Genomic DNA, 66,781 nt, shown 5'->3' with positions numbered 1-66,781 from the left:
GTACACAATACTATAGGACAGTAGTTCTCAAAGAGAAGTCCTTAGGTCCAGCAGCATCACCACAACCCTGGAACTTGTTAGAAATGCAGATTCTCAGGCCCACCCTAAACCCACTAAATATCAACATCTAAGAGTGGGCCCTGCCTCTGCAATAAGGAACTGCAGTCAGGTGAACTCTGTAAGTCAGCATTTCCCTACTTTAGCTGTATAAAAAACCACCTGGGCAGATTAACAAATACCCAAGCTCGCAACCCACCCTACATCAATTAAATCAAAATCTTGAGGAGTGGAGCTGTGGGGGCATTTGGCCTTTTTTTTTTTTTTTTTTTTTTAGCTCTCTGGGTGATTCTAATGGTGGAAACCACTAGCTCTAAACATCTTCCTAAGGATAAATCCCTTTATAATTTAAGGTATTACTAAGGCATCATTGTTATCCATGCTGGACACAGTGTAAAGACCGTATGTTCCAATTTTATCAGCCCTTTTCTTCAGGTTTCATGTAGCCTTAAATGAGACGGCTTATTGGAAGGACTTTTAACAACATTATCTGATTGTAGTCAGCGAGGCTTTCTCTTCACCCTGCTGAACGGATTACTCTTCGAGTGTCAGAGTAGAAGCTATAATCCTTTGAAGTGAGTAAGGACAAGCTTTCCAGAAACCTGGGATCAACACAACCCAAACGAAGGCAACTGTGTGTGTCGTCTCCGGATAGCTGGTAAAGAACAAGTGCTTTTTCAACTGAGATGAAAATTAATTCAGAGGTCAATACAGGTTCATTGTGTTCATTGTGATGGAAGATCCACTCACTAATTTCATTTGGGGATTAAATCTTTATTGTCTACTCTGCATTTCCATCTGTTTTCACAGTTTCTTTGCTTCTCTACTGAATTTCAATCAGCAGAGGAAAGGACATTGTTATGCCCTGTTTCTTCATTTTTTTCTCTTGCATCTTTGTTCAATTCCTCCTGCTCTTCCCCTCCTCCTTCTCCCAACCCTACCGGGTCTGAAATGCCCTGTATATTTGATGTGAATTACACATCCTTGAGACTGTGACTTGCTTGTGTTAAGACCACTTGCAGCTACCTCCAGTCATAATTGCAATTATAATTGGATGCAATTATTTGCTAAGTGTGCTCACAAATTTACCAGAGATGCTAGATTAAATGTGGTTCATAATATCATAAAGCCTCCCATCATGTTAAGATGCCACTTAATTCCTTCCTTCTTCTAAACTAATTAATCCACAAGCAACACGCACTTAATAGTCTCTGAATAATTACCAAGCTGGTCCAGTCTTTGCTAAGGTCAGCCCAGGCGGGCAGTCTTGTGGGGTCCTTGGGACTTACAGCACCCACGCGGATCCCTCCATGTAGAGCTGCCTTCTCTAGTGTCTTCCTCTCACTGCCTCATTGTCAGCAGTGAACCAAGCCCCTCTCCTCAAAATAACGTTTCTGGAAATTTTTCTATTCTTTTTTTAATGATAAGAGGCAAGGTAGCAGAAATAACTTCTGCTGCTGCAAAACGGCCCTTTTAATGCCTGAACTCAACTTCTCCATCAGTTGCAGGGGTGATGGAAGGAGGGGCTGGAGGCAGGGAACTGTCATGCAGGTTGCATTAAATCCCATGCTGTGTGCAATTAGACAGCCATGTACAGATTTCTGGAAAGGCCACCTGCCCCTTCCTTACACAGCCTGCTTTTAACTCTGCAGATTACTCTGCTTCCGCAGCTCTCCTCCCACCAGCACCCTCTTGCCTCCGCTTCACAGCCGTTGCCAGTCAGCATCCCCACACTGTAAGAAAAGCATGCATTTTGGTTCACAAAGCAGCTTTCCATTTCATTTTTATCTGGGAACAAGTCGGTCACTTGACATCATAGGAGGTGTCTTCTCCATTTTACAAATAGCAGAAATGAGGGTCTGGGAGTTGTAGCGACTTGCCCCAGGAGAGAACCCAGACTCAAGCTTCCTGATTGCACACACGCAGGCACTTGGTGGACCACTCAGCCTCTTGGGGCATTTGAAAGGCTTCTGGAAAAACCTCCTGAGATCTGGTGCACCCTGACCCAGCAGGTCCATTGTTGAAAATTCCAGATTAGAGATCTTTCATTTGGTTGGGGCATTGGGTCTGAGTTAAAATGCACTGCCCTTGGAAGGGGTGGCACGTTAGGCTTCCATTGGACACAGAATATCTTGATTAGCCTCCATGCTCAGAATGCCCCTTACAAAGTGGAGACAGGGGGCCTAGGAAAAGAAGTCAGTTTTCTTGAGGATCAGGAAGGGAAAGGTGGAGTGGGGCAGGAAACCCCCGAACTGGGGCATTGAGAACACCATGGCATCTGGGATGGGTGAGTGACATGAAAGTGATCAGAGAAAGGAGATGCGGGCAACATCAACTCCAGACCTCATTAGCTTCAAGAGAGGGCCTATTCCATAGACTGTACAGGCACCATTTGACTTTAAATCTCCCCTCTGCCTAAGTCTGAAAGGCCAGGGACACAACTTGCTCCCAAAGAGAGACAATCAAGCAGGAGCCCCCAGTTTGTCCTGCCCTCAGATCCTGCCTCTGCTTTTGCCCAACACTGACTGACACCTTTCCCCATGCAATGACCTAACACAGCTGAAACCTTGCATCTGTGTGGTCAAGGCGAGGAGTGAAGTCAGAAGCAATCTTATTGTCATTAAGCTCGTGCAGAAGAACTTGGAATCCCAGAAGACTGGAATCCAGTCTTAGCTTCTACATCCTATTATGTCTACATCCTATTATGTCTCATTCCCCCTATTCAAGCATTAACTTGTTAGGAGAAAAGACTGTTTCTCTTTTCATCCTTTTCTTACCACCTCCCTACCCAGCACAGATTCCCCTCAAAGCTAACAAAGTCTGCCTTATGTGCTTCAAAAATAAAAATTTTTAAAAAACTTAGTTAAATATATGAAAGAAAGGAACACAAGGAAGTTGTCTTCCCTAACTCTACACTTTGGTAGTGTCTTATGGAGAGTGGGAACAGAGTCTTAGTCCTCCCTGCATCGTAAGTACTGACTCGACGCCTGACGCGCAATACACGCTTGTCGAACATGCACTGGATGCTGCTGCTCCATTGTCCCTTTTTTGGTCTTCACGGTTTCTCAGGCTGTCTGTGGATGTTTCACGTTCTTCTGGGGCTGAGGCTCATGCTTTCCACAATGAGAAGGCTGACACCCCCGTGCTACTGTGCACCTGCTTACTGCCGACATAATCTCATGTGTCTCTGCTTCTACTTCTTCCCATATCACATCTGTTCCTACAGTTCCCCATGTCTAACCTCCTTCCCTTAGACGTATTCTCCAAGTAGCTCCTCCCTGTCCTACTCCCACAGGCTGTATCTCCTTCACCAGCCCAGCTTGCCTACTAACTCCTTTGCTGACCACTCAGGTCCCACTAAAGTGGAGGCTCTGTTCTCTAAATTCTTAGCGTGTTTCCAGTCTGAGTCACATGGTTTAGCCCCTCCACCTATGGTGTGCTGCATTATCTTTGGTGATCCGTGCTCCATAAAAGCAAGGTGAACCTGCCTATCCTCACATTGTGCTCCTCCAACCCATCTGCCCCTCCCTCCAGCAGTGGAAACAGAAAAGATGCCCAAGTATTGGGTAGCATTTATTCATTTTTATGCCCTGGGCTTACACGTGAGAAGAAAGTATAGTATCATGAAGTATTTCTCAAAGGATGGGGGTCATGTCACTTAAATCATATTCTCCTGGCGGGGGGTAAAGAAGAACCTGTTAAAAATTCAGATTCCTGGAGAAATAGGAATGCTTTTACACTGTTGGTGGAAATGTAAATTAGGTCAACCATTGTGGAAGACAGTGTGGTGATTCCTCAAAGACCTAGAACCAGAAATACCATTTGACCCAGCAATCCCGTTACTGGGTATATACCCAAAGGAATATAAATAATTCTATTATAAAGATGCATGCATTCATATGTTCATTCCAGCCCTGTTCATGATAGCAAAGACATAGAATCAACTCAAATGCCCATCAATGATAGACTGGATAAAGAAAATGTGGTACATATACACCATGGAATACTGTGCAGCCATAAAAAAGAACAAGATCATGTCCTTTGCAGGGACATGAATGAAGCTAGAAGCCATTATCCTCAGCACACTAACACAGGAACAGAAAACCAAACACTGCATGTTCTCACTTATAAGTGGGAGCTGAACAATGAGAACACATGGACACAGGGAGGGGAACAACACACACTAGGACCTGTCATGGAGGGTGCAAGGAAAGGGAGAGCATCAAGATAAATAGCTAATGCACGTGGGGCTTAATACCTAGGTGATGGGTTGATAGATGCAGCAAACCACCATGGCACACAAACCTGCACGTCCTGCACATGTATCCCAGAACTTAACATTAAATTAAATTAAATTATTTTAAAAATTCAGATTCCTGGACCTTGCCTCAAGCCCATCAGAATCTTTGAAGGTGGGTCCAGGATCTGAGTTGTCACAAACTACTCCAGATGATTCCTAAGCAAACCAGCCAAAGAGCTACTAAATTAGTGGTTCGGAGCCTGGGCCATGGGGCCTGACTGGGTTCGACTCTCAGTCAATTTATTTACAGGGATGTACTTTATTTAATCATCAATAAACTGGAGGCAAAAATAGTCCTCACTTCAAAGGATTGTTGTGAAAATAACTGAAGAAAAGTACTGAGCAGGGAGCTTGGCAAAGAGTAAGTGCTCAATAAACAACACTTTGGAGTTTTTGAAGAAAGAAAATTCTTCACAGTCCTTGCTGTTTCCTTCCAAGTGGAGGGAGCCCCATTGGCATAACACTGTCAGCATCTCTCCACTGCTGCACTCACTCTGCCGCGGGGAAAGTCGCGTGATACCTCATCGATTAACCTGGGAAGAGCAAATTGGACATGCTTGGCTCAGTTGCTCCCTTTTCCTCTTAAGAATAAAACTGCTGGCCAGCGCGGTGGCTCATGCCTGTAATCCCAGCACTTTGGGAGGTCGAGGCAGGAGGATCACCTGAGGTTGGGAGTTCTAGACCAGCCTGACCAACATGGAGAAACTCCATCTCTACTAGAAATACAAAATTAGCTGAGCATAGTGGTGCATGCCTGTAATCCCAGCTACTCAGGGGGCTGAGGCAGGAGAATTGCTTGAAGCCGAGGCAGGAGAATTGCTTGAAGCCGGGAGGCAGAGGCTGCAGTGAGCTGAGATCGTGCCATTGCACTCCAGCCTGGGCAACAAGAGCGAAATTCCGTCTCAAAAAAATAAAAAAAATGGAACTGTCCCCAAAGAGTACACATCCTCCATTGTTCTTGCAGGAGCCAAGTCTGTCCTTGTATGAGAACGACGTCAGGGGTAAGGGAGGAGGAGGAAGCTGATGTAACTCTGATCCCCCCTGCTTCACCATTCTCAGGCCCAACTGGGCTGTGATTGGGTGAGTTACCGAACCTAATTCCAGGGTTCAGTAGTAGGAAACTATAGTGGCGTGGCCCCATTTACTGTCACTGCTTGTAACCCACTGGGGACTTTGTGCTTCCTATCCCTTCTATTCTGGGCTTTTCAGGTTTAGAGGTCCAGGTTCCAGAGGGGGAACATTCCTACCAAAGGATGTAGCACATGCTGCCAGGACACTTGGGGCCTGTGCCAAGGAACCTCACAAGAAGTGGCGTCACCACCGTGGCAGAGGAAATTGGCCCTGACCAGCAGGAGGAGAGAGAGCTGCTGTGCCCAGTAGGGACACAAGAAAATCTGGCACCCAGATGATCCACTGTGCACCTCTTGGCACTTCCTCTGACCAGTTTTGATGATCAATGTGCAAGTTCATCAACCAGAGCCTGAGGAAGGCATAGTGTCCAGGGACTTGAGTCATTAGAGATGAGGGTCTAAGTCACACCAACTGGCAAGAAGTGTGACTCAACCAGCAGAAGTATTTCCTGAGGATGAGAGAGAATGAATATCAGTTGCGATGGAAGCTGTAGTTTGTCCCACTAATCTTTATTTTGTAATCCCCTGCCAGGGAACAAGGCTGTGGGAATGCTGGAGACACTGCTTCCAGAAATGTATGAAATATAGGTCCATGCAGTGAATGCTGTCATGAGCCTCCAAGATCCATCTTGGGGACTGAAGGTCTTCTCTCCTTGTATGGTGAGCGCTGCCGGCTGACAGCCCTCAGCGAATAGCCCTCTCTGGGAATTGCCTTTGACTGAAGATTGCTGCCTCCCCAGGTCACACCCACTTTTCGGAAGCAGCCTAAACCCAATGACCAGCCCATATAGAAGTACAGATTCAAGAGAACAATTGTACAACATAGTGATTATCATTAATAACAATCTATTAGAGTCTTGAAAATTGCTAAGAAAGTAGATTTTAAGTGTTCTTACCACAAAAAATTATAAGTACGTGAGGTAATGCATATGTTAAATAGCTCGATTTAGCCCTTCCACAATGTATACATATTTCAAAATATCATGTACACAAGAAATGTATAAAATTTTTATTTGTCAATGAAAAAAGTAATAAATACAACTATGAGTGCTGCAAATAAAGAAGAGGATATAACTAATTTGGGAGGGTTTCAGAGACTCATCTTCCAAAGTAAAATATGAACAGATATTATTTCAAACTAAAATATTCACAGATAGCAGTATTAGCATTTTTTTTAGTTAATAATTTTTTTAAAGCCAGAAGGGTTGTAAGTCATTGCCTCATAGTAGTTGGCAGTTGGTACAGTGGTCATAGCCAGGATCTGCTGTTTGTAGTAACCCTAGGATAACGATTGAGAGTTTTTCATCATGGATAACTTCAGTAAAAATGAAGACCAGATTAAAACAAAAAAAAAAGTATAAAGACCCAGCATGCTCCACAGGATCGGTGAGACCTTTGATAAGACTGCAGTACTGCTTGACTTTTCCCTCTGCCAATTCTGCTTCCATTCCTTCCCCTCCTATGGGTGTAGATCCCAAAAGAACTAATAAACTTCTGCAAGCCAACCTTCATCTTGGATTTTGTTTCCTACTCCCCTGCAACAGAAATTCATTTTGCTCCTGCAGTAAACTACATTCTCCAATCTAGCCCTTATTTATAACTAAGATGAGATTTGGCCCACAGCTTCCTTACTCTTTGCCTCATTTCTGATTCAGAATCTGGACAGGGAATACGGGCACTATTTACCAGACTGCTTCAAAATCCGAATGGCCATTCTCATTAGGAAATCCAGGAAAGATCAGTGCATAGAGGCAGGTAGGGTACAACAGTATCATTACCACGTGGGTCATCAGTTAGGGTACAGGAGCCCTGCCAATGGGCTGAGATCCAGGGAAGCGAGGGATGGACATGACCATGGCAAGAGGGAATTTAATTTCAAGCTTTATTCTCCATATAAGCAGCCTCACTGCAGAACACCTTTCAGTCAAGGCTCAGACCAAGAGTCATTTGACAATAATAAGAGACCAGGTCTCTAAATGCACCTGATAACCTAATCATCCTGGCCCATCCCTAGCAGTGAGGTTCAGTGAGAAGAACGCTGGGCTTTGTCCCAACAAGAGTGACCAATATTTGATTGCCAATTTCACTATCACTATCTGTATGACCCTGAGCAAGCTTAACCTAACTTTGCTGAGCCTACTTTCCTCATCTGTAAAATAGAATAAGGAGAACCTTGCAGAGTCGGTGGAAGGATTAAATAAGATAATGTATGTAAAGCTCCTAGCACACTGCCTGGCTTTCAGCAACTCACAGCATTAGTATATTTCACATAAAGAGTTTTTAAGCTTCTCAATGTGATGAGTTATGACTGGTTTCTCCTAGCCAATTCATTTACCTCCCACTGTGCCATTTCTAAATAGGGAAACTATTTACACTTGGGCAGAACAAGACGTAGGTTTTTGAGCAGCTATATAGGGCAGGGAGCCATCTAATGAGCACGGCTTATTTTTATCCACCACTTTTGCATTTTAGACATGGCTATTTGGATACAGGTCAGCCCTTCCGGTAAAATATTGTTCCTGCTCACCTGCAATGGGTGATTTATATAACTCCACTTGGCCTCAAAGGACAGAAAAGCAATCAACTCCAAGTGGAGAGAGGTGTTACGACACAACTCAAGGCTGTGTGAGAATGAAAGACCAGAAGGTCAGGACTGGGAATTGACAGAGATACGTGACATGGCTAGGACCAGGATCTTCACCGGGACACTGCCACCCTAGAAATGAGGTCTTCTTGGTTCAGTTGCAATTCATGAGTCACTGGCCAATACCCTAGAGTCCATTGCAGGAAAGCAATGCCAGTGATTCAGGGAAATGTTGTACCCCAAGAGGGGGAAATACTGGAAGAAAATGTCAAAGAAATCAGATAAATCGATGCCCAAGGCTGCCATCAGGAAAAACCCACACCCCTGCCCAGCCCTTTGGCATCATATTCTTCAGGCTTCTGTTGGCAACAGAATCTTTGGTTGAAGGGGCCACTATCTGACCAGTCTGTCCCCACATCGCTGGACTCCAGCTTTGGAAAAATGAGGAAATGGGCCTGGCCAAGGGGAGCAAGATAAGCAATGGAGCATCCCAAGGAGCCCAGGCTCCCAGCCCCCACTGAGCTGGCCACTTGCTCAGGCTGCAGGGTCCTAGGATGAGACCTGACTGATAGCCAGGAGCACAAGTCCACCCAAACCATGCAGGGAGTGACCCTGCCAGCTCCCCATCTGTTTTCCTCCCAAGCACGCTACTACCAAGCATATACCTGGACAAATCCAGGGCAATTTTGATTCTGTGTCCCCCAATTTTCTTTCTCCTCATTCTTTTCCTGTCTTTCTGCCTTCCACCATGACCCATGTGGTAGTAACACGGTTTGTGCAGAAACTACTTTGAGAAAAAAAAAGCCTGGAGCAGATTCATCCTCTGAAATTGCCTTCTCCTGGATGGCTTCCTGGTTAATGCTCATGGGATTACAAAATGGAAGGCTTTGTCTTGTGTCAATAGCATTCTAACATTAAGAGAGGATAAAGGAGGGGCTTAGCAGCTCCAGAGGGATCTGGTGACCCTGACTCTTCTGAAATTACACCCCTGGTTGCCCACACAAGAGACTGAGCTCCTGCCCAGCAGCCATCACAGGGTGAAACCATCCCTATAAATTTTATAAAGTTAATCAGGGAAGAAGAGGGGGAGAGAAATGAAAATAAATCCAGCTTGCAGCACACTCAGCATTCATTGTGAGGCCAGCCTGCTCTCTAGCCCACTTCCTCAGAGCTGTTTGATGCCTATTGCCTCAGAGTCACATGGACCCTAGATTAGAGTTCCCCATAACTGCTCTATAGATAACAACTTGAGCATTATGAAATGTTAATTTTTCTATTTGAGATATTCTTTCAGGTCCTGCACACCAGTGACACTACTGACATCAGCTGGTCTGAAGGGCCCCATGAGAAACTGACTTTGCAAAGAATGCAGTTTCCACATCCTGATAATTTCATCCTCCTCACTGCAACCAATCTACAACCCCAGTTTTCCAGCCCCTTGCCCTCTGCAATTATCTTGTAAACCTCAGCCCAAAACTCCTTCAGAAGATGAATTTGATGGTCTACTCCCATCTCCTTTCTTGGCTGCCTTGCAATTGTTAAGCTCTTTGTCTGCTGGAAACCCTGCTGTCTCAGTGTATTGGTCTATTATTGCACAGGGAGCACATGAACCTGTTGGTCCTATAACAATGGGACTCTTAGACAAACATATAACAACAATAACATTGTCATCAATTGAGCACTGTGAAGCTAAGAGCTTCACGTACATTATTTGATTCATCACAATACCCCCATGAAAGTTGGTGTTATCATCTTCCTATTTTATAGATCAGAAAACCGAGACTTGGAGAGGACAAGTAACTCACCTAAGTCACATAGCTAATAACTGGCAGAGCCAAGATTCAGCCTCAGTTCCAGCTGACATCAGGGCCCAAGCTCTTCACTACTCTTAACTCTGGGTAGCTACAGATGCTCCAAGATGGGCCAAGTGCATATTTCAGCTCAGGCCCCCTTCCTCCAGAATACTCTCCCTAATCCCAAGCCTTCTCACCCCTGAGCTGGTTTAGGAGGCCCTCCCATCTACTCCCCTAGGGCCAGGCCAAATCTTGGTCACAGCTGCATTGTTTCATGTGTTCATGTGCATGCTACCCTCAGAGGAATCAAGTTATTGTATGGTTCTTGGAAGCAGGGACTATGTCTTATTTGGCTTTATATCCTTGTCCCTTGTGTAGGACCTGACGCATAGTCACGCCAAATCTTAAAACTTTACGCTTTCCCAGAGACCAGACTGTTTTAGACAATCCAGTTAAGTTTTATCACTGGGATGTAACCTGGGGTGCTTGGTTTGGCTCAAACCACTGAAAATTTTTCAAACTAAAGGCCTGCACAGGCTGAATTCCTTCTCCTGCATCCTGTCTGGGGACTTGAAGTCTAAGCATGGAGGATGTAGCTGTGAGTTTCCTGAAGTGAGCACTCAGGTCCCAAATCACTCTTTCATCTCCTCTGACTGCCTAAACTTGGTTCCTTTCAATTATATGCATGAAAAATAGCATTTAAACTAGTAAACTCTCATCCCCAGTGTGGTCTTGGGATGAGATTTGCATAAATAGTAATGATCCTTTAAATAGAATCGTAGCTTTGCCTCTCTTTGTCCCTTTAAAAATGAGAATCAACAGCCAGGCATGGTGGCTCACCCCTGTAATCCCAGCACTTTGGGAGGCCAATGCAGGCGAATCACTTGAGGTCATGAGTTCAAGACCAGCCTGACCAATATAGTGAAACCTTGTCTCTACTAAAAAAAAAAAAAATTTAGCCGGGCATGGTGGTGCACACCTGTAGTCCTAGCTACTCAGGAGACTGAGGTAGGAGAATTGCTTGAACCCAGGAGGCAGAGGTTGCAGTGAGCCAAGATTGCGCCACTGCACTTCTGGGCAACAGAGTGAGATTCTGCCTTGGGGTGGGGGAAAAAAAGAAAAAGAATCAACATGATAACCAACAGAGACTCTTTTTAGGATTATTGATAGTTTCTAATAAAATCAGCTAAATATAAGTGTTATTGGTTATTAACTTGATTACTGAAGCCAACTATAAATAGAGGATATCTCTTGGACAGCAAAGTAAAATCCAGAATCTCTAAAACTCATTTCAGCCGACAGGTTAACCCAGGCCCATGGCACAGTTCAAAACATGGGCTCTGGAGCCAGACTCACTGGCTGATTCCCAGCTTGCTGGCCTTGTGATCTCTTCGCTGACCTCAGTTTTTTCACCTGTAAATACAGGGAATATAAAGGCACTTTACCCATAGGATTATTGTGAGAGTTTAGTAAAATAACTCAAATGAAGTACTCAGCATGTTGCCAAACATTTAGAAATGCTTAAGTGTAATTAAAATTACTCAGTTAAAATAAAATCAGGCCGGGCGCAGTGGCTCATGCCTGTAATCCCAACACTTTGGGAGGCCAAGGCGGGTGGATCCCTTGAGGTCAGGAGTTCGAGACCAGCCTGGCCAACATGGTGAAACCCCATCTCAACTGAAAATATGAAAATTAGTCAGACATGGTGGCAGGTGCTTATAATCCCAGCTGTCTCAGAGGCTGAGGCAGGAGAAACGTTTGAACCCTGGGAGGCAGAGGTTGCAGTGAGCTGAGATCACGCCACTGCACTCCAGCCTGGATGACAGAGTGAGACTCTGTCTAAAAATAAATAAGTAAATAAAATTTAAAAACTTATTTCTGTTTAAGATAAAATTAAAACTATTCCAAAGAAATGTGGTCCCTTGAAAAGTAAGTTCAGTCAGCAGAAAGTCAGTCTTGTTAACTGTCAGAAACTGTGCCTGACAAGGCTCGCAGGAGCCGTGAGATTCGTGACTAAGTTCACTGGTGCGAGAATGAGAAAGATGGAGTCTGCGGATCTGCCCGTTTTGTCAGGGGCTGTTTTCCCGCCCTGGGGTAACTGGGCACAAGAATAGATTCATTTTCAGTGGAGCGTGGTGGCTCACACCTGTAATCCCAGCACTTTGGGAGGCCAAGGCGGGTGGATCACAAGGTCAGAAGATTGAGACCATCCTGGCCAACATGGTGAAACCCCATCTCTACTAAAAATACAAAAATTAGCTAGGTGTGGTGGCTCATGCCTGTAATCCCAGCTACTCGGGAGGCGGAGGTAGGAGAATCCCTTGAACCAGGGAGTTGGAGGTTGCAGTGAGCCGAGATGGCGCCACAGCACTAGTCTGGCGACAGAGCGAGATTCCGTCTCAAAAACAACCAACAAACAAAAAAAACCCAAAACAAACAAACAAAAAAGAATAGATTCATTTTCTGCAGTGTCATCTTCCTTGTGCCCGACACCCCTGGCGTCAGACCTTGCTCATGATTCCAGTTTTATTCTCTCGGTGCCCTCCAGGTCTGCTGCAAGGCACAGTGGGTTCCAGCTATGACCAGGAACCTGTCCTGATCCATCAGATCATGTGCTCTTGGGCAAATTCCCGCTCAGCTCAATTTGGGACTACCCTCTTCCATCTGGAGGGGTCACAATTCCCTTATATGGGCAGTGCTGGAGGGGACCACACCTGAGCCAGGGCCAGGAGGAGAAGCAGAACTGAGCAGGTAAGTACAAGAGAGGTGTTCTTGGTACCTGGTTTGCCCAGGATCATCCCAGTTTTAGCACTGCAAGTCCTGGGCAAACTGGGATGGTTGGCCACCCTAGGAAAATCCTAAAGGTCCCCTCGTAGGTGGATTGTGCCAAGGTGTCAGGTCATGTCAAAGGTGGTGGGGGGGGAAGCCCAACAGTGCTAACCCCAAACTTTCTGTTTTATAACGGCCCTTTTGATTTCTTCAAATGCCTTCAGAGAAAACAGCACAGTTCACCAGCCTCTCACTGGTGATACACATCAAAGTATAAGAGCTTTGATGTACTTAAGAATCATTTTTATTTCATCTTCCTGTGTTCTCCGGATTGAATAATACCAGTCCCTTCTAGCTGTGCTGTCATGCCATCATCCCTGGTTACTCTCCTCTGACCCCACCCCATCCTGGCCCCTGGCCCCTCAGTTAGAACCAGAGAAAGACCAAAGGCTCCAGGGGATTGTCCCTACCTCTGGGTGGAATTCTCATCTTTGGAGTCCAGTGGGGAATGTGGGCTGCAGTGTCAGGGCTCACAAGGTTCTAACCTGGCCTAGTCTGACCTTGAGTATTCATCACAAGCACCCAGTTTAGCTCTGGACTTTCGGAGGGGAGTAGGAAGGGGAGATGTACCCAGGAAAATGTCTGACTTAGGGTGAAACCAAGTCAGAGTGGTGGGACTTTCTCCAGAATGTCCTTTTCCTTACTTATGACCCCACCTCTCTCTCCTGGCTCTTTGAAGCAGCCCCCTATGAGAACAGCAGCATGGTCTGCATGTCATCAGAGCCCCACTGGAGTGACACCTCCACCAAGAAGTCTCCCCAGCTCTCCTGTCTTCCTCATCAGCCTCCTCTAAAAACTCCTGGTACTCCCAGAGATTGTACCACAAAAATTGGCACTTAATGACTACTTTGTTTCATTCCTCAATTGGTTCATGTTGATTCTCTTGTCCCAATGATGTTTCAAGATATTTTTGGAACAAGAGGCTTGTCTCACTTAACTTACTCACTCACTTTTTTTCCCTAAACTTTCACAGCACAAAACAGGGTGTCAGGGAGCTAAAAAGTACTCAATAAATACAATCGGAAGATGGTGAATGAATTCTGAACACACCATCCCCCAGCACAATACCTTGAACACTAAAGCTCAACACGTGTTTGTTGAATGAATGAATGAATGAATGAATGAATGAATGAATGAATGAATGGAATGAACACTCCTGTCTCCTACTTATCCACATTCCTGATATTCGCCACCCTGGTTTTCTGAAAAACAAAATAAAAATATAAAAAGATGGAATGAGACAAAAATATAGTAGAGTTGGATGAAGTGCTTGGCATTTAAGTTATTTCTTTACTTCTTATGGGGATATCCTGGCTTCTTATCTGCTCTATTGGTGGGGGAGCTAGAGGTATATTTGAAAAACACACCCACCATAGACCCATCCTCTAGAGTTTTTGCTTGTATCTCATTTCAAAACCCCCTGCTTCTTCAAGTAAAGCAAGCCACAGGATGGCTGTAAAGCAAGCCACAGGATGGCAAAAAATTAACATGAAAAAAAGGTAGCATACATTTAAACTGCTGATATTCTGAGAAAAAATCTTTCAGAGTACTTTTAATGCTTTTAGCTGCTATCTGCACACTCTACAAGCAGATTTCTATTTACTAATGGTGGCAATTAAGGCAAGGTCCTAGGCTTAACACAAAGTGATTTTTTACTGAAGCAAATATGCTAATCAACTTTCCTGCCATGCTCAATTTTCTCATCTAGCTTAGTATGTTGTGCCCACAGCCTCAGAATCGGGAAGCCTCTCTGCTATGACATGCATCTTTCTGGCCACATACGGAAACTGGATTGGCAATGACCAGTGATATTCTACGTAAAAAAACTTGAAATGAATGGCACAGAAACCTTAGCACTGTAACCTTTGACATATCACTTATTCTCAGTTTCCTCATTTGTAATATAGGCATATGATTTTGGAATTAAATGTAATCACTTTGGCAATGTAGTTAACACACTGCATAGACAAACAACCACTCAAGAAATGTTAGCCACTGCAAAAATAAAAATTGTAAAATACATTAGTGAAGCCAGGCACAATGGCTCATGCCTCCTGAGTAGCTGGGACTACAGGCATTTGCCACCCAGGCCTGAGGTGGGAGGTTTACTTGAGCCCAGGAGGTTGAGGCTACAGTGAGTCAAGACTGCAACACTGTACTGGGTGACAGAGTGAGACCCTGTCTCAAAAAACAATTATAGCAAAATACATTGTTATTATGGTTGTTGCTAATGCTGAACTGAAAAGTATATGAAGTTGGATCCTGAAGTGATCATATTAAGCTATGAGCACTAGGAGAAGAAAAAGAACTAAAAAGCAGCAGGGATGGAAGAGACCACAAGTTCTTGTCTTCCCAGTCCACCTGTAAAACTGGTTTTGTGCTCTCAGATGTTCATAAAATTGATTCTGATGTGCGTAAGTAAATGCCCAGTGGTAGCCAGCATCCAAGATGGCCCTTGATCCTCACTTCCTAGCCACCATGCCCATGTGCAGTGTCCTCCCAAGCTAGGCCATAAAACACGTTGACTTCTCCCTCTCTCCAATCACTCTGGTAGAAGCCACGTACCATGTTGTGAAAAGGGGCCAACATTATGAGGAACTGAGGCCTCCTGCTAACAGCCCTATGAGGGAGCCACTTCAGAAGCAAATCCTCCACCCTGATCAACCCTTTGGATGGCTGCAGTCCTGGCCAACATCTGGACTCCACCCTCAACAGGGGTCCTGAGCCAGAACCATCAGCAACACATCTCCCAGTTTCTTGGTCCTCAGAAACTATGAGATAATGAATGCTTGTTGTTTCATGCAACAAGGTTTTGTAGTAATTTATTACATAGAAATAGATGACTAATACATGCTCTTTCGTTTAAACAGAATTGAATGCATTTCTGTACCTTGCTGTCTATGATTTCAGGCCAAGATACTTACTTTAAAAACATTAGTTTAATAAGAAATGCAAACAGAACTATAATTGTTAAAGTTTTTCATTGTCTTTTTCTGAGATATGCAGAAGCTGACACTAGTTTCAAAGCTTACTGCTTATTCACCTGCCTGTCAATCACCTATTTTCTTTCACATTCACTCATCTATCCATGCTATGTCTTAAGACTGGGGTTTTAAGACAGAAGTACACAGATAAATAATATACAGTACTGGTGGCAAGAAATTTTCTTTTCTAGAAATCCTTTTAGGGAAAAGTTCTTCAGAAAATGGTTTTTTGATCAACTGACTTGGGGTAAAAGTTGAGCCTCCAGGGCATGATTTACTTTGGTATAAGATTGTAGGATATAGACCTGGCACAGTGGCTCACGCCTCGGATCACGAGGTCAGGAGTTTGAGACCAGCCTGACCAACATGGTGAAATCCCATCTCTACTAAAAATACAAAAATTAGCCAGGTGTGGTGGTGCATGCCTGTAATCCCAGCTACTCAGGAGGCTGAGGCAGGAGAATTGCTTGAACCTGGCAGACAGAGGTTGCAGTGAGCCAAGATCGTGCCACTGTACTCCAGCGTGGGCAACAGAGCAAGACTCCATCTAAAAAAAAAAAAAAAAAAGAAAAAAGATTATAGGATATATAGAGGGAGGGGGTTTGGAAGTCATATTTATTGGTGCATCTGGAGAAGAAACACAAGAATGAGATAAACAGAGAAGAAAGGGGTGAAGAGCAAAGGCTCCATGATACGACTCTTCCCTTTGCCCCTCCCTATCATCTTGAGTAAAATTATTAAACTCACAAAATAGTTGAGACACAACAATTGGAGAAGTGGAAACTAGTGAAGGGGCAAGCCTTTGTGTCCATGCTGATGTATTGGAATAAAGACCACCCAGGAAGCCCTAAAGCACAAAGGCAGAGAGCAGGAAAAGGAGTAAGCCTCAGGGACACAGAGAAACCATAAGGAGGACTTTGGAGTTTCACAGAGCTATGATAGTGAGGATTTGAAGTTTGGTTAAATCACTAAGGGCCACTGAGTTCCCAGTGGGCATATTAGGTGGAAGAATGGATGGATGGAGACAGAGGTAGAGAAATGGACAGGTGTGAACTCCTGGAGGACTGACAGAAGCCTCATCTTATTAATCTTTATGCATTTTATGTTGTACGTGGCAGAGGTTTTATAAACTTGTATGGAATAAATGAATGAATGAATGAGTGGATAAATAATACATGAATGAATAAACAGAGGAATAACTTGCAGGTACTAATTACCTAATATATGCACTCTATCCAATACCTTGGTCATCTTGAAACTTAAACTTACATAAACCGTGTTTTTTTCATAAGGTTACACATATTTCAGGTCGTAGAAGATATTCTATCTGCTTAGGTATCCTTACCATAAAGCAATACTTTATTGTTTATAAAAGGCCATCTTTCCTCTGGTCCATCAGACAAATATTTATGTTGTCTTCACTTTCTGCTATCCGTAGGGGAGCGATGGAGAGGGGAGAGATTGCAGAATGAATGTAACCAACTAATGCATCAATATGTCTCCAGCCTGAGCAAAGCGGGACCTACTACAAATGAGCTTGCTAGTGCAATAAATGTATTCGGATTCCCTTTCTAAGGCTGCTTCAGGATTCTGGAACTGAACATGCCATTCTTCTCTGCATATCTGAACTGCTCGTCATCAGTAAAATGTGAGAGTCTTCTGTGTATGACGTTCTAAATCAACCACAAAGACTGCCATCTCCACACACATCAGCTCTGCTTGTCTGCACTGAAGCAATTCAGGTCTACTGGCTGCTTCAGATTAACTGAATTAAACTGTCTTTTTTCCTAATCACACTGAGGATTTCAATAAAAAGGAGATCATTCCAATACTAGCTGTCAGTTCCAGTGCAGTCCTGGTAATTATCACCTTGTCAGACTTTGAAATCCTCCTACATTCTAAGCCAGAGTTCTGAGTTCATCTGAATTTATGAATTATTTGCAGAAATAACAAAACCTATCAGATTACCTTTCAACTTCATTTGAAATGAAATTAACTGGCAAGGAGACCATAATGGCTTATGGGAAGACTTTCATATCCTTAAAATAGCAAACTGATTTCCTCTCTCTTTTACCAACTCTGCCTTTCCCTCACAGTTCTCTCCAATTAGCCTGCTACTTCCTTTTTCTTCTCGCTGGAGGCTTAAAAGAGCAGGAAACTGGAAGGGCCAAATCATTTTTTAAAGTGCGTGCATGTGTTCGTGTGTGTGTGTGTGTGTGTGTGTGTGTGTGTGTGTAAATGCTGCTCATTCTGAAACGGTTTCAACATCTTCCTACTCAATCCCCACCGCCCACCCCCCAACACCAACTACTGCTAGTGAGGTTCTGGAAAGCAATCTTTGAACATGAAAATTAAACCAAAAGGACATTAGGAACAGAATAATTCTTTTTCCTTTTCTTTCCTTTTTCTCCTTTCATCAACTAGAAGGTGATTTATAAATGTACAGCTCCAGCTCAAAACTCTTTCCTCAGACCCTTCTATTCTACTATCTTCGAAACATCTTATCTCAATGACCAACTGACACTGCAACTCAGCATATCCGTGGTGGCGACAGCTACATGCTCACCAAAACCCACCTAGACCACATTTCCCAATCCGCTGTGTGGGATGAAGGTTGTACCAACTTCTGACCCAAAATTTGGTCTGGATGTTGAAAACTGACTAATGCCACACATGCACCAAGAGGGGATGAACAGTCTCATCACTCACATAATGAGGCTTTCAGGGAGAGCAGGGCAGGCTCCCACGCATGTCCAAAAATGGCTTGACAGAGCAAGGAGGGGTGACTGGCTCTGGCTTTTGGTGTTGCTAGGGGTTGGGTCCAAGGTGAGGGTTCCCAATGTAGGCCAGGTTTTGAACTTCCTTGGTGTCAAGGAAGGGAGCATAAAACTTTCTTACTGGTTTGCTCACATGGGAGACAGAAGGAAGAGGGGGAGCTATGGGGCTTGAAAGATGTCAGTAGTCAAACATCAAAAACAGAGTAAGGCTCTTTAGTACGCTATAGCTAGAATTCTCTTACTCAGCTTCAAAACCGAACACATTATCTTTCCCCTAAACAACTTCCCTTTCTCAAAGAATAGCCCTACCACCTACCACACACAAAGCCAGAAACATACCCTTTTCACCAAGTCCCATAATTCCCATTTTCTCAGAGCATTTCTCAAAAACCTCCTCCTTGCCACGCTTTTCTTTCTTGGATGAGAAAACCACTGGAGAGGTCAAGGGCTCAGTCCCTGAAGTCCTTCTACCCAGGTTTGAATTCTAGATCCACCCCTACCCCCTTGCTAGTTTGTAATCTTGGACATATATTGAATCTTTCTGTACTTCAGTTTCTTCGTTTGTAAAACGGAAATAGTTATAATGCTTACCTCCTCAGAGTTGTCATCAAGATAGAATGAGTTAAAACTTACAAAATGCTTAAACTAATGCTTGTTACACATAGTAAGTGCTATATAAATGTTTGCAATTTGTCTCTCACCTGCGTTTCTGCAGTAGTTTCTAACCATCTCCCAACCATTTTTGTTTTCTCCAATTCAGTCTCTACTCAAAAGCCAGAATGGACTTTCTAAAGTCAAATCTGACCATGTTTCTCATCTTCTTTTAAAGCTCCAATCAAATTTGGACATTCCAACCCTCCCTTACATTGAATCTGACCTCTCCGCTTTCTCTTCCGGAAAGGGCACAACAGAACTGGATTATTGGACAAAGACACAGCCAATCCCAGCCAAAGGAGCAGCCAAGAAATGTCCAAAGACAACTGCTAATAACAGTAACACATATGAGTTAAGAAGTAAAAATGAAATAGCATTCCTGAATCCAATGATATTTCTGGTAGAAATAATCAAAATAAAATAAATTTGACAATGTTTAAAGTAGCCCATGCAAAAATGTGTGACAGATGAATGTACTGAAGAACTGCTTCTGTTTGATGACAATGGAAACTGCACAATTTGATATGGAGGAGAGAATAGAATTAGTAAAACTTTCAAATAAGAGTTCCAGTGGCTAAAACATCCCATCATAAAATGTGTTCATGACTAGACATTGATAAAGAATGTAGTGTTGCAAAATTTGACTTGGGGGATTTGAACTTGGTAAATTGGTGGTTTCATAGAAAACTCACAATGGCAGAAGCTATAACTTTCAAAAACTAATAAATTTAATCTTTGTCATAAAATTTACACAGAAAATAATCGATATCAGGGAAAATAATTTTAGAAAAAATGAAAATGGAAAAATTTGGAAATGGTTTATTAATTCTATGTTAAAAATTATCCAAGGAATTAAACTGGCCCAGTGGCATTCACTCTAGAAATATCTTTCTCAGTGAAAAGCTATCAAGCCTGCTAAGGTTCTCATTTTAAAATCTGTATTTTTAGATACAGAGTAAAAAATTGACCTGGGGGTTCAAAATTGTAGTGTCAAAGATGCCCTGTACTCCAACTAGACAACAACCTTTACAGAGGTCTAGGACCCTCTAACAAGCCAAGAATGGCCTCTAAAATAAAATTTAAAAAAGAAAAGAAAAAACAAGAGTTGGGCAGCAATTTCTTTCCCTCTTGTCCCAAGGCCAACTCCTAAAGCACTTTCATCCAATATTCTCAGATACAGCCATATTTTAAGCATACTCTTAAAGCAGAAGAAAAGTTAACTCCTTCTGTGACTGTAATAGTAACAACCCCTCATATCGGTGTTGCATTTTCTATACTGTAAATTGATTTCATGTAAATAAGCTTATTTAGTGTTCACATCATCCTCACAGAATTATGCATTAGTGCTCCCATATTGTAGCTGAGTAAACTGGGACTCAGGAAGGTTGAGAAATTTGACCAACATCACCCAACTGACAAGAACTAGAGTCAGAATTCCAGTTTAGGTCCTTCTCATGCCAAGAGCAGAGCTCATTCGATGAGCTAAGGGTTCACGAATCACCTTATTAACATCACAGCCCCAGTTGGAAATCCAGGCTCAGGAACGCAGCATATTATGAACCCAGAGTTCCCAATTGTTCCAATCGTTCCCAAATAGGCATGGACCCTGGAGTCAACTCTATGCCCCTGGGATCACCCATCATTCAGCACCACCACTCCCATTCCCAAGCTTCTGGCCTCTTCCAGATACAGGAGGAGGGGAGCATGTAGTGCCCTGACTGAGCCTGGGCCAGATGACATCACCCACCCAGCGCAATCCTGCCTTCTCCCCTGCTTCCCTTGGGGCCAGGCTGACCAACCCTCAGAAATGTTGGATTTGAAAAAGAAGGAACTTGTAGAGGTGATTAAAGTCATTCTTGCTATCCATATACTCTGCTCTCATCCCCTCCCTCCCGTTTCACAGCCCTAGCTTGGAGAACTTCCAAGGGTTAGTGGGAAGAGTAGGAGACACTGAGCCGTTTCTGCCAGAAACACTGGACAAGAGCTGAGTCAATGAAGGACTTCAGACCACCTCTCAGACACCTGGGGCCCTGCGGGCAGGTTTCCTGTGTGTTACTCCCCAACAGCTGCTCCCCTGGCCATGAGCCAGACTCTCTCATGCCAATAAACAACAAGCAAAAGTCTGGCCTTTTTGTTTGTTTGGGTTTTTGTTTTTGGTTAATGTTTCCTAAATTGTTATATGCACAAAAAGTGATGGAGTTTAACGATAGTCACTCTGCGACTCCGGAGAGCCAGTCGTCTTTGTTCCTTTAGGCCTAGGAGTCATGTTTTAGTGATTCAGAGAAGAGTTCAGAAGAAGAAACCACTCCACCTTAGTCTGCAGTGGTCTGTGCAGTGGTAAAGGACAATCTGCTGATGTCCTTCGCATGCCCTTGCCTGTTTTACTGCTACTGAACCCTACAGCATATTGCCAGGACACAGCCTGCATGGGGCTGCCATGTTGCCTTAACATTCTTCCCTGGGATACTGATTCCTATTTACTATGAGGTTATCTCTGCATTCTGCTGGTTCTAATCATCAAAATTTCAATTTAATTCAACATATATTTACTGTGGGCCTAGTAAGGACAAAGCCAGCTCTGGAGCTATATAAATAAATACCTATCCTCAAAGGGCTTATAATTGATGGTATCCTGAATTCAGCCCTTTCTATTTTTTTCTGCATTTGAATTATGTGGTTTGTCATTTGTGTTTTGCTCAATGTGGGGCAAGTCCTATTTGTTAACAGTACTTCTGATAGTTGGTTCCATATTTGGAACCGTTCCATCCCATGGTACACACTCATCCCTCAGTCTTCCATCAACCCCAGAAAGCTCTGCCTCATGCCTCTCTCTGCCGAGTCTCCACTGCTGCCTTCCACAGAAAAGTGCTTTGCAAACAGTGCCCCTCTTGGTGCTTCTGACTGAAGGTTCCCACTGAGACAGATTTGAAAAGGGCTGCTTGTGTTTAGCCCAGCAGTTCCACACACATTTGACCACAGAACGGTCCTTTCACCTAACACCTCTCCAGAACCCTCATTGGGAAGCAACTGCTTCAACCAACACCATCTGAAGAGCAAGGGGTGGGGTGGGGGGGCTGTTTTCACCCAAGTCCTGGTTTCTGCCCTCTTGGAGCCTTCATGTCTTTGAAGACAGTCTTCTAGACTTCTCTCCCCAGTCCTATGAAATCGACTCTGGATGCCCTGCTATGGGCAGGCTCAGATTTCTCAATGTCCCTCCTAAAGCATGTGGTTGCCTTCACCCCTTATATATTTTGCTGCTGACTTTTTTGAGCCCAATCTTAAGACCTTTCATGTATGCCTATTGTATTTCCTCTAGTGAGTCTGAGCTTATGATATTTTTTAAAAAATTTCTTCCTGTCCTAATTGAATTCTTTTCAGTTTTGTGTTAGCCCAGAATCGATCAATTGCCTTCATCTGAAAGTCACTGATAATAAGCAGTGAAGAGGACAGGGTCAAGTGCAAAGCCCCATGCTCATTCAGGACGGCCCTCCACCTCCTGTGAACCGGCACTCTTGGGTTACCACTAGTTAGCTCCCTAGAAAGTATCATTATCCTACTGGGTCTGAACGTCCGCTCCTGGCACGGGCTGGGCTTCCTCAAATTGTGAGGCTGAAACCTATGCTGAGGTTTCCCAGTTACGCAGACCTGGGGGGCATGTATCTAAATGAAAAATGTGACCTGGCCTCATTTTCTTGTCTTCTAGGTGAAAACCTAGAAGTGGTTATGCTAGAGCTGCCATTGGGTCCTTATGACTAATTTTTCCTCTGTACCTGTAACACTGTTAGGTATGCACTACATCTTGGGGCACAGGTGTCTTGAATGCAAGCATAAATATTACTGAAGAACACAGAACTGCCGATTTTAAAGACTGGTCCACTAGGGTGCAGGGTTCCTAACCATCCTTTGGGGATCTGGCTCATCTGCTGGGCATCTCCATTTCACTGAGAGGGCTCTCTCTACCTTGTATAGCCCAGAAAGTGACCTCGACATCACACTTATTTTCAACTTAGCTCTGGGAAAATAAGAACAGCATCGCAAGATCTGTCCTAGGAAGCCACTTACAAAATTTCCCCCAAAGCCTCTAGTGCTGCCCTGCTGTTTTCATTGCAGCAATCAAAACAGACTGTCCCAGGCATGGGGGCCTGATTGATGGGTTTCATTATAATTTGATGTGGGGACTGGTATTTAGCGGGGCTCTCATTTTCCCTACCTCCTCTGCTCTAGAAGATCAGAAATATAAAACCACCAGAAAGGTGATCTTGTTTTTCTGATGTGTCAAGCATTTTTGAAAAGGACAAGGTTTACTGCTGAGACTCCTGTTTGATGTTTGAACGGAAACACTGTGGTGGCATTTAAGTCTCTCTGCTGGCTGTCAGGCAGTCAAACTCCAGGACATAACACCACCTTTTCAGACTGTTGCTTCTTTAAGCCAAAAGGTATATGTCTGCCCCTTGAGGTACTCTGGGGTCCAGTGAGGAGACTGCCCCACCTAGAGGAGGCCGTGCATTAGAGGAATTGCCCTGAGAATGGCGAGGGAGGAGGACAACCACAGAGTGTAAATACTCTCACCATGGCCAATTTCGAGCAATCAATGGGACATCACTGAATGCAAAGATGGGAAGAGATTCACAGCAGCATAGCATCACATAGCATTTCTGCCACAGATACAATAGACATAACCTCAAGTAAAATGTAGTAAAATAATTGGGAAGTGGTTTGACTAGGTATTACCTTTGTTTTTAAAATTATTTATTTAATTGTAAGTTTATATAACTTCAGTTTTAATAATGGCTCTGTTTAACAACTATTTAGTAAAATCCCTAAAAAACGAAGCTAAACTTGTACAGGCTCTCATAAGCCTGTACAAGTCAGCTTTAGCACACCACTGGCTGGGAAGAAATGTGGGTATCACGTGGTAGCTAAGAGGTCAAGTTCATAACACCCTTGGCATATCCAAAACTATCTGGGCAGAATTTAACAGGGGCAGAAATGACCACAGAGTGGGTGGGTGGGAGCAAAGCCTGGAAAATCCTATTTTGTTGTGGCTGTTTTGACCCTGTGTCTATTTCTGTTTCTGGATCATAGGCAGCAACTGAAACCCAATCCAACGTGTGGGCACTGAGGTCTCCCTCTGCAAATGCAGCTGTGTGAAATGCTTCCATCACGTGCTGCTCCCCACAAGGAAAGCCTGCTCCCTGCTAAACTGGACAGACGAAAACTTGGCCAGGCATGGTGGCTCATGCCTGTAATCCCAGCACTTTTGGAGGCTGAGGTGGGTGGATCACCTGAGGTCAGGAGTTTGAGACCAGCCTGGCAAACACGGTGAAACCCCATCTCTACTAAAAATACAAAAATTAGCTGGGGATGGTAGCGGGTACCTGTAATCCCAGCTACTCAGGAGGCTGAGGCAGGAGAATCACTTGAACCCAGGAGGCGAAGGTTGCAGTGAGCTGAGATCGTGCCCCTGCACTCCAGCCTGGGCAACAGAGTGAGACTTGGTCTATTAAAGAAAAAAAAAAAAAAGCTGAAACTTGCCCCCACCTTTCCCTAGAATGTGTGCTTGTGTCCTGAAGACTTACTCCCTTAGTCAGCTCCTCTTCTCTGCCTGGGATGAGCCAAGTCACAGGATATGTCCCAGGATGCCCCCTCAAACGCCCACAGTGAGTAGTGCCTTCTGCCTGAGCCTCAGGAACAGAGGCAGCCCCAAGATGTCCAGCTTGGACCAGCAGCTCCGAGGCCTGGAGAAGGCTCTGCCTAAACAGTCATTTGCCAGAGCACACTTGAAAACAGAACAGCCCAAGTCCAGGAAGAGAAAGGGTTATGGAAATGGATCTGTGTAACGACACAGCGTGAGTGCAATTAATTGTTGTCAAAGCATTTTGCTGGCTGCATTCATCTCTTATGTAGGAGAACAAAACTGTCATAATGATGACAACTTTATTGAACATTGGTGCAATTACCAAACCTAAAAATAGGATGCAAAGGGGAAATTTTCTTGAGAGGGCTGAGCTCTGCTACCCATGTTGCAGGCCTGGGACTGTCCGCCCAAAGATGGAGAGGGGAAAGGAGGGAGCTGAGATTCATTGATTGTCATCAGGTGTTACTAGGAGAAGTATTTTACCCGTTTTTATCTACATAATCCTCCCTTCCCCTCTTTGAAGGGAAGGGCAGTTGGGTGGAGCACTGAGGACCAAGATTTGTTGAGCACGAATTGTGAGACAGGCTCAACAAGCATTCTGTACATAGTTTACTTAAATTATCACAAGAATACTGAAAGGAGGTATTATTGCCTCATTTTACAAATAAAAAGGTTGAGTCTCTAAAGGTTAAGAAGTTTGCACAAGATCCTGTAGCCAAAGTCCTTCCAATTATAAAGTTATTCACATAGAGTTGCTTGCTGTGAAACATGTGAGCTCAGCAGAGCCACACTGCTGTCCCATCTTCATCCCCTTTTCTCTTCTATCTCACACCCCATTGTCCTTCCTGGACTCTATCACCCTTTCAGGAGTGAGAAAATGGTCAAAGCCTTGGAATCAAAAGGACCTGGGTGGAAGTCTAGGCTCCATGACTTATTAGCCATTGTGACCTTGGCTCAATTGCTAGACCTCTACAAGCTTTAGTATTTTCAACTATCCCTTGAAGACAACAATCATTCCCATTCCCTAATATTGATGGGGGATTAAATGAGCCTACATATGGTAAGTGCTTTGCAGAGCATCCAGCACATAGCAAGTACTCTATGGCAGTGGTTATCATTATTGACAGAGAACATGGCACTGGGTCAGGTCCCAGCCCGACCTCCATTTAGGATACTATAGACAGGATCGGGCCTCAGGAGGGTGGCAGCATCCAGCAATCTTCACTCCTGTTCCACGTGGTCAATTGGCTCCTTGGTCCTCCCAAAGGGAGGGACCTTGCCGTGGAATGGGCACAGGGCAGAGTAAGGATGGTGATACAGTTTGGATGTTTGTCCCCTCCAAACCTCATATTGAAATGTGACTACCAGTGTTGGAGGTGGGTCCTGGTAGGAGGTGACTGGATCATGGGGGCATATTCCTCATGAATGGCTTAATGCCATCCCCTTGGGGATGAGTGCATTCTCGCTCAGTTCACATGAGATCTGGTTGTTTAAGTGTCTGAAAACCTCTCCCTTCTCTCTCTTGCTCTTCACCATTTGACATGCCTGCTCTCCCTTTGTCCTCCACCATGATTAGAAGCTTCCTGAGGCCCTCACCAGAGGCAGGAGCCACGCTCGTACAGCCTGCAGAACTGTGAGCCAAGTAAATCTCTTTTCTTCAAAAATTACCCAGGCTTGGGTATTCCTTTATAGCAACACAACAATGGACTGGCCCAGAAGGCAGGGAAGACTCGCCCTCTACAGTGAGGTGTGCTGACCACATGCAGGGTACTGTTCTAAGTTATCTGCAGGTATGAACTCATCTAATCTTTATAGAAAGCCAGTGTGGCAGGTGCCATTATTCTTCCACCTTAGCAAAGTGAAAAGTGAGCTTTGACTCTTCCAAGTTCCCCTCTGACCGTTTAGGCATAGCCACACCAGGCCTACAGCTCTACCTCTCTAAGGCAATGGGAACCAGTTCACCAACACCACCTGCAGGAGATGACTCTGATCCCTAGGAAGCTCTCTCCTTGACGCATGCTTGGAAAGGTGAGCTCTTTATCTCTCAAGGAAAATATTCACTTTGCGCGTTGGAAAACAGAGGAGTTTTTCCTGCTTTTCCTCTCTTCTTCCCTTTGGTCACTTCTGTGGGATACACAATAAGAGACTGGGCAACAAGAACAAAATTATGTGAGAAGAGGCAGACTTGGGTTTAAATCCCAGCTACAGCTAGACATACCCGTTGCTAGCTGTGGATCTCTGCAAGTGACTCCTCTCCTCAGTTTCCTCATCTATAAAACAGAGATCATATCTGCCTCGTGGTATTGTTATGAGGATCAAGGAAAAGCATATGAAGCATCCAGATCACTGCCAGATGCCTTGGTTTACAACTATCGTTATTTGGCCATTTCTTCGTAGTATCAAGCCCTTGTTCTGCACTACGTCACCTAGGGAGGACTCACCTTCCCTGAGGCTCCCTAGTTCCCTCATGGATGAAGTGGGGATGAGAACATCTAACCCGCTGGGCACGATCACTGTGAGGGGTGGGTGAGGTCACACGATCACTCTGAGGGGTGGGGGAGGTCACCGTTTGAGCACTTAACACAGTGCCTGGTGCACAGCCCGTGCCCCATCACTGTGCCCTTTACTCTTAGCTTTATCATCATGATTAACTTCTCCCAAGAACTGGAAATTCACTGAAACTCACAACAGATCATGAGAATTATTTCCCAATCACAACTTGTGGGAGGGAAATATCTGGATGTTTCTTTTTCATAAACATAAGAGCTGTCAGGCCAGTGGCAGTGACTCAGCCTATAATCCCAGCACTTTGGGAGGTGAAGGTGAGCAGATTGCTTGAGCCCAAGAGTTTGAGACCAGCCTGGGCAACATGGCAAAACCCCATCTGTACAAAAAATACAAAAATTAGCCAGGCGTGGTGGTGTGTACCTATGGTCTACTCGGGAGGCTGAGGTGGGAGCATCACCTGAGCCCGGGAAGGTCAAGGCTGCAGTGAGCCGTGACTGTACCACTTACACTCCAGCCTGGGCGACAGAGTGAGACCCTGTCTCAAAAAAAAAAAAAAAAGACATCTCTACTTCCATTTTAATGGTCTTTGTGTACTTGTGTCTCCTATTATGAGCCACTTCAGATCTTTTTGAAAGGAGGCAGAGTATAGAAACAAAACAGCTCCATGGTGAGAAGTAACACGGATCATTCACCTTCCACATCCGGTTGCATTTGCAGGACGGTTGTGCAGTTAGATTAGCGTCTGCAGTCTGCCATCCAACACTTGCCTCTCTGGATGAGGGTCACTAGTCGTCTCAGGAATGAAGCCAAAGCCAGGCCCAAGCAGCCCCAAAGGTAACTCTATCCCTAACAACAGTTACCTGGTCGGTAATCTGCAGGTACTGGCCAAGAGGAAGCCTTCTCCCCAAATCATCACCTCAAATTCTCCAGTTTTACACCATAAACCTCGGAGTAAAAGTCTGCATTTTGTTTTCCATAGAATTTTTAGCAGCACGATGCCTTTTTGAAAATTTGCCTTTTCCTCCTATCAGTTTTCCAACCATATGTAGACAAATCCAGCCTGTAATGGTTGAAATGAGAGAGCCAGTTAAGTGAGACACTCAAGTTGTCGCTGCATTTTAATAAACATAGCACACAATGTGTTGCTACACAAACACCATTCATAAACCTGAGTCACAGGTTTCAGATGGGAGCTGGGGATGTGTATAAATAGCCTGTGTATGTTAAACAGTAGAAAAGAAGTTTGGGGAATAAGGTCAAAATCATTGTGCCCAATTTAAACATCATAAAAATCTCAGCCTTGTCATTATTTACAACCCCCAGCACAACTCCCACCCAAAAGAGATTGCCAAATGGAAAATTCTAAATAAGATGATGTCCTCATGTCGACCTAAACAGTACAAATGATGCAGCATCATAAAACGAAGTTATAATTATGTTGTCTCACTTCCTGGCTGCCGGATGCCCATGGTACAGAGCAGCCACTCCACAGGATTTTCTGAGCTCTGAGCTGTCTGGGGTTTTTGTAAGAACATAGCTTTGACTAGCATTGACCAATTGATTTGCATTAAATGATTCTGATGGTTTGAGGTGGCAAAAGAAGAATACAACCTGTGTGGTGGAGAACTAACACCTTGAACATGTTGCAAACGTTTCAAAAATCCATTTTTCCTATATTCACCCCTCCTCAGCTGAAAACAGCCCCGCGAGCTCAAGGCTGGTTACAGCTGAAGGCAAATCCCACACACCCTCCAGCCCCTCCCATTTGAGAAAAAGGGTGTGGCCACGGCTTGGAAGAAAGGCAACAAGAGTCTTGGGGGGCAGCCAAGGCATTCTCGAGGCTTTCAACAGGTCCCTGCAGACTTGGCCTTGACTCTGGGTCATTCTGATCCTTAGCAAGCACCTTGCAGCCTTCCAGCCTCCGCTCCCATGGCCCAGGAACTCAGTGTGAACTTGCAAGGTGCTGTTCAATGAAGTGGATTCAGGAAGCAGCAATTCTCTCTCAGGAGAGGTCTAGTGTTTTGTCACCTACTCCCCCACACCACTGATGCTCAGAAGGGCTCTAGGACCCTGTATGTGGAATTCGAATGCCGAAGATTGACACACAGGGCAACAACAGACACGCAGGGTTAACTTGGCTCCCAGCTGGCTGCGTGATCCCAGCTCCCGTTCAGTCAGACTGCCTGCTGGGTCTATTTCTCACATATCCCCATTCTGGTCCCTCCTCCAGTCACCAGCAGAAATGCACCTCTCCGTCTGAGGTCTCTCCCATCTCAGTCTCTGATGACGTGCACGGTCTTTGCGTTAAGAGCTCACTAAAGTGTAGATCATGCTGAATGCAAAAAGAAAAGGAAAAGAAGGTGTTAGTGGAAGCCCACAGAGGACTCAGGCTGCCCCTCAGGAGAGGGACCTTCCAGAGGCCAGACTCCTTGGCTTCTCCCTCATTCCTGTCACTATAGCATCTCGCCGACTCCACTACTGTGCCCCTCTACTTCCCACAACGCTGGAATAAACATTTTTGGGGAGAGCATATTGTATCCCTTGGATAAAAGATGTGATTGCTCTAAGTGCCTATTATTATTCTCATCAGGATGATTATTATGGTTGTTTTCCTTTTCGTGCAATTGCAGGGCAGGTCTGGGGGTGCAGTGGATTCTTTATGCCAGCAGCTGCCATGTGCTTGCATGATGGCTGTGTCCAGGGGCTCCCAGATGACGCTGGATAATACGCTAATGCTGGGAAAAAGATCATCCTCGTTATTGCAAAGTCTTGCATGGGAACATAAGCCCTCTGGGCACCAGAACTCAGTCAACTCTTGATTGGGTAACTCCCTGGCCCTCCTATTTTTAATGGACTCCAGGAATTAAACATGCATTAAAAGCGCGTGACCTAAAGTATTGCCCCAATACTACTAAGAGTGGGGGTAAAGGGGACATGTATCCCTGTGCTCTTAATAAGGACTTCAGGTTAAGTTTGCAAGGCTGAGGAATGATCTGCATCAAAATATACCTCTTTATTTGGCAGAAAAAGAAACCAACTGCCTTTCACATTATGGTGAGAAGAAAGATTCGTCTAAGAAGTAAAAGAAATGAAAAGAAGTCAAAAGGTTTTACTTCTAACCCTATGCAGCTGTGGAGGCCCAATGGGCTCTTCTGAGTAGCTGAAGTTCCATCTTCAGGAACCTCACACATCTCATGTGCACAGAGAACCACTGGTCAGATCTGGAGCAAGAGGGACTTACTCCACCTGGGGAAGCTGAGGGCCAGATGAGGAGTGACAGCAGGGGGAGAAGCCACATCCTAACTCCGAAGCCAATGCTTTTTGCATGACAGTACTAAGCCTCATGTGGATATCTTTATTTACTCACTTTCATTCATTCTTTCATTTAAAACCAACATGGTCTCTGGTGTCAAGGAACAAGTAAACCATAAATAACATAGATGGAGAGAAATAAACCTGAGGAGGGACAGGCATGATCCAGAATAACCATGCAGGGGGGTGGTCCTACTATTTCAGGTGACCTAAAGTATTGCCCAATACTTTAGGATACTGTTCATACTGGGCTCACCAGCTAGTATTAGTATCTGCGTTAGCTAGTCCCCTTCTAACACAACCCTCAAATTATCACCTGGTCCACAAGGCAAACTGTGAAGTGGGGTGATGGGTGCCATGTGATTCAAACAGGATAGAAGAGCGAGCACAGGCTCTGAAGCCAGATGTCGTGAATTATTAGCGGGGACCTGAGACGCATTTCTTAACCTCACCAAGGTCCTCAGGAGCTCCTCAGGAAGCTGAAACCATAAACCACCCACCCCGTCTTCCCCGCTGTTGTGTGGGTCTCTAGCCCTGAGCTCAGTTCAGACATGGCTCTGCACACACACAGGTCCCCTTCTCTCCTTCCCACGGTGGCCTGTGCTGGCGCTCCTGTGCTCTCCACCAGCTCTGGATCTGAGGGGCCGGCAGCTCCTAAGGTGGGAGAAACAGAGTCTTTTATGGAGCCCCACAGAGCACGAAGGGGCCAGATTCAACAAGGAATGCAGGAGACCGTGGGGGCCACCCAGGGTCCCAATGAGGCTGCAGGAACTGTTTCCAATTTTGTTTTAGAAACAAAGTGATTAACACATGTATCATGAAGGCAGGGCCAAATTGAAGTAATGAACTAGAGGACAAACAGTCAAACAGACTGTCTGGAACACACTCAGTTATAGAACGATCACACCCATCCAACCGAGAGGAGCTGCCAAGCCCTCCCCACCCCGCCCCCTCCCACCCCCCAGAGCGGAGCACGCACAGCAGCTTCCCTCCCTGTGAATTCATATGCCTTCTTCCTGGCGACGCCTCGGCTCCAGCATCTGCTGCAACAAAACTGAAATGAGGGAAATATCTTGCCTCCGTCTTCATCCACACTGAGGTGGATCCCAGGCTAAAGGGGCAGGAGCTAATTAAAACACTGGTCTCATTCTGTTGGCTTACAGGAGAGACAGCGCTGTCTCTAGGGTCAGGCCACTCAGCCCATGACTCTGCAGAAGGGGAAGTCTGTGACTCCACAAAGAAAGCAGGGTTGAGCACACTGCAGGGAACAAACCTAACCTCCGAGGTATCCAGTCCCTAAGCCCACAACGGCTTTGTCCACGCTCTGTATGTTTCCCAAGACAGGAACCCATCTGACAAGCCTTTGGTTGCCAGATAGTTCAGACTTGGAGTCAGAAAGACTTAGGTGAACCCACTGGGCACCGTGGAAATCTCCGGAGGCTTCAAAGACTGTCAGGCTCCCCGCAAGCTGGAGTAGTAAACATTCCAGAGCACCCCACAGAGTCTGCAGACACAGGGGATGTAAAGGGAAGGCAGAACCAAGTAGAATGCTCCAGAGCCACCAAGGTGTGCATCAGGATTGTCCAGAGAGCTTGTTTAAAATGCGGAACCCAGCCCTGGAAAGTCTGAATAGGTAGCTATAAGCCCAGGAATCTGTATTTTTAAAAAGCACACCTTCCTCCCTTCCTTAACCCTCACTTTGATAAAGACTTTTCTAGAGGTTTTCTAAGATAGCCAGCAGTTAAGAGCTACTGGGCATAGTGGCTTACGCCTGTAATCCCAGCACTTTGGGAGGCCAAGGGCGGGTGGAACACATAAGCGCAGGAGTTCAAGACCAGCCTGGGCAACATGGCAAAACCCTGTCTCTACATAAAAATACAAAAATTAGCCGAGCATGGTGGTACATGCCTATAATTCCAGCTACTCAGGAGGCTAAGGCAGGAGGATCCCTTGAGCCTGGAGTTTGAGGCTGCAGCAAGCTATGATCCTGCCATTGTATTCCAGCCTGGGAGACAGAGTGATACCCTCAAAAAAAAAAAAAAAAAAGGAAAAGGAAAATGAAAAAGGAGTTCAGCCTTTGAAATCGGACTCAAGATGTATTACTTATAGCTGTGACGCTATTAGCTGTGAATTCAGGAACATAAACTTCTCAGATTCAGTTCATTTTTCGTATGTGAGTGAGGATAGTATTTATCTCATAAGTTGAGCAATACGTACAAAGCTCTGAGCACAAAGCCTGGCTCATTTTTAAATGTCAGAACTTTGGGAGGCTGAGGCAGGAGGGTCACTTGGGCTGAAGAGTTCAAGACCTGCCTGGGTAACACAGTGAAACCCCATCTCTACAAAAAATTAAAAAAAAAAAAATTAGCTGGGCATGGTGACACATACCTGTAGTCCCAGCTACTCAGAAGGTTAAGGTGGGAGAATCGCTTGAGCCCAGGAGTTCAAGGCTGCAGTGAGCAGTGATGGCACCACTGCACTCCAGCCTGGGCGAAACAGTAAGATCCCATCTTTAAAGAAAAATTTAAAAATAAATAAAAAATGCTGGACAAATGCAGCCACATTCTGCCCTGCCACAGCCCAATCCAAACCTAGGTGTGGCGTGGAGTCCAACACACCAACCTCTCCTCCTCTTCACCTGGCTGCTGTCAACCACGCCCTTTTGGAGACATCACTGGGAGGTTTGGAGATCACCATGGCCCTGCCACAGGTAATGACGGAATCGCAAGTGACAGGTGAGAGTCCCCAGAGACGAGCCAAAGAGGAGCAGGGAGGAGGAGGAGACATTTGCGGAAAAGGCACTCTGGGCTGTCAAACCACAAGATAGTCTGTTTATAACTATCTGCTCAGTTAGGATGTTCTGAGCGGAGAGGTGCAAAGAGGGGAGATTCCTGAAACAGGATTGCAAAGTAGGCAGGTTTTTCTTAATTGGAATGGTGTTATGTAATATTGGGAAAACGGTAAATGAAGCATTTAGTGACCCAAAATGCCACTTTATGAACCATGACAGCCACTGTGGGACTGGGGCGGGGAGTTTGGAGCCTCTGTTATGGTTCCCAAGAATCCTTGCAAACAGGCCACGGGGCAAGGGACAGTGAGGATGAGCCCGGGCCCCGGGGCCATAGGCAACCTGGTGGGCTGAGCTGCAGAGTTGTGAGAGGCAGGAAGCCCTATAGGGAAGAAGGAGTAACCAACCACACTTCACCAGTTACCTCCAAAGGGATGTTGAGAGGGTGTTTTCACTGCATGGCCCTAAGGATGTGCCCATCAGCAGGCAAGGCCTCCTGCAGGATCTCCTGCCCCTTTCCCTGTCTACACAGAAGCCCTTGCTCCTGAGCCAGAGTCAGACAGCTAGGGCCACACCCGACTGGCCTTGACTCCCACCCTCGCAGGCCATCTCCCAAAGGCTGCCTCCCAGAGGCCAGCCTGAAATTCTCTTCCTTTTGCTGCAGGAGTCAAAACCACCAGGAGGGGCAGCTACTCACCAGTAAAGGTAGTAGAAGAAGGAGAGGAGATAGAAGGCCAGCTTACACCAGGCCTCCTTCTGACAGTAACTCAAAGTGTCGGCATTCATGACCACCGGTGGGTCGTAGGCTAGCTCTGAGCTATCTGCCGGACAGTGGAAATACCTGCAGGGAGAGAGGACATCACTGTCTCTGAGGTCCTGGTACTTCTGGCACCACCTGGGCAAGCCCTTCTGATGCAGGGCTTCTGTCGAGCAATCCCTGCCAAGCGATTGCCTGCCTTCTGCCCAAATCACAGCTCAAGCACCGCTGAAGAGTGGCTCAGCCACTATCTTCCAGCAGGTAGTAAATCCCCAAATACTCCGACCCACTGGCATCATGGCAATTTCACCCATATACAAAGCTGCTCGAACAGAAGGGGAAATGTGTCACCTGGCATTGCCTGGGAGTCTGAGGAAGAGCTGCCTCTCAGGACAGGTGTAGGCAGGGGTACGGGGCTCTACTGCCACTGCTGGGGCACCACCGTACCTCCATTCTACCCTAAAAACTACTTTACACAGACCGTTATTGAAAATCCTGAGTACTTCAGGACATCCTATTCCCACTTGAGTGTAGAGCAGTTTACAGGTGCTTTCCTTCTTGATAGTGGGACCTAGAACTAAAAAAGAACATCAGCCATCTGTCGGGAGAGAGCAGGCCCCGGACGGCAGCTGGGTGAGCGAAAGAACGTGGGTGGGAAAGAGGAGGAGGGGGAGCAGCTAACATGAACTGTGTCTACTTCAAAATACTACAGTCCCAAGGCTCACCTGGCCACCGCCCCTGAGGGGAGCCCAAAATACCATATTCCCAAGGCTCACCTGGCCACGGCCCCTGAGGAGGGGAGTCCAAAATACCATATTCCCAAGGCTCACCTGGCCACAGCCCCTGAGGAGGGAAGCCATCAGGCTTGGTGAGACCTGGGGCAGGAGTCTGAGCCTCCTGAGTCCTTTGGGAAGTGGTCACTGCCCCCAGGACACTGCCCCCAGGGACCTGGCCACAGCCTCCTGCCCAGCCCAAGAACAAAGTACAGCTGGAATCTCTCAGCGAGTTCCTTTTTCAGTCATTCTGGTAAAGCCACCCACAGGCCAGGAGTGCAAATAAATGGCTTCCCTGGGCTCTGGGACAGACAGTGGTTCTCAATGGTGAGCATGGGCCTGGGGAGAGGGCTCCAACCGGGAGATTAATCACACTGGCTTTGAAGAACATCCTGCAATGTAGCAACTCGCAGATCCAGCATCTCTGCTCCCTCCTCCTTCCCCTTCAGAGAATTGCACTGACATTATCTGTCACTGACACTGTGCTGAAAAGAAATCACAAGCCAGATTCGATGACAACTGCCAGCTCACAGCCCTCCAGGCCACTCACCTCTCCTCTTCCTGGGAGCGATCTCAAAAGCTATTTGCTGTCACTGTAGTTTTATTCCCAGGTGACCTCATTAAGTGGAGGCAGAAGGGCAGGGTGGCCATATGGCTCCGTGGAAAGAGCAAAGGCCCTGCCAGTCACTGGTCACCACACTGACTTTCCTTGGGTCACTCATTAATCCAGCTGAGCCTCAACTTTCTCATCTGTGAAATGGGGACGGAATTGCCCTCCGCACAGGGCTGTTGTGGACTATTATGTGAGGCGATGTATGCAAATAACCTGGGAAGAACAGGTACTGAGTCAACAGCAGACAGTCCTATTTCCTTTACACAAACTAAGAGCCAGAGCAGGAGGGGACTTTCTCTGTATGAGAAATGTCACTGATCTGGACCTGTTGGAAAGGAGGGGGAATGGAAAGGGGGATAAAGGGTGTATAAGGCCTTTGATGTTTAAAGGACTCCTCTCCTCCTCATTCTTTTTTTCTTTCATGTTCTGAGAACTTACTAATTGCCAGGAACTAGACTAGATCCTGTCAGGGATTCAAAAAAAAGGTAAGACAAAGTGCCTACTGGCAAGGAGATTATAGCCCCTCCCTTCCTCCATAGAGATGAACTTTCCAAGTCTATGGACACTGGCTGCCTTTCCTTTTCCTCCCTTTTGGACAAGTGCTAGCCCCACAAGCAGTGCCCTGATCGATGTTTTGTCAATTACATTTCTGATACGCTGCCTTGACAGCCCCCTACTTGAAGGACCTTGGGAGGAACTCCTTTCCTGGGGAGAAGAGCCGGCCCCTGGGGCAGTGTGTCAGGCAGCAGGGACTCGGACTGGGATTCGTACAGAGGTGGGACGTAACCTCAGCCCTGCCACGTCCGAGCTGAGCAACGCTGGACAGCTGACTTAACCTTTGTGAGTCTCTGTGTCCCCGTGTGTCAAACACAGAAAATGAAACCCAGCTCACTTGGTTATTGTGAATCCTGGATCTCCTATTTGACTTCTCTCTAATTCAGATGATAGCAGATTGCCTTTACTTAAAGTGAGGCTTTTCGGTGTAACTGAATCTTTTTCCTTCCTCCCTAAACCTGAGATTTCTTCTACCCTGCTGGCCCTGGTCAATGGCACCATCAACCTCCCGGCCACCCAGCCTAGAGGTGTCCTCTCCCTTACCTGCACCCAATTATGGGCCAAGGCCTGTCCAGTTCACTTCCATGGGTTCTTCTGTTCTCTCATCATTCTGACTCCCACTACATGGGTCAAGGCTCTCTCATCTCTCCACCTGGAGTTCCCACCATAACCCCCCAGTTGGATTTCAATCTCAATATTTCACCCTCTAACCCATCCTTTACACTACTTCCCAGGCCACCTTCCTAAAAATCAGATCAGGTAATGCCATTGTCTTCTTCTAAAGTTTCTGATCATTTTCCATTACCTGAAAAATAAATTAATTGCACCTTCCCCATAAAATCATTTCAGGCCCTCCATACCATACTCTCAGCTGTCTGCCAACCTGTCTCTTCTTATTTCCCTTGAAGAAACCTACATCCAGCCTCACTGAACAACTACTATTTCCCAGACACACCAAGTGCTCTCTTAACTCTGGGCCTTTACACATGCTGGTCCCTCTCTCTGGAATGTGCTTTTCCAAAGTCACTCTTGAGTCTATTTAAGTGCTTCTTTCTCTATGCTCCGACCTGTATTCCTCATATGTCTGTTAAGAACATATTTCCCTCTACCACTAGGATGTACGTTCCTTAAGGGTAAAGGTTTTGCTTTACACTTAACGTGAAATCCCTCACAATGCCTGGCGTGTAGAATGTATTCTGCATGTTTTCTAAATGAAGGAGTGCATGTCTTAGGTGTGGCTAAATTCAAGCCAGATTTTATGGTAGAATAACAATGATAAAACAATTTGGGGTCCAATGCTCTGGCAGCCAAGGGTCAAGGGCAGGCAACTTATCTGCACAAATACCCTCTCTACTATTTTGATATTCCTCCACCTCTGCCTCCTGTGTCCATATGGTGACTCTATTTTACAAAAAGCCAAAAATCACATGATCTGACGCATGGTCTTAGAAGGGAATAGAATATATGAAATTATAACTGTCCCAGAAAATCCAGCCCATCTGGTAGGTGCTTTTTTTTTTATTAAAATATAATTTACATACCATAAAAGTCACCCTTTTAAAGTGTACAATTGTACAATTCAGTGGTTTTTAGTATATTCATAGAGTTGTGCAACCATCATGACTATCTAATTTCAGAACATTTTCATCACCCTAAAAAGAAAACCTTTGACCCACTAGCAGTCATTCCCTATCTCATTCCCTCCCAGTCCCTGGCAGCCATGAATTTACTTTCTGTCTCTATAGATTTGCCTATCCTGGACATTTCATATAAATAGAATCATGAAATATGTGGCCTTCAGTGTCTGGCTTTTTTCATTGATCCTTTCTTTAGGACTCCATGTTGTAGCATATATCAGTACTTCATTTTTTTTTATTGACAAATAATATTCCATTGTATGGATATACCACATTTTGTTTCTCCATTTATCAGTTGATGGGCATTCGGGTTGGTTCCACTCTTTGGCTGTTGTGAATGCTACTATAGATGCTTTTAACACTGACCTGCAAGGGATGGGATTGTGGTTAATGAAACCAACAAAAAGGGCCTTCTCTTATTGGACCTGCTGCCTGAGAGCACTTTGGGAATGGGCTTTAAAGACAGAGACCCAGAAAGGAAGGGATGATTGGAAGGCACTAGAAGCTGTCTACTTGGGGGACCTCATCACTGGAGAGCAGGTTGCCCTGGCAGAAAAGAAAGAGGATAGACCAGTCCCAGTCCGACTTACCTCCAGAAGTGATAGAAAAGTAGAGGGACATTCAGCCCCAGCGTGAGCCACTCTTGCGCACACAGGAACATGATGCAGAAGAGGCTATGGATGGAGTATTCTGGCAGCACCAGCTGAAGAGGGAGCAGAGACACAGCCCTGAGTTAGAGGAGGAAAACACCACTCCTGCTTCTATGGCAGCTGACTTCTGCCTGGACACTGCCTCTCACAGGCAGTTGATACAAAGGCCCTCCCTTGAGCAACATAGAGCCACTGTCCCAACACAGATCCATTTCTGGTAAGTTCTTCTTTTTATGGCACTCCTCTTTTTATTATACTCAAACCCAAATGACACAAGCCCTCAGTGCACTACTTGCTATTAATAGAATACCGTGCTCGCTCCTAGGGGTCACCCATGGATGGCCACTGGGAAGACTGGAAGAGCTGGTCCAGTCCATGTGTCATCTGATCCAAGGCAGGACCACTAGAAGAAATACTGCAAGGGTTTCTAATGAGTCCATAACTGCCCTGCTCCTATTTTTCTGGCCCCTGTGTGTCTTCCTATAGTAACTCACAAACCTAAAGTGAATATGTACATTTATCACAAATATAGGAGGGTCAGGAAAAAATGGCCAGCCTCAGGAGGCAGTGGCATTTTGCCTGATGGTGGATGGAGCAAGAGGAATGCAAGAAAAAGAACAATTAGCAATGATGAAGAGGGACAGTGTAGCCTCTGCGGGAAGAGGGAAGAAACTGATTCTGACCAAGAAAGGCCTGATGGTGGGAAGCAACCAGCAGGAAGACTAAGCTCTTCCACCTCCAACCCAGCCACACAGGTATAAATGGGTAAAAGGAGCTTAAAAGCATTGAAAACCTGCTCCCAAGGGTGCTTACATTTTATCAGAAATCAGAGTTGTAAGCTAAAGGGTAACTGTAAGAAATTTGGCACCTAGACCAGCAGTAAGGAAGGCTACATATATAAATGCACCATTTTACCCAGCTATGTAGGGAGATATAGATATATATTACCAAATATATTTATTTATATAATATATAAATATACTTTGTATTGTTTAGGCTATCCTGAATGCTTTGGTCTTCCTATCAAAATCTTTTGAAATATCCTGCAAGGCCCATCTCAAATGCCCCTTACTTTCTTTTTTTTTTTTTTTTTTTTTTTTGAGACATAGTCTTACTCTGTCACCCAGGCTGGAGTACAGTGATGTGATCTCGGCTCACTCTAACCTCCGCCTCCTGGGTTCAAGCAATTCTCCTGCCTTAGCCTACCGAGTAGCTAGGATTACAGGTGTCTGCCACCACGCCCAGCTAATTTTTGTATTTTTCAGTAAAAACGAGGTTTCACCATGTTGGCTAGATTGGTCTTGAACTCCTGACCTCAGGTGATCTGCCCACCTCAGTCTCCCAAAGTGCTGGGATTACAGGCATGAGCTACTGTGTCTGGCCTCAAATGCCACTTTCTATTGGGAGTTCTGCCCACCCTCCCCTGTACCTCTGGGCCCCACAGCATGTTTTCTGACCCCCTCCCAGGGGTACTTTCCTAATCTATCCATTGTGGAGTCATCATCCTCTTCCCACCTCCCAATACAGACAGACTCCTCTGTCCAGCATTCTGTAAGCCATCTTAGCCAACGTCTATTCTTTTCTCATTTCCATTTACAAAGTGCCTTCGTACAATGCACGGCAGTTAGGAGAGACTTAACAAATACTTGGTAAAGTGCATTGAACTGACCAAGTGCACGTGTTTACAACGTGGCTGGCTGGCATTAGATATGCAGCCTGTGGTTACAAACTAAGATGTCTTTGGGTGGAGAACAAACTCCCTCAAACCATCCCATCTGGGTGTGGACCATGACTTTGGTCTCTCAATTTAGTTAGATGAGCTAACTACCCCAGATGGCAGACGCAGAGAGAGAAACACATACGCACACATTAAAAATAAAGACATGCACAGCACACGTGTAAGACATTTTGTAACTATGGGGCACCTTCTTTAGTCTCAAAGTCCAGTGCAGATGAATTGCATTAACCCTCACCTTAGACTTCTCAGGCAGTCACCTGAAGAATCAGAACAAAGGAGCCATCATTCCGGAGGTGGTGACCCTTGGTGGGTGAACTGGGTACAGCCAGTCCCTGTGAATCTCAACCACCTGGCAGGAAGGGGCATGCCATGTCCCTAGTACATCTCCTCATAGGACCTCAGAGCTGTGCTAACCAACCCTATCTACCCCCAGCCAAGGCATCACCCTACCCCCTCCCATTCAAAGAGAAAGCCCACTTTCTCAGAGCCGGGTGCACCAGCCCCGGGAGGCAGTGGCTGTGAGTTCTGCTGTGCACATCTCCACAGTTTCTAATCATTGGTTTCAGCCACTTAAGCTGAGGTAATTAACACGTTTAGAGACAGCCACCATGGGCCTGAATCATCCATTATTTCTCCATGTCCATCTTCAACTCCAATGACAAATCTCTGACTGATTACAGTTTGGATTTCAGGTCCCACTCTTAATCACCACCGCTTCTTCTCTCTTTGGGGCTTGATTGATTGTGGAGGCTGCAACCTTCCAAGCAGGGAGGATTCATCACTGTCTCCATGCAGAAGAAAACTGCTTAATGGAGGCCAGCTAGTCACAGAGGTCTCCAGCCTTTTGGACAGTTGGAAAAAAAACTGAATAATTTACTCTGCCATTTCAGGTGGCTTCTCCAGATGACCTCTTACTACCTAGAACACTGACCACTGACCTCTTACTACCTAAAACACTACTACTTACAAGTAGAATAGGCTCCTTCAACTAATCCAGAGACTTTTAGGAGTGACAGTGACCTTTTGATACACACACTGGTCCTTACCCACTTCCCCAGCTGCTCCTTGTCACAATTATGTGAAAGAGGTAGGAAACCTCTTCCTTCTAGACCAAATGGAAATCAGCCAGGCCATTTGCATGAGGCCTGCGCCATAGCCATTATGGCTGCCTCCGCTCACACCCAACACTCAACCTTCTGGAAGGTGGTAAGGTCGCATTTTCCAGTTCTCGAGGGTTGGGGGTGCCGATGGGCTGTGGACAGAATTGATGTGGAGAGAGGGGCCAGACCACTTAACGGCTGATACAAAACGCTCCAGAGTCTCTTTTCCTTTTCCTCTGACAAAGCAAAAAGCATTTAAGATGGTGGGTACTCCATCATCCTGAAGCCACAAGTAAGGAAAGAGGCCCCTAGGCAACTCATGATGGGCTAGAGTGTGAGCAATAAAGAAACTTGTGTTGCTTTAAGCTGCCAAAAGGTAAGTGTTGTTGTTTTTTTTACCATAGCGTGATTTAACCTATCTCATGTGATACCGTCAGCAAGCCCCAGAATGAGTAATCAATGGGAAAAGCAAAGTTGTGTTCTTCACTCTTTATTCTCCCCCAACCATCCACCCAGCCCTTAAAAAGCCATCGAGGCTGGCAGGACACAGCTCCCTGTCACTGGACATGCTCGGGCAGGGGCTGAATAGCCACTAGGCAGGTATAATGCTTATTTATTTGTGTTGGCAGTCAGACCAGGTGTTCCCTCCCAACTCTGAGAGTATCTGTTATATAAAGACCACCCCTAAAGCTTCCAAGCAAAATACAGAGATGCTGATGCAAGCACTCACCACAGCCCCATGACCCTGAGTCATCCCTTAGCTTTGGAAAACACTTTCTTTTTTAATAAGAGAAGCTGTTGAATGGTGCCAATCTCATTCTTTCACTCAACAAATGGAGAAACTGTTTCATGCAAGCCACAGCCTATTGAATTGTCATATACATTACTACCCTGCTTTCTAGAGTCACAAATTCTAAATCTCAACATGAGTATTGTGGGATTCATTCCAACCAGGGGGGCTCATGGAAGGTTTGTGATCAAAGGGAAGTTGGAAAGGGCGAGTAAAACCTAATCACGTGTGGGAACTGGAGGTTGGCATCCTAGAAGTGGAACAATGAAAGCAAAAGCATAGAGAGATGGAAGTCGCTGACCTGGGGTGGCTCCTTAACAAGGCCACCGCAAAGGGCCCCTATTCAAGGACATTAATGATATCAGGTAAGGACTGTGTAAATGCTAACTACCTTTATTCCACCTGTCCTGACTTCCTGCCCAGATGCTAACAGTCAATTTTCATTTGCTGGCAAACATTTCCCCCTGGATATCCCACAACCACTTTGTGCTGAAATTCACGTTCCTGCCAATTCCTGCAAACTTTATCTCCTAAATTTCTGACTTCTACTAACCACACCATCTCTGACTCCTTCTTCTCATCAGTCTCCATATGAGTCTGTTTCCAAATCTTGCTTCTTCACAGCCACTTGCATTTGTTCCTTCCTTTTTTTTAATCCTGCCCCTGGACCTCCTCTCCAGGCTGGTGCAAGAAACTTCTAGCAGGTTTCCATCCCTGCACACATGTGCCCTCCATCCAACAGAGCGGTATATGCCATGCTCAGCTCAGCTCTAAGCTGTTGTCCTCAATCTTGTTTTTCCAGGAATTTTACTTGTCTGCATTCTAAATATTTTATTTCTAGTTATGCATCCTCTCATTCATTCATGTATCCATTTGTTTGCTGTTTTATCCCATCAATGACCTGCAGCTGGTGGTGGAGAGGGTCATCAGGGGTTGTGGGAGAGATTGTTCTTAGCCCCAAAGGAAAAGAAGTAGAAAGAGGATGCTTGGAGTTGAAGCAAGGGAATAATGCTCCTGGTAAGAAAAGGGATTCCCTAAGATCAGGGGAAGGGAGAAGATGAGGAAGATGGAGAGGCAGCAAGCGCCCCTGTTGTTGGAGATCTGTCTGCTCCTCATGCATCCCAAGGGCATAGGATTTCTGTGGGGCTGGTGTCAGCAAGCCTGGGACCAAACACATTAAAAGTCACAGCTATGGAAGCCACGGGGAAGCTCCTGGAGCTGAGTTTATCTTGAAGAGAGTAGAAGCTGTGAGACTCAGAGTCTCCACCCATCTCTGAATGTCCCTGTCGACTCAGACAACAAGCTTTACAGCTGTAATCCCATAAGTCTCAATATATTAGCCCAGTGTCTCAAAGCATTATATAAATTCCTACAGTTACATAATACTCAACTGTGTGATCTTTAGAAAAGTAGCTACCCATGCTGAGTCTTATTTTCCCCATCTGTAAAATGCCATACCTACCAGCCAGAGACACAGGATGTACTATGAATGACAGTGCTCTCAAAAGTGCAGAAGCCTCCAACAAAAGAAGACACCACTATTGTGTTGTGATCATTATTATCATTATTATCTTTTCTGAGATAGAGTCTTGCTCTGTCACCCAAGCTGGAGTGCAGTAGCACGATCTCGGCTCACTGCAACCTCCACCTCCCAGGTTCAAGTGATTCTCTTGCCTCAGCCACCCGAGTAGCTGGTACTGCAGGCATGCGCCACCATGCCTGGCTAAGTTTTGTACTTTTAGTAGAGATGAGATTTCACTATGTTGACCAGGCTGGTCTTGAACTCCTGACCTCATGATCTGCCCGCTTTGTCCTCCCAAAGTGCTGGGATTACAGGTGTGAGCCACCGTGCCTGGCCAGTCATTATTTTTAGTAATCATATACTAGCTGATGACCATTCTCAGGTGGATAACTTGTTGCTCTTACTGTTAAAGTCAATGAAATGACCCAGAACCAAAGTCGGTTTCCTGACTTTTCGATTCAGTCTCCTGACTCCCTTTGATTGAATCAAGTTCCAGCTTCCTTAAGTGGGAAGAGAATCCAAGGGCTGTTTCAACAGCCTGACTCTCAAATCATAAAAAACCTCAGTCCTTGCCTGTTTTCAACAGCAATAATCCAGTTCTGTGTGTCTGCCCTAAGGTTTATTTGCCCCAGGAGCCAATGAGTGTGGAGAAAAAGATAATATCTGTTCTATTTGACTCCTCAGCCCATACTAAACTGGCCCTAAAACAGAGGATCCCTCTGGGATGCCCAGGATGAAGTCAATATTCCCAGCATGGAGATCATTCTCCATTTGTTCCCAAATGAATAATCATGTACGTGAGCGTGCAGTCAGCCCCTGCTCAATTTACATCTGGGTGAGGGGACAGCAGGAAGGAGTGGACATGGATGCCATGCTTGGAAAACTAGGATTTTGCTAAACCGCAAGACTATGAGAAAAGCATCTCCAAGCACTGTCAGGAAACCACATTCTGGGTCCCTTTGCTCTCAGGAGGCCATGTGCTCTTTAATCACTCTGGATGAAGGTTGTCTTTGGAGAGACTGCACCAGCCTGGGCATCCATGAAGGCTGCCCAGCCCCATAGGCCCTGCTGTGTCAGGGACTAGCACCCAACCTCAAATGGCATGATACAGTAGGAATACTCTGCCAGCTGGGACTTGGGTTGGGTAGACTTGAGTGTTCCCTATTTGTTGGTGCTGGCATGTTAAATGTTTTGACCTCCTGGAATTTGCATCAAAGTTTATTACATATTTTTAAGCCACAAGACAAAGGCTCTGCTACATAAGAAACTTAACACAGAATCACCTAGTCTAGAATTATAATCTTATTTAAAATTTTTCTAAATTCTTTTGTTAAGAGATGGGGTCTATGTTTCCCAGGCCAATCTTCAACTCTTGGGCTCAAGTGATCCTCCTACCTCAGCCTCCCAGATTGTGGGGATTACAGGTGTGAACTACCATGTCTTGTCCTAGAATAATTTAAAGTCACCATAAAATTAGTATGACACCTACTGATTTTATGTACACCAGGAACTGTGGATGTGACTGAGAACCCTTCACTGCTAGCAGCTCTCCTAAATGCCTGGACCAAGTATTGCTTTGATCTTGGCCTTCCATGGCCAGAATTGGACCCTCATGACTGACCGCCAGGGCCTGGGCCACTATTCAAGGGAAACCAGTAGCACATTATTTTCCCCCTGGGCCTGCACCAGGAACATGAAGGAAAATAGGTTAGAGAAAGCAAGAGAAGGTTGCCTGCCTGAGTGACCCAGGACCTGAAGACAGAATGATTTTCCTCCTGGCCTGGGGAGGCCCAGTGGTCAGTGAGGGCATGAAGGGCAGAGGAGTGATAGGCTACTTCCAGCCCGAGGCGCCTTCTCTCCAGGCCTCCCACTCTTCCATCCCATGGGGCCTCTGGTTTCTCCTTTCTTGGCTTACCCTCCCTAAGCACATTTACTCCACACTGTGGATGTTCCTGTTGCTTCTTGGCAGCCACTTGGACTCATTTCCATCTCTCCACTGAGAGAAGGCAGCACAGGGAGGAAAAGGCACACAGAGAGAAGGGGGGTCAAAACCAGCACCCCTGCTGCCCACTGCTCCTGACTACCCAGGGAGTGAGGGCCCAGAGGCCCCTGCTGGGATTTAGCTGTGCACGACACATCTGCAACCGGCCACACATGCTCCAGACACTGCCTTCGTGGACTGCTCTGGGCTCCACTCTTGCCCTGCCCAGCACCCTGGGAGCTGCCTGACCCTTCCTGTCCTCACTGCTCGTTGGGGACCAGCTTCCAGCCTGACTGACACTGACCGGCTCAGGCACCTCTAGCCCCATTGTCATTTCCCTTGGGGCCCTCACCGCCAGCTGTACCCTGTGCAGGGGATGCAGGCCAACCATCCTGCATAAATTACAGATCCCAGCCAGTCGACTGGGGAAATTCTCCTGCTTTGATCCAAGAGGAAAAGCATGTACACACAACACCACGAGGAAGAAGTCTTCTTCCAGCGGAATTCACGGGTCTCAGCTTTGTTTCTGGAGGAGAAGGAAACCAAGGCAGGAGGTGAGTGACTGGGCCTAGTGCCCTGATCTACAGCTCGGCTGCTCCCACCCTGCCTCCCACCCATTTCTTTAAGCTTCCCCATCTTTTAGCAGTGGTTCTCAAACTTCATGATACTTTAGAATCTCCTGGAGCTTTTGCCAAAACCCAGATTGCTGACCCCACTCCCCTCCAAGTTTCAGATGCAGTGGGTCTGAGTGGGGCCTAAGAGTCCCCCTTTCTAACAAGGTCCCATGTAAGTCACTGAGAACTCTGCTCCTCAAAGTGTGGTCCCTGTGCCAGCATCCAGTTTCTCCTGGGAGCTTGTTAGAAATGCAGAATTTTGGCCCCATCCCAGACCTACTGAATCAAAGCCTACAGTGTAACAAAATCCCCAGTGATTTACATGTACATTAAAGTTTGAGAAGTGGCTCCTCAGCACTGATTCCCAAAATAGAGTCTCCCAGCCACCAGCATCCAAATTGCCTAGGGCACTTGTTACAAATGCAGATTTCCAGGTTCCACTCTAGACTCTTTAGATAGACTCTCTGGGTCAAGAATCTGCATTTTTCAGAGCATTCCAGGTGATTTTGTTAAACACTTGAGCTGAGATTCACAGACCCAAGGTATGAAGACCGTACAAGGGTCACCGGGCCATAACACCTGGAATATGCCCAATCCCATCTGAAGAGCACACGAGGCAGATGCTTCTTTTTTAAAACCCCTGGTGTGAGGCCTCCTCCCACCCAACCCTCCCAGAGGCTGTGGGTCTTCTCCCACATTACGGTCCTGTACTCACCGAGCCCTGCTCACCAACTACTGCTTCAGGGGCTCAAGTCTGGGCAACCGGCATTTGCAGTCAAGAGCAGTTGTCTCTGGCTCCTGGCTCTCCCACACACCACCCCGTGGGAGAGCACCCCTGAGGCTCCCTGGGCCTTGCAGCCCTGCGGCCAGTGGTCTCTAGTCTTGGAGGGTTGGCTTTGGCATCTTCCTGGGATGGAGGTGAGCTCTCCAGCACCCTTCTACCTCCAGAATCCCCCCTCCAGTTCTGGCCGGATTCTTTCCACCCTCCACAGGCCATTTCTTCATTCAGCCTCACAAGCTCCTTCCACCTGTCTCTGGCCCTCCTGGTATCTCAATGGACACTTGATAGATCTGTAAGGTGGCAGCTTCCTTTTAGGACCAAACCTTTGGATTCCAGCCTTGCTCTGCCCACTCCTCCCAGCTTTCCTTTTATAATTGTTTTCATACAGCATCAAGACACACTTGAATTTCAAAAGCCTCTGCCAGTTTCCTCACACGCTTGTTAAATTACTGAACTACCTAAGATTTCACTCAGGGAGGAGATGAGAATAAAAGCGCTCTCTCAAATAATACCACATTTTTAAGGGACAAAATTCTCCTACAATTTACTGGCAATTCAGAGCTTCTTAACACTTGTAGCTTCCCACTCCTTTTCTTCTTTGAGCCAGAGATGACGGGAGTAGAAATCATGCCCAGACTATAGGGAGTGATCAGGCAAAGACTCAGACTGTTTGAAAGGAGATGCACTCACCAAAAGGAATGTTCCAAGAATGAGGAGGGCAGTGGGGTTAAGGGTTCAACAGGCCTTGTTCCGGTGCTGGAGAGCCCAAATTTCACACTCATTCAGCAAATATTTATTAGAAGCACTTACTAGGTGGTGAATGCAAAGCCATCCAGCTGGGGAGACTCAATGTAAATGACCAGGTGTAACACAGGTTCTAGGAACAACAAACACGGAAGCCAGAGGACAAACTGAGGCAGCACATAAGCACTCGATGCAGGAGGAAAGGAGAAAAGAAACTGTTGTTCTGAGTGAGGAAATGAAGGAGGGCCCCTTGGAGATGACCGCCTCTCAAGTGGAGATTTAAAGGATGAGTTATACTATGGAAGGCAGAATGTGGTGGCCAAAGTTGCTCCCAAGGGACACTCACAGCCATCCTTTCATTCAGGGGCTTGAGACAGTCACTTTTTCCTTTATGTCCTGGGAAGAAAACATCCATTCCATCACGTGGGCCATCCCTTATACATCTTCCAGGCAAACGACATGGCAACTGGAAATGCTTTCTGCCAGTCTCTTTTTAAACCTGGGAGACTTCCAGAGAAGAGTCAAAATGATTTTACCTGACAAGGAAGAGCATGGTGACAGGAAGGGGAACAAGGGCAGAAACAGGTCATCTTCTGCCTTTAGTTACTCAGCATGGGGCAGATGATAATGAGCCTGGACATCAGCCCCACCTGCCTAGAGCTGGCTGGGAATTTAGCACAGCCGAGAGCCCCGCCCTCCTCTCAAACCTGTCCCACCCACGGTGCCCGCCCAGCCCAGAGTGAAGGGAAGGAAGCCCAACTCTGCTTAGAGAAGAGGGTTCCAAGTCCCCAGGGCCACACCTCCCACTTTCACTGCCCACTACAGCCGCGTTTCCCAGGTGAGGCTCTGCTGCCAGGCCTCTTATGCAACAGGAGCCTGATGTTTCCAGAGGAGGGAGTTGACCTCATGCACCGCTATGCTCCTTAACAGAGCGAAGCTGGTGTAAGCCTGCGTCTTCAGCAGCACCATCAACTTCTAAAGAACCTTTTCCAGGAAAAAAAAAAAACCCAGATGATTATCTTACTTAACAGCTATTAAGTGGTGTTAATTACCTGTTACTCTCAGCAGGTTGGAAAAATTTTGCCCTAACAAACAAAAGAGGGTGAATTGAATGAGAATGGGTAGTACTGGCATTCGCAAAAGAAACACAAGCTGTCATCATCATCATCATCATCAATTAATATTTATTGAGTGCACGTACAAGGGAATGGGCAATTTGCTGAATGTCCTCACCCACAGCCCTAACCGCAAGAACAAGACGAATGGACACAGCCCTCCCTCCCCCTTGCCAGGCAGAGGGTGTTGTCCTCCCCACCGGCCCAGGCAGAGGGGTTGTTGTCTGAATTCAAGCACATGCATATGTGTTTGTTCAAAGTCTGGCAACAATTCCTATTAGCTGGACTGTGCCAAGTTTTATCACAAGTCTGATTTAGCAAACTAATATTTTGAAGAAAAGATAAAATAATATTGTACCTTGCTTCCAGCAAGGGATTGAGTGCCAGTGTCTTAGTAAAAATAGTAGTAGATTAAGGAACAAGGAACTTGGGCTGTAGCCTGGACTATTAAGAAACTACAGAAACTTCGGTAAACCATTTAACCTCAACAGGCTCAGTTTGTTCATCTACAAAATGAAAATGATAATAATAATAGTATCTAATTCATAGGACTGTTATGAGTATTAAATGAGTTAATACATGTGAAGCTCTTAAAATAGTTTCTGGCACAGAGTAACACTTTATAAATAATAACTATTACCTGTAAGAGGAGGCATTTGACCTGCACAATCTCTACAGTCCTTCTCAGTTCAAATACTCCATATAGTTTTAAAAAGCAGCAATTAAACTCCCTTGAAAATTAAACCAATAGATCTTCCTTTTCACTCTCCAGTGCTTGCAAATTTTAAAAATCCTCTTCCTCCAATAATTTTTATCCCCAGAAACACCACGTGTTCTGGGAAGTCTGACCATTTTGTGTGTCAGCAATTACCACTCCTAAGTAATAAAAGCTCCCATGCTCCTGAAGAAGGATTTTCCTCACTTCTCAAGTTAGTGCTGTGCAGCTGTAGGTGTCTGTGCCATTGGTTTTTCTGTGTGTATCTCTGTGGGTATCTCTCCATAAAATTGTTCCATTGCACAGGGACCAGCACATAGTTGGTGCAATGGAGCAAACTCTCCATTTATTCACTTAACAGATATGCATCAAGAGCCTACTATGAGGTGTCAAACACTATGGCAGGCACTGGAGGTGCCAGGATGAGTTCAGTGAGCCTCGTGACAATGTTCTGGGCACCCCCAGGCTGATGGGAGAGACCGAAAGCCGAACACCGGACCATGCTGCAGCCAGCACTCTCACACTGGTGAGCAGGCAAAGGGGTCAAAAGCCACAGCCTATAAACTACAGGTAGTGGGGAAACCTGGCAGGCACACATGGAGAGAGGGATCCCACTGCAAAATGGTGGAAACACCTGGGGCCATCTCTGGGTCTTGAGAATCACTGTGACAAACTGCCACGAGTCCCAGGAAAACCCTCTGCTCCCACATCAAAGAACAGGCTTCACATAGGAGGAAGGAATTACCCCTTTCCCCTGAAGTGTCACCTCTTCCTCCTCCTCTCATCCCCTGTCCCTGCCTCCTCCCACCAGAGCCACCCGTCTCCTCCTAACTGGTCCCCCCACTTTCACCCCACCCTAAGCTATTTTTCACCAGTAGGCAAAGTGATCTTTTTGAAACATAAATTAGATCATGTCAGTTTTTGGCTTAACCCTCCAACATCTTCCCACTCTCCTAGAAGGAAACCCAAACTCCTTCAGATGATCTCTAAGGCCCCACATGATCTGGCCTCTGTGCCCCAGGGCCCCACAACCTGCCACTCGCTCCCCTGCTCACTCCACTCCAGCCACACTTGACCCTTTGTTGTTCCTCAAACCCAGCAAGTCTGTTCCCACCTCAGAGGCTTAGCACGTGCTGTAGCCCCTGACTGGGGAGCTCCTCCTCAGATATTTGCATAGCAGTGCCTTCATCATTCAAGAATCTGCTCAAGGACACCGCCTCAGATGAGCCCTCCCTGCCGATCCAGTATCGTCTCTCTCCTTATTTACCTTAATTTTTCCATGCCTCTTAGCATCATTAACTGAAAATGTGCCCACTGTGCGTTTGTTTACTTGCTTATTGTCTATTTCCCACACTTGAATGTTCCATAGGGCAGCTTGTCTTTTTCATGACTTTACCCCCAATTCCTAGAACAGTGGCTGGCACACGGTGCAATTTTGTTGTTGCTGAGTGAGAAAACAAACTGGTCCTTTGGTCATTCCCCACACAGGCATAGCTATCACCATCATTGAGCTGATTTCTGAATATGAAAAACCATAACAGCCATCCCAGTAACTAAGAAATGGTGTTGACTCGACACTAGTTTAGCAGGCCCCAGGTTCAGTAGGTCTGGTCCCAGTGTATCTCTCTGTTGCACATCCACAGACTGAAGCTCCAGCTCTGGCTGGTCCCTTACAGGTGAGTACAGTTGGTCACAAAGGGCATGGACAAAGAAGAATCTGTGCAAATTCAAACTCAGCTCAACTCTCCAAGCTCTGAGCACCAATGCCCTGAGTTAAACATGGCAGGAGGCCCAGCAAAGACCTTACAATAGATCGGGAGAGATAATCCGAAACACCTAAGTGACTATATAATCCAAGGCTGAATATAGGGAGAAGCAAAATAGAAGGGTAAGCATAGTAGGGTCAAAGAGGAAGGAGGTAGATTGGCCAACACTGGCCCTTGCTGGGATACACACTGCTATGGATTGAATGTTTGTGCCCTCCCCTAAATTCACATATTAAAGTCCTAATCCCCATTGTGATGGCATTAGCAGGTGGTGTCTTTGGGAGGTAATTAGATCATCAGAGTGAAGCCCTCATAAATGGAATCAGTGCCCTCATAAGGAAAGACACTAAGGAGCAAGCTTCTCTTCTCTGCCATGTGAGGATACAGTGAGAAGATGGCCATCTGCAGATCAGGAAGAGGGCCCTCACCAGAAACCAGTCATGCTGGCACCCTGATCTTGAGGTTTTAACCTCCAGAACTGTGAGAATAAATTTCTGTTAAGCCACCAGTCTATGGTCTTTTCGTTGCAACAGCACAAGCACACATGTGCACACACAGACACACACAGACACACACACACACACACACAAAATGCCTCACTGGAGCTTCCTCCTACTGTTTCCCACTGTCACAGTACAAGGGGTAAAGGAAAAGCTGCAGGAAAAGGCTGGCCAGTGTTATGAGAAGGGAAGGAAAGGTCACCTGTACCCAGGTACTGCAAAAAACCCTCTGCAACTCCTGATGTCCCCACTCCAGAACCCTAGCAGGGCTCCCCTCTCTCCAGTGGCAGAAGGGGGTGCTCTGAGGGGGCCTGATGAGGAGCTTTACGGCATCACTGCCAGAAGACAGCACTTTCCCTCCTTTCTTATTTCCATTTCTCATTACACCCACTCTCTAGGTGACCACAGCAATAGCAGAGAAGGGCAAGAGAGGAGGGGAAGACAGACCCTACTTGGGAACTTTCCTCCTCACCCCATAGTTCCCTCTTCTCCAACACAGTGCCTCCCAGATCCCTCCTGGGTGCCTCAAAATTCCCTAAGTTATCAGCCTGCTTTCCAAGCCCCCAGGGTCCCCATACTGTACTCCATTCCTTCCCCAAATCTCCATTCCTGCTACTAATCCCAAGAATCTTGTCCTTTGTGCATCTCCCCTAGCCCCCTCAACCCCCATTCTTGGAGCGAATGACACAGACTTGCCCCTGCAGAAGCCAAGGCTACAACAGTGACAGATAGTTTCTGTGATTCCCAAGCAAAATGCAGGTCATGTGTTTATTTACTCACTCATTCAGCATGTATTATATACTGAGTCCCATGTGGCAGTGCTGGTGGGGTATACAGAAGAAAGACACCTGCGTGAAGCTTATAGGCTAGTGCAGAAAACATATGTTGTTATGAAGGAGAACGTTGATATTATGCATGAAAAACGTATGGTCAGAGTTTGGGGTCTGGGATTCTAGGAAGACAGCCCTGAAGAAGAATAATCAAAGCTGAAGTAGAAGAGTAATCCTTTGGCCCTACCTTTCTTTGTAGTGTCCCAGACAAGAGATGGTGGTGGTCAGGACAGGTAGTTGGGGCAGAATATGATGGAGTCATTTTGATGGATTTGAAAAATACTTAGGATGTACCATGTACATAACTTAGTAACTGATTGGATGAGAGGGTACGAGCATTACTCTTAGAAATCTTGAACGTCAGTGTGAATGATTTACTGGAATGAGCAGCAGCATTGGGAGGAAAAACATTTTTAGAGGTGAAAGAAAAGAACTCAGCATGGGCCACCATTTGAAGTGTGCTATAGTTAGGTTTGACCTCTCCAAATCTCATGTTGAAATTTGATCCTCAATGTGGTGGTACTGGGAAGTGGGGCCTAATGGGAGGCATTTGGGTCATGGGAGCGGATCCCTCATGAATGGCTCGATGCTGTCCTTGCAATAATGAGTGAATTCTCACTCTATGAGTTCCCGATGAGAGCTGGTTGTTGTAAAGAGCCTAGTACTTCCCAACCCTCTCATTTCCTCTCCTGCTGTGTGATCTCTGTACACACCTGCTTTCATTTGCCTTCTGCCACAAGTGGAAGCAGCCTGAGGCTTTCACCAGGTACCCAATCTTTTGGCCAGATGAACCATGAGCCAAATAAATCTTTTTTCTTTATAAATTATCCAACTTCAGGTATTCCTTGATAGCAACACAAAACAGACTAAGAAAAGTCCCTATAGGACATCCAGAGCAGTTGGATGTTGAGGACTGGTTCTCAGAAGAGGAATTTGAAGGTTCTGGAAACATCAATGGTAAATGAAACCCTGGGCAGGTGGGAGAATGAAGAGTGAGACAAGATGGAGGACACAGTCCTTAGGGTCACCAACCTTCAAGGAATGAGTAGCGAAAGCAGCACAGAAAAAGGAGGCTGAAGACTAGCAAAGACACAGGGCAGGGGAAAACCAGAGGGTGTGGGGTCAGGAAAGCCAGGGGGACTGAATGTTTAAAGATGGAGACATGGCTGCCAGACACTGCTAAGGAAGATGAATATCATGCAGAATGAAAAATGCCCCCTGAATTTGGTGACGCTGAGTTGCTGCCACTTCAAACACTGCTTAGGAAAGTGTGGCTGTGGAAAGCAGGCAGGAAGAAGGCAGGAACTAGGGAGATGTGTGGGCACAAGGGGATTTTTGTTGGTTGGTTGTTTTCAAGAAGGCATATTAGATGAGCACAACTTTATGTGGAGATAGGACAGCTGCAGAAATATTGATCCTGTTCCTTACTACGTAAGGTGAAATCTGGATTAGTCTGAAGACTGAACGTTAGGTTTTCATTTGAAATCATCAACCTAGAGGTAAGTTTCTGGAATGCAAACAACCATTTATAAGCACGGACAGTCCATGCTTCTCCTGGGGCCCCCACAGCTCTCTGGGATGTCATGGGTCCTAGCATAGGTGTTCAATAATAACTTAATCAACTGGTGGATGGATAGAGTGACCCTGAGGTGTGATTAATCACTCCTCCCTGGAATTTCAATCATAAGCAGCTCATTCCATCCATCCACACTCAACAGACATTATTCAGGGCCTAATAGTACCACAGCCCTGGGCCTGGCAGAATTTATATCACCTCAAACCATGGCACCGGGAATGTGTGCAAGGCACACACCGGGACATGTCCTCTGTACACACTGGGAAGTGTAAAGGAAGCTGCTCCCCACACTCCATGAAAAGCAAGGCTCCATATGAATATCTGCTCCCTTGAAGAGAGCAAAGGAAACAGCCAGCACACATCTCCTCTCTGCTCCCACCACTGGTGACTCCCCATTATCTTTCATATTTTCCCTTGGTGCCACCTGAGAAGTTAGTCCCAACAAGCAGATTCTCAGTGAGTTGAAGAAGTGGTGGGTGTGAGGTCTTACAAAGGCATATGTTTTTATGACGCTTTTCTGATACAAAACTCTGAAAAATAGGAGCTAACAGTGTTACCTTGTCTGGGACCTTCCAACTAAAGGCTGCTTTAATTCCAGGGAGCGCAGGCCTCGTAGAGGCTGCTTAGAAGATAGCCAACATTGATGCTCTATGTTATACACCAATTAAAAGCTGCATTGAGGCTGGGCACGGTGGCTCACGCCTGTAATCCCAGTACTTTGGGAAGCCGAGTAGGGTGGATTACTTGAGCCCAGGAGTTCAAAACCAGCCTGGACAACATGGTGAAATCCCATCTCTACAAAAAATGCAAAAATGAGCTGGGTGGGGCGGCGCATGCCTGTAGTCCCAGCCACTTGGGAGGCTGAGGTGGGAGGATCACTTGTGCCCAAAAGGTTGAGGCTACAGGGAGCTGTGATTATGCCACTGCACTCCAGCCTAGGTGGCAGAATGAGACCTTGTCTCAAAAAATAAATATTTTAATTTTAATTTTTAAAAAGTTGCATTGAAACCAGAGGAGAAAAACGTAGTGAGGCTAAAGTATTAATACTAAAATAGAGACATTTCATCTGGGTAGAAAATAGCTTATACTTTTCTCTTTTCTTCCAATAAACTGGGCTATATGTATATAAGCTGCTTGATAATAATAGTGGCTAATGTTTATTCAGCCCCAACCACTGTGGTGTTTTATTACATTATCACATGTATTCCTTGCAACAACCTATGAAGTAGGTGCTTTTATAAACCCTACTTTACAGATAGGAAAGTGAAGCTCAGAGAACTCAAAGTAACTTTCCTGAAGTCATATTGCCTTTTAGTGACCCAAACAGGACTGCAGCCCTGACCTCTGGTACCAACAGCACATGTGGACTTACAGAAATAAACCCCTGAACCTGCACACATCATGTGCACACTGAATAATCAAAGCAAGGTGAGAGCTGAGGTGTCAATAACAATACCTGGAACTGTGCAAAGACTTCGCCACGATAATCAAAGTCACATACACTTCTCAGCAGATAAATGTTTTTTCTCTGGTTGGCTTTTCAATAAAACCAAAGACACTTTCCAGAAGCTACAGATGCATTGATTATGATTTCAGTAAACTATCGGACTGCAGCAGGTCTCCTGAGCAGTGTGTGTTTGATACCTGGTTGACCAGCTGCTGAAGATCCAGAGCTCACTAACAGTACAGTCAAGAAAGGAACAATCAATAAGGATGTTAAGCAGCCTGGGATTTTTTGAAAGGATTTTAGGAGATTGAGCTAATTAATTGAGATTATTTAACGTTAACCTTTTTGTCAGGGCACTACTGAAAAATGTTGTGGCAGCCAGAAAATCTGAGAAGTTTGGCAACTTAGGATAATGCTCTCTGGAGTTTTCAAGGTGGTTGCCAGAGCAACCTCAGGGACTAGATCCTGGAAGAGCTGAAACATTCTATTTTAAAAATACCCAGTTGATTATCAGAGAGCCAGAATGAAACTACCAAATAATAAGGCAGATATTGAAAATTCTTATAATGATGAGCATCTTCCCAAACTGGAAATAATTTAATCAATGAGGAATATTTTAAACCCTGGAAGCAAAGAGATTTCAAAGTGAGTCCCCAGAGGTCTGATTATCACCTGCATCTTGCACAAAATAATGATACTAGACACTCTTCTTTCTGCTTGAATTTCCTCCTCTCAACTCCTGGCTACATTCTAAGTTCCTGCTATCCTTCAAGTCTCACCTCTTCAAAGGAGTCTCTCATGCATGTATTTATTCATTCATTGAACAAATACTTGTTGAGTAATTTATCCTATTACTGTGAGGCAGATATCCTGCCAGGTGATCCATATGCAATCCTGCTTTTAGGAAGAGTACAATCCAGAAGGAGAGATCAAAAACATACGTAAATACCCACAACACACAGCAGGACAAGACCTTCAGATTGTAGGGTCCCAAGAGTCACTGGCTCCCAAGACTGTTGCACATCAGAATCCCTTCGTAGATATTAATAAAAATGCAAATTCCCAAGTTCTACTTCAGAATTTTCAGAGGGTGGGGCCCAGAGATTTGTATTTTAAATGCTGTGCATATACATCCAAGTTTGGGAACAACTGCTAAAGGTGAGAGAAGAACTTATTCCCAGCTGAAATGGTCATTAACAATGTTGTGAAAGTGAGTGGGCTTTAGGCAAGCCTTTATCATCTAGGGAATATATGGCATCTGAATGGAGAGGAGGTTCCTGGCCTGGGCTTGAAGCTGGGGAGAATCAGGACAATAGCCTGGGGAAAGGGCCTTTGGAGACAGCCACAAAGGTCAGGCTAAGGAGTTGGGACCTGATGCAACAGGTGGTGAGGAACCACCAAAGGCCCCTAAGCATGAGGGTGACATGCACAGCAGTGTTAGCAGAAATAATTATTAGAGTTGTGATAAACGGATTGGCAAAAGTTGGCAACAGCCTTTAGAGAAGCCAACAAGAAAACCTCCTGGTTCTTTTTTTTTTTTTTTTTTTCTTTGAGACAGGGTCCAGCTCTGTCACCCAAGCTGGAGTGCAGTGGCGTGATCAAGGCTCACTGCAGCCTTGATCTCCTGTGCTCAAGCAATCCTGCCACCTCAGCCTCCTAAGTAGGTGGGACTACAGGCAGGTACCACCACGCCTGGCTAATTTTTGTATTTTTTGTAGAAATGAGGTTTTGCCATGTTGCCCAGGCTGGTCTAAAACTCCTAGACTCAAGCAATCCACCCACCTCAGCCTCCCAAAGTGTTGAGATTACAGATGTGAGCCACTGTGCCCACCCTCTGGTTTTTAAAAGTAAAATGATTAGAGCTAGGCATTGTGGCTCATGCCTACAATCCTAGCTACTCAAGAGGCTGAAGTGGGAGGATCACTTGAGCCCAGTAGCTCAAGACTGCAGTAAGCTACAATCACATGACTACACTCCAGCTTGAGCAACAGAGCAAAAACCCTGTGTCAAAAAAAAAAAAAAAAAGAGAGAGAGAGGTTAACAACCTAAGTTGGCTGCAGTAGGAATGAAAAGGAAGAGATGAAGAAACATTATTTAAATATGTTAAATACCACTTTGTTTCAAAAGGGATAGTAGATGGCTCACAAATGTGTTATTAATTAATTATGACATATTCATCTCTGTATGGCTATATTTAGTAATACCTAGGATCATGTTTAATTTATTTGTGTGTTAAAACATTTTTCTCTGGGTTTGTTTCATTTTCTGCTTCAGAAGAGATGCAATTTTAAAGACACTCATCTATGGAGTGCCCCAAATGCGCTAGGACTGCACAGGCTGTGTGGGGAACTCAAGATTGAAAAAGATATATCCTCGGCCCTCAGGAAGATTACGGCCAGGTGAGGGAGATAAAACATGTACACAAGATATCATTATGCAGGAAGAAGATGCTTTTAAAAATCCAGTACAATAGAGAGGGCAGAGATTATTTTTTTAGTGGAATAGAAAAGGCTTCACAGAAGAGATGACACTTGAGTTGAAATGTAAAGATAACATGTTAGCCAACAGAGGGGAACATTCCAAGTGATAAAGTGGTGTCAGTAATGGCACGAGGATCTTGAATCACAGAGCAGTGACTGTGCCTTATGCATCTCTCCTCCCAGCACCTGGCACCGTCCTTGGCACATAGCAAATACTTGATAAATGCTGGCTGAGAAAACAGGTGTTTGAAAGAAAGCAGATTGCAATAAGGTTAAAAGATATGTTAAGGGAAGTCACATAGTACCTTAGGAGCCATGCCAAGTCCTTTAGTGGTCACTTACTCTCCAAAACTGGGATCCAGAGATTTCTGGGTATGAAAATTATATACGATCAAGGTTTGCTTAAATCATTCCAACAATGTGAAGGGTGAATGGGGAAGGAGGCCTAGGGACTTGAACGAAGACCAAGAAAAACAAAAAGGAAACAAACTAGGAAGCCTTTGTAATAGTCCAGCCAAAGAAATGAGAGTCTGAGCTCTTCAAGCAGTGGCCTGGAGGAGGAGGGCTGTAATTCATGAGGCACTCGGGAAATAGAATCCACAGAAAGACAAGGGATGTGGTGTAAATCCCGAGTGACATGGAAAACAGTGTCTCAATTAACTAAAATGGGTGAATGAGCACGGCTGTAAAGCAATTCAGCAGTATCCCTTATCTGTAATTTCACTTTCTACTATTTAAATTACCTGTGATCAACCACATCCGAAAATAGGTAAGAACAGTACAATAAGATATTTTGAGAGAGACTGCATTCCTATAACTTTTATCACAGTATACTGCTATAATTGTTCTATTTTATTAGTTATTAATAATAAAGATAATAAAGTTAATATCTTACTATGCCTAATTTATAAGTATAACTTTATCATATATATGCATGAATAGGAAAAAACATAGGATATACTGCAGCTTGGTACTATCCGCAGCTTCAGGAATCCCCACCAGGGATCTCAGAACATATGCCCCATGGATAAGGGGGTACTACTGTAATGAGTAGATGGTAGGTTGAAGGAAGAGCGAACCCTGAACCCTTCTCTTCCTCTTTCTGCATTTCTGCTTCAACCCATAAAATAGGAACTTCCACCAACTTTTCCACATCTTGGGGAAGTATTAGGGAGGAAGCCTGTGGCCTGGCTTCTCTTGCTCCTGGACCTGTCTGCCCTTAAACTGCAGGCATCGTCTTTCTCTACCTCCGCAAGCATGTGGTAGGTTTACGTGGTCAGGTTCAGAGACTGCCTCCTTGGCAACACAAGCCTGGAGCCCACTCCTCTTTGCTACCCACTCTTTCTCCTACACTTAAAGGTGCTGGAGTCCTGCCATGCCCTTCCATGCAGCTGGTTGGATACCACGTGGTTCTTCAGCTTTCACCTAGACTCTTGTGTCTGTTCTCAATTGACTCGAAGCTCAAAGAGGTGAAGAAGTGTGATTCATAAGCGCTCCTAACCCCAAGACTGAGTTTGAGGTACAACAAGTAAAACCAGGTAAAGATGTCCAAGATGGTTAGAAGCACATTCCTGGAATTCAAGAGGGAGAAAGCAGGAGAAGAGGCATAGATTTGGGGCTGCTAGAAAATGAACGATGATAGATGCTTTGGCATTGGAGGAGATGAGCCCTGGGGAGGGCCTGCACTTACTCAGCACAAGTGGCTCACACTCAAAAGCATGTGGTGCTAGACAGACACATGTGGTGGCCATGGAAGTGATCTGAGGGAAGACACCTATCTAAAGGGGTCATCTGCTATCCACTCCAGCTGATTGTTGTCCTAAAGAATATGAATCCACTATTGCCATGTCCTGTGTTCTGTGTTGTTTTGTTTTTTCAAAATCAGCTTGAAACCCAGATTTTTGTGTGGAGTTTTCAGATTCCTAAGATATTAAATGGGTCAAATGAAAACAAATTTGCAGGACATCTCTGATCCACAGGCTGCTAATAGCAATTCTTAGTACAGAGTAAGAGGAAAACGAGGGCAGAAGGTGCATAAACACCTGTATTTGGGGTGTGAGAAAGGAGAAGGAGAGAGATGAGTGTGCACAAGACAGGAGGAAAACTAAGATGGTCTCATACCAGGAAGCCAAGAGGAGGAGGAGACTAGTCATGTTATACTACAGAGAGGTCAAACGGGAACAGAACAAACAAGTCAGTCTATTGGATTTGGCAATTGGGACGTCATTGGTGACCTACAATCAGCAGTTTCAACAGAAGGAGAGGCATATCTGCCGGACTGCAAGGGATTCTGAGATGCGTAGGAGTCAGGAAGCGCAGGCGGGGAGTGCAAAGGACTCTTTCCAGAATTGGGCAACATATGAAAAAAGAAATGTGTGGGTTGGTAGCATGAAGGGTTACCAAGGCCAATGCAATTTTTTAGAACAAGGAAGACGAAATGTGTTTTAAGATGGGGGGAAAAAAGGAGCTGGATAACAATGAGAGAGAAGGTACTCAAAAGAGGCAGCTGGTCTGAATATGCTCCAGAGGGAGTCAGAGGGGGACTGAATCATGAGGCAGCATTAAAAGGGGGCCCTGAGAGGAGAGGGGCCCTGAGATGGGAGAGGAGGATTGGAGAAGTGAGGACAGGAAGTGGAGGGGGAAATAGGGAACTCAGCATCAACAACTTCCACTTACTCAAGAGCATCCATGGCTGAGAGAGAAGGGGTTGAGGGATGGCAGGATCGCTGGAGAACTTAAGGGAGGTAGAGAAAACCAGGAGTTGCCTATGGAGGCAGCGTGACCAGAGACAGGGAGCAGGATAGGGTAAGTTAGAGGATAGCTGCATGGCAAGAGGACCCTGCAACAGTGAGATGGTGGGAATTCTGGTGGACAGAGAGGGTCTCAGTAGCACCAGGGGTTCACCCAGAGAAGTGAAACTGATGAGGTGGGAAAGGTATGTCAATAAGGACGAGGTAACAATGAAAGCAGGATGTTCATTTATATGGTGCCATCCAAAAAGGCCACACAAGGTGGATGCCCAGTAAGCATCCAGCGCTTGTTGCATTCAGCACTTACTGCTGAAGAGTGGGTACAGCCTGCCAGCTCTGAACTTGACAGCCGGCGTTCTCGGCCATGCTGCTCAAAATAATGTGGATACAAGGATCTTGTTAAAATGCAGATTATGATCCCACAGGTCCGGGTGGGGCATGAAAGTATGTGTTTATAACAAGCTCCCAGGTGATGCCAAAGCTGCTGGTTCACTATACTATTCAAGTATTGGACCACTTGAATAGCAATATTCTCGGGCCGTCCCAAGACTCACGTTGCTCATTGGCCAAGCCCACAATGGGGTAGAGAGAGAAGAAAAGCTGCTTCTGTGAACTTTGTGGTTAACTCTCAATCATCCACACCAATGTGAGAGTCTCTCCATGATGTTTCCGAGCAGCACAGAATTCCTTATTTGAAGTTGAGGATGGTTGAAGTGTGTTTTGGGCTTGTTGTTTTTCATCCGGACTACATTGTGCTTAAACTTTGACTAAAATGAACTTTTCTTTCCTGTGGTCAGAAAGGAAAGGCAGCCAGTGGCTGACACCTGTAATCCCAGCACTTTGGGAGGCTGAGGCAGGCGGATTACTTGAGGTCAGGAGTTAGAGACCAGCCTGGACAACATGGGGAAACCTCATCTTTACTAAAAATACAAAAATTAGCTGGGTGTGGTGGCACACACCTGTGGTCCCAGCTACTCGGGAGGCTGAGGTGGGAGGATTGCTTGAACTTGTGAGGTAGAGGTTGCACTGAGCAAAGATCACGCCACTGCACTCCAGACTGGGTGACACAGCAAGACTCTGTCTCAAAAAAAAAAAAAAAAAAAAAAAAAGGAAAGGAAAGGCAGCCAACTAGAGACTGGATTTTTAAAGTACATAATAATATGAAAAATTATCCACATGTGAATAATGAAAACTCAATAGGATCTGGACATATGAAATCAGTAAACAGTTCAATGAAATAAAGGTGAATGGTATCATAGGGAAAAAACCCTGGTTTCAGGGAAATAGGAGACAGGCTTAGTCCTAACTCTACCACTTTGTGGCACTGAATGGAGTCTATCTCTCTGCACTTCTGTTTACTTTCAAGGAAAGAGCCAGGCCAGGATTCACTAAGGTCCTTTCTAGCTTTTCCATTAAAGAGACATACACGCAAAGCCCCCAAATGCTGAAGGAGCTGAGACACCAAAGAAGGGGGCGGACAAATCCAGTTTTTTGGTATTGGGTCACTGATTGAGGGAACGTACAGATAAAAGTGTGGTCTTGGGTAGCTGCAAGACAGGTGGATCTCTGCACTGTTACTCCTCAGACCCAAGGTTTATAGACCACAGGGAGAGGTACATGTGCTCTAGCAAGACAATCAAAGGCCACCCTCCAGAACAGGCAAGGATGCTATGTGCATCATTGCCTGTAATTTGTCTGATGACATCAAGGTTGACATGTTCTTACTGTGGGGACAGTAAGTAAAGTGGGAATCAAGAGCCACTCCTGAGACTAGGGCTAATCAGAAGTGAACATGGCGGATCAGCATCCAAGATGAAGTCACCTTTGTTCCCACACTAACCCTAATATTCTATTATTGTAACCTGGAGAGCTGTGACTGTAGAATTCTCAGAACTGAACACACCTCTTTTGCTTTCATTCACTGAACATTTACTGGACACCTACAATGTGCGGGCACTGGTGTCGGACTCATAACAGACTCAGTCCCTGTCCTCCGGCAGCTCCTGGTCTAGCTGCAGAAAGAAAAATGCAGCGCTGCCTAGTAAGTGCTAGGGTAGTCATCAGCCTGGGGTGCTAGGGGAGCCCCCAGAAGCACACAGACTCCAACTGAGGAAGGACGCAAAAGGCTTCCCCGAAGTGATGATGTGAGCTGAGTCTTAAAGAATGGGTAGGTTCAGCTTAAAAAAAAAAAAAAGTGGAGAAAGAAGGAAGATGAAGGGCAAGTGAATGGTACTGACTTCAGTGTGGCTGGAGCAGGTACTGTGGCAGCCTGGGAGAGACATCCCTCTCTGCAGAACATTCACAACCCCTCACTGCTGCTGCTACAGAGAGAGCGGACACCACCACGTCCCCTCCTTTCGCCCTCCTCTGTGAGGTTGCTCAAGCGATTCCTATCACAGGCTCAATACCTCGAACATCCAGCACAAAAATCACAGAATGGGAGCAGGGGATCCCAGGAGGGAGGGGAAAAGAAGAGGCCAAGGTGCTGCGCCAGAAAAGGTATTGATCAGAGTGGCTCGTGACTCTGCATAACTAAAACTAAACACCACCATGGAAAGGGGCCAGGGCTGGGCATGGAAGGCACATGTGGCTCTTCCCAAGAATGAAGGGGGGCCCCAGGCCAGCGTCCTGCTTCCTGTTCGTTTTCCCAGATATTTATATGGGGAAAACAAACCATGCAGCCTTCGACTGCAGTGCTTCCTAATCCTACTGCTCATTAGAAATACATGGGGAACTTTTAAAAACTATCTGCATTTGGCACTCTTCAGAAGAGGTCAGTGCCAAGAAAAAGGTGGAGAAACGGTTCTAGATTAAAGGGAACTATGGAAAACACAACAACTAGATGCAATGTGTGATTTTTTTTTTTTTTTTTTTTTTTTTTTTTAGAGGGAGTCTCGCTCTTGCCCAGGCTGGAGTGCAGCAGTGCGATCTCAGCTCACTGCCACCTTCCCACCTTCACCTCCCAGGTTCAAGCAATTCTCCTGTCTCGGCCTCCCAAGTAGCTGAGAATACTGGCTACTGTAGTCCGCCACCATGCCCGGCTAATTTTTGTGTTTTTAGTAGAGACAGGGTTTCATCACATTGGTCAGGCTGGTCTTGAACTCCTGACCTCAGGTGATCCACCCGCCTCAGTCTCCCTCAGTCTCCCAAAGTGCTGGGATTACAGGCATGAGCCACTGTGCCTGGCACAATGTGTGATTTTTTATTGGACCCTGGATTTAGAAAACAACAACAACTATAAAGAACATTATAGGGAAACTAGGGGAAATGTGACTATGGTTAGGTGACAATATTATAACCATGTTCTTTGGTGTGACAATGGTATTATGGTTACGTTGGAGGGTGTATTTGGGGATACAGATCCATGATGCATACAATCAAATGGTCCAGCAAAAAAAAGTATGTGCTGTACATACATGGGGGATGGGGAAGAGCTGAGAAAGCAAATGCGGCAAACTGTGAACAAGCGGCGAATCTTGGTGAAGGCTACGTAGGTGTTCATTATGCTGCTCTTCCAACATCCCCTTATATTTGACATTTTTCAAAATAAAATGTTAAATGAGACTCGGGGGATGGTGCCCTGCCTCTGGATCCCTGGGTTTTAAAAGCTCCCTAGGGGATTCGAATGGCATAATCCTGCATCATATTATCTGCTGCTGACTTTAGCTTTCACAGAAAGCCCCTGCTGGCTTTCAGAGCTGTTAGGACCCTGCAGGGCCACAGTGCCCCGGAGAGAGCCTTCTCATCGTTCCCATGCCGCTGCTTCCAGGAGAGAAGGGGCTGTGTCTCCATTCCTCTTTGATGACCAGAGACTCATGGAGGTCCTGCTCTGTAGGTGATGCAGCCTGCTCACACCAGGCAGGACACACACCATCCTTCCACCTGCCACCCTGCACCTTACTACCTGCAGTGTGCACTGGTGTGACCCATGCCCCTACCTCCTGAACAGCAGTTCGTGTTCTCAGTTCACTGAAGGCGCACCTCTGAGAGGTGTACTGCAGGATCCAATCCACTGAAACTCTGGCCTCATTCACGGCAGGATTGGTACACCGTTGCTCACTTTGAGTTGGAACGTGTTGCGGGCTGAGGTGGGAGGCCTGCAGAGCAGCAGTGACTCAGGTGTGCTGCAGGGAGAATATGCAGGTGCTCACCTTGTTCTGCCTAAATACCTGCTGCGTGCTGAATGAGCTGGCAGTGGCTGATGGGACTAACAGAGTCAACAGAATCCTGCAGAACCAGGAAATGTTCGCATGTATAAAAATACTAGGAATATTTTTGCCTCATGAAAAAAGATGAACTTCTATCTTTTAGGAAACAAATTGCTTTGGAAACTCTATTCTTAGCTCAAGAACTGGGTAGGGAGGCTTGAAAGAGGCAACCAGGCAGGTAAAGGCAGCAACGCTAATAGGAAAGCAGTAGGTGCCCATCATCATAGCCAGGCTGATGAAACTCAGTGCCCTAACCATGATAACTAACATTGCAAAATGCTCTCTAGAGCACTGATTTTTCCAACTTAGCTACACACTGGAGTCACTTGGGGAGTTTTGTAAAATACTGATGCTGAGTTTCATCCCCAGAGATTATGACTTAATTGGTTTGGGATGAATTCTGGGCATCAGGATTTTTTAAATTTCCCGCAGGTGATTCTAACGTGCAGCAAAGTTGGAGCCCCTCTGCTAAGCAGGCTTCATGTTCATCAACACATTTAAGCTGCCCATCACGGCTCAGCGGGTCTGGTGGTCACGTCTACCTTGGCCAGCCCTCTCCTCTCATGAGCACAGGCCCATGTGGGATGCACAGACACTAGGTTACCGGCTCCTCAAAATCTCCCGGCCCCTCCAACAGGTAGAAAAAGGGTTTTAACCAGCCAGGACAGATGGACCTTGAGACGTCAGAAGTGTTTCCGGCTCTGGAAAGAAACAGGGCAATGGTTCGCCCTGCCTGCACGCTGGGCTGTCTTGGCAGCATTTATAAAACGCTGAGGCCCTAACTTCACCTCCTGAGTTTCCAATTCAATGATGAGGTTCAGACATGGAAATTAAAAGCTAGCCCTTACAACCAACGTGTTACTGCAGGCCCAGGACAGTAAAGGTAGAGGATGCTATCTCAGTGGAGTCTCCCCTGACCGGCAAGGAGAGGGCCCAAGGAGTGGGGAAGAAATGAGGGGGAAGGGAAGAGAGGGGAAAGGGAAGTTAGGATCTTGGTGTCTGCAAAGTCTGTAGTAGAAGTCTCCACCTTGGCAGGCCATCAGAATCCTCTGAGGGCTTTTGAATACACTATTGTCTGTGCCCCCTTGACCAATCAAGTGGGACTCTCTGGGGGTGCGGTCCCACATCTGGATCCTTGGGTTTTAAACGTCCCCCAGTGGATTGAAATGTGCTGCTGAGATTGAGAAAGCGGGTCTCTGAGAAGAAGTTCCTGACTGCCCAATTCTGCATCTACCTGGGGCTGCGCCTGGGGCTGAGGACAGAAGATTGCCTCGGCGACAGCCAGCCCATGGGCTACCCTGGAACATCTAGTCATGGTGACACTGGTGTGGGGAAACAGACACCCTCTTATACTACCAGTGGGAATACATCTGCTTTGACAATCTGGCAATTTTTAGAAAAGTACAAATTCATATACCCTTTTGCCTGACAATCTCACTCCTGGGATATAACCTCACAAAGGTGTTTATCGCAGGGTTGGGGACAAACAGAACTGAAAGCATGCATAAGGTCCATCAAAATGAAAATGACTAAATAAATTCTGCGTACTATGGAATATTATGAAAGTTTATGTAATTATTATTTTTTTTAACTAAACTTTGAGTTCTAGGGTACATGTGCAAAACATGCAGGTTTGTTACATATGTATCCATGTGCCATGTTGGTGTGCTGCACCCATCAACTCGTCATTTACATTAGGTATATCTCCTAATGCTATCCCGTCCCCCCTACCCCCTCCCCACAATAGGACCCGGTGTGTGATGTTCCCCTTCCTATATCCAAGTG

The 66,781-nt window shown here is 45.7% G+C and overlaps 1 protein-coding gene across 1 annotated transcript; it reads right to left on the bottom strand.

Moving 5' to 3' along the window:
- Window positions 1-28,359: 28,359 nt before the first annotated feature.
- Window positions 28,360-45,861, bottom strand: LOC105534971 (protein cornichon homolog 3-like). The gene is made up of 6 exons (XM_011973910.1): window positions 45,735-45,861; window positions 44,979-45,127; window positions 41,271-41,329; window positions 38,280-38,417; window positions 34,052-34,195; window positions 28,360-29,586 (listed from the first exon to the last, which is right to left on the bottom strand). The coding sequence occupies exons 1-6, from the start codon at window positions 45,859-45,861 to the stop codon at window positions 29,559-29,561; spliced, it is 645 nt and encodes a 214-aa protein (XP_011829300.1). The 3' UTR covers window positions 28,360-29,558.
- Window positions 45,862-66,781: the final 20,920 nt, after the last annotated feature.

This window comes from Mandrillus leucophaeus, unplaced genomic scaffold (assembly GCF_000951045.1).
Source record: "Mandrillus leucophaeus isolate KB7577 unplaced genomic scaffold, Mleu.le_1.0 Scaffold1005, whole genome shotgun sequence".
NCBI lineage: Eukaryota > Metazoa > Chordata > Mammalia > Primates > Cercopithecidae > Mandrillus > Mandrillus leucophaeus.
Note: the sequence above shows the minus strand (reverse complement) of the source record. Positions and strands in the feature narration are given on the sequence as shown.

Coding starts and splice junctions, on each gene's coding strand:
- LOC105534971 (XM_011973910.1), bottom strand. CDS start 45,861: ATGGTTGGCCTGCATCCCCTGCACAGGGTACAGCTGGCGGTGAGGGCC. Junction 45,128..45,734: donor AAGCTGGTCCCCAACGAGCA/GTGAGGACAGGA, acceptor TCCCTTGAATAG/TGGCCCAGGCCCTGGCGGTC. Junction 38,418..41,270: donor ACCTTACCACCTTCCAGAAG/GTTGAGTGTTGG, acceptor CCTCTAACTCAG/GGCTGTGTCTCTGCTCCCTC.